The sequence below is a fragment of the Trichoplusia ni genome, chromosome 5 (assembly GCF_003590095.1).
Source record: "Trichoplusia ni isolate ovarian cell line Hi5 chromosome 5, tn1, whole genome shotgun sequence".
Classification (NCBI taxonomy): Eukaryota; Metazoa; Arthropoda; class Insecta; order Lepidoptera; family Noctuidae; genus Trichoplusia; species Trichoplusia ni.
Window position 1 is genome coordinate 1016510 of NC_039482.1, and position 72089 is coordinate 1088598.

General features: G+C 34.5%; 3 protein-coding genes across 9 annotated transcripts; 1 reads left to right on the forward strand and 2 right to left on the reverse strand.

Annotated features, from left to right (window-relative positions):
- Positions 1–5694: 5694 nt before the first annotated feature.
- LOC113493960 (transcription factor 25-like) lies at positions 5695–16094 on the reverse strand. 5 transcript variants are annotated; one of them, XM_026872017.1, is made up of 13 exons: positions 16041–16072; positions 15685–15753; positions 12464–12591; positions 11855–12025; positions 11088–11278; positions 10569–10663; positions 9973–10154; positions 9671–9781; positions 9282–9597; positions 8899–9040; positions 8414–8555; positions 7883–8005; positions 5695–7719 (listed from the first exon to the last, which is right to left on the reverse strand). In XM_026872017.1, the coding sequence occupies exons 3-13, from the start codon at positions 12584–12586 to the stop codon at positions 7531–7533; spliced, it is 1785 nt and encodes a 594-aa protein (XP_026727818.1). In that variant the 5' UTR covers positions 12587–12591; positions 15685–15753; positions 16041–16072; the 3' UTR covers positions 5695–7530. The 5 variants fall into 5 exon arrangements, with proteins under 5 accessions (XP_026727818.1, XP_026727817.1, XP_026727819.1 ...); XM_026872016.1 differs by lacking the exon at positions 16041–16072 and having other exon boundaries at positions 5695–6046; positions 7531–7719; positions 15685–16034; XM_026872018.1 differs by lacking the exon at positions 15685–15753 and having other exon boundaries at positions 16041–16094.
- Positions 16095–16779: 685 nt separating this feature from the next.
- Positions 16780–25491, forward strand: LOC113493962 (sulfhydryl oxidase 1). 2 transcript variants are annotated; one of them, XM_026872023.1, is made up of 3 exons: positions 16780–18668; positions 22955–23005; positions 25170–25491. In XM_026872023.1, exons 1-2 carry the CDS (start codon positions 16975–16977, stop codon positions 22968–22970), a joined length of 1710 nt encoding a protein of 569 aa, XP_026727824.1. In that variant the 5' UTR covers positions 16780–16974; the 3' UTR covers positions 22971–23005; positions 25170–25491. The 2 variants fall into 2 exon arrangements, with proteins under 2 accessions (XP_026727824.1, XP_026727823.1); XM_026872022.1 differs by lacking the exon at positions 22955–23005 and having other exon boundaries at positions 16783–18668.
- A 288-nt stretch (positions 25492–25779) lies between these two features.
- On the reverse strand, positions 25780–45189 carry LOC113493963 (flotillin-1). Of its 2 annotated transcripts, XM_026872024.1 has the most exons (11): positions 44989–45189; positions 41934–42100; positions 41453–41632; positions 41118–41201; positions 36096–36314; positions 34814–34974; positions 34108–34216; positions 33140–33265; positions 32364–32528; positions 29581–29690; positions 25780–28285 (listed from the first exon to the last, which is right to left on the reverse strand). In XM_026872024.1, exons 1-10 carry the CDS (start codon positions 45038–45040, stop codon positions 29622–29624), a joined length of 1332 nt encoding a protein of 443 aa, XP_026727825.1. In that variant the 5' UTR covers positions 45041–45189; the 3' UTR covers positions 25780–28285; positions 29581–29621. The 2 variants fall into 2 exon arrangements, with proteins under 2 accessions (XP_026727825.1, XP_026727826.1); XM_026872025.1 differs by lacking the exon at positions 29581–29690 and having other exon boundaries at positions 44989–45188.
- Between the last annotated feature and the right edge of the window lie 26900 nt (positions 45190–72089).

Genomic DNA, 72089 nt, shown 5'->3' on the forward strand with positions numbered 1-72089 from the left:
ATATGTCTGGTAAAGGGATATATGCGGTCTCGTTATGTTGGTTACGACTATGCGTACTAAATACTTCAAAAGGCTCTATACTAATATACTGACTAAAATATGGATCTGCTAATTCTACATTAATAAAGGATCGTGTACTACCCGTATCAATTAAAAATATCGAGTCTAATTCCGGTATATGTATGTGAGGTAATTTAAGACCACTATAGTTTACCTTTATTACTTCGGTGGGGGTTCCATAGAGGCTTCTTCACAATGAAAATTTTCGTTTAATCCTTCAGTTAAAAGAATATCATCGTGTGTATTATATTCCTCTATGTTACTTTCGTCTATACATTCATAAGCGTCTTGCTCGTAGTCATAATCAGGCTGCTTATAATTATTCACTGCTCGCGGGAATTGCTGTGGCGGACCATTAAAGGGCCGATTCAAGTTAGGTCTAAATGGTTCCTGCAAGTTGGGCTTGAACCCTTGCGGTTGATTATTAAATCTATTTGGAAAGTTATTATCATTTGGTACAAAATTAGATTTAAATGCCGGTTTAAATGTTTGACTATTCGTTTGATTTCCGAATTTATGCTGTAAAGGGGCTGTAAAAGTATGCTCAGGTAATAGATTTTGATAACCTTGATTATTATTGTTAAATTTTATTTTTAGCATTATATCTCGTTCGGAAATTGACTTCTTCCTACTACACTAAGTGCTGTCTCAAGAGTAGTGCATTTGTTTAATCTTACGAATTTAATCATGTCCTCAGGTAAATTGTATAAAAATACGTTGAGGGCTGCGTTGTTATATATAATGTATTTAGCTGCTTTTATGCCTTCATCTGGTAAAATGTTAACCTTAGAAATCAATGAGCTTCTAACGTTTTGAATCCTATGGCAGAACTCTATATAAGACTCTCCTTGTTTTATCTTTAGGTTGTCTAGCTCGTTGCTAATACAAGCTTCAGATCTAGGATCTCCAAAATGCTGAATAAATATTTCTTTAAGTTCCTCCCAAGTATGGATGTTTTCTCGTTCGCTTACTAAGACTGCAGCTTTTCCTGTAAGCCTACTAGTGATACAATGGTAGAGATAGGTTTGTTGAGCTTGATTATCTTCCCCTCTAAAACTTCTAATGACATATTCACACTTAGATATGAAGAAATTTAATAACTTTTCATCTCCATCAAACCTGGGGATGATGCTTTGTATTTCCTTAGGAATTAATTGAATTTGATTCATTTTTATTAATTAAAATAACAATTTGTTAAAAATAGGGTAAATAAATAACGTAATCAACGATTTATGTTTGAACTACGCGGATAAACTATGAAATTTACTGAAATTTGAGTAAAAATACACACTAATTTAACTAATACAGAAATTAGCGATTGTGACTAATTCCAGTATATTCTATGTAAATGGCAGTTTCAGTCCAATGCGACATACATAGATATAAGATACTCAGGATAAAAGGAAATGCGAATAAGGGTCTACTCACAATTTACTCGATCCCATGCCTATTTCTTGTTGCTGCTTGCTGCTGCTGTTGCTGTTGCTGCTACTTTTACGCGTTATTGACAATTTTTTTTATAGGTTCGACGGAATTTAGAGTCTATGCGTCTAGGATGACGTACTGACCGATTTGAGTGCCTAGATACGAAACACTATTCGTGACTTTTACTAAATCCGAACCGACTGCGCCAGTCAAATATGAACGCACTTATGTATTTATTTAATAATACACGCGCTCTACAGGAGCATTATACAGTACAAACAGTCAGAACAACGAGAACAACAAGAACCTTATATATGTTTAACCAAGGGTTTAAATACTAAAATATCGTATGCGTGTGTGTCCGTATACGCACTCACACATGCGTAGTTTTACAGGAATCGTTTGCGATAACATCAACAGATCTCCGCGGAAGATAGGTGATATAGGATAGGTGTCGTTAAGTGATAAAAGATTGTTAATATTCGCGGAAGCTATGGGTGACATCAGGCCATCCTATTGACCATGACGGTTCGTGGTATGGTTTGAGGGCGCGTAACTATCTTAAAAACAACGTCTATCTCGGTTTGGAATATAACGTTAGGAATAGAGAGTGGCTGAAAGGGCAATATTAGCACCGACCAATGAAATCGTGGGACAGATCAAAGTCTGGTGTCTGGACGAATGGTGTCACGTGTGCAACGCGATGGACAGAGAACAGGGTGACATCTTATCCTACAGAGTTCCTAAACTCTTTAGGTAGTCAGGCCGTCTCATAACTCTGAGACTGAAAGTTGGGGTTCCAGTTTTGTTAATGAAAAATCTCAAAGCGTCGAGACTATGCAAACGAGACTCGATTGCAAATTACACAGCTAGGACGCAATATTATTAGAGCAATTATATCAGTTACAGTTTTAATCCCTACGAAGTTACCTTTTCACTTTTAAAGAATCCAGTTTCATCTCAAACCAGTCTTTGAAATGACCATTAACAAAGCGCAAGAGCAAACACTTAAAGTAGCAGGTGTCCATTTAGAGAAAAACTTTTTTTCGCATGGCCAAATGTACCTACGTGGCCAGTTCGCGAGTGTCGAGTCCAAACAGTCTCCACATTTTAACAAATAATAACAACAACAAACGATGTGTACGGACGACACAATTTCTTAAAATAAATAGTTTAACAAATAATTATGACGAAGTTAATAATGCCCTTGTGGAGGTTAAAAATTGGTTTACTGTAAATAACTTAGTATGAAATGATAAAAGGCAAAATGTATTAGATTTGTTTTGCCAAACGTTCAAGGTAAAGACTGTGACATATTATTAAATGGTAAGAAATTAGAATTTGTAAAAGAGACTACTTTCCTGCGAATTACTGTCGACGAGAAACTTCAAATGGAGACCCCATATTACATCTCTAGCGGGTAGATTAAGCTCTGCAGCATACGCGATCTGGAATATCCGTCAGTTAACGGATATAGATACTCATAGCATTATGTCGTATGGCATTCTGTTGTGGGGACAGGCTGCGGACATTGAGGCTATCTTTATTTTGCAAAAGCATGCCGTTAGAGCTATATATTTATAACTTAGGTTGGAATCTCTCAGGGATAGGTTCAAGGAGATCAATAATGACGGTACCATGTCAATTTATATACGAAAACTAGCTGACCCAGCAAACGTTGTTTTGCCTTATAAATTATTTCTAGTTGTATGTACTTTTAATGCCACATTATAAAAAAAAAAATTGTGAGCAACCCTTAAAACTTAGGGGTATGAAAAATAGATGTTAGTCGATTCTCAGACCTATTGAGTACGCATATAAAATTTGATAAAAATCGGTTAAGCCGTTTCGGAGGAGTACGGTTACTAACTACTTACTACTACGGTGAAAATGAAGAGAAAAACTTAAACTCAGTGACGAATCGTTTCTGTAGCTTATCTAGTTTGCATAGCGCGTAGATTTTGCCCCTTTTAAATCCCGACGTAAAAAGAGGGTGAGCTCTTGACCTGTCTGTCTGTCTCGCGCATACAACTTGTATATTTGCAACCAACTCTGGCTTAAGCTCGCCTTTGTAAATGAACTTTCCAAGAACATATTATTATCTAAGTCTGTATTTGTGTAAAGAATAAAGAATAAATAAAATAAATACATTGTGTTTTGCTATCCCAAATTTCACCTCCTACAGCTTTTCAACGGCTAGACCGATATTTATGAATTCGCCTAAAAAACGAACTAAGAGGAATCGTTCAATCCGTTCTACACCTATGACGCCTCTGACTGTTATTTTTGACTGTCTGGATCTGTGGTCTGGTTAAAAGACGATGTACAAAAATATCCGTTAAGGGTAAATTGTTGCTAATGTAATACGCTCGGCCATTGCACGACCCTGCGCTCGTTTGCTTTGCACTCCTTGCACGGACATTTAAAACAGCCTTCAACATGCGTGCAGAATTTCAGTTTCATCGGAAACTGGAAAAAGGATTTTAAAAATGTGATTCATATTTAAAGCTTTATATGAATGAAAAAGCATTAGACACTTAATATAATTAAGAGTGATGTTTTGTAGGTACTTTACAAAATAAATAATAGTACAAAAGATAAGTAAGTAAACAGCATTTACACTTCTTTCATGCAAATATCAAACTTCGCGCCGGGAGTAGCGTCCCTAACGAGTGCGAATGAAATGAAATATATCCTCGACTCTTTCAGGTTTCAAGATCAGTGTACACCTCCTGCTTTCCGGGAAACCGATGCAGAAATCCGGTCGGTACGTAAAATATCGATGCCATATCCTTTAGTGTGGCACAAAGAGTCGCCGGATAACCGGCACGCACCTCCGGAAAATGGACATGTGCTACTAGGATTTTGAGTAGCGACCTCTGGTATCGAGTAGCGTATTCACAGTTTCAAACAATATAACAGGTGGCAGAGTCTGTGCCCCTCTCTCTCTTTCTAACACCTGTTGCATTATTGTCAAGCTTTATGACAGGAACTCGACAATACAAACTCCTTATGGTTATGGTCTCCTAGTAGCGGAGGGCATTATTGGAATTATTCTCAATTTTTGATGGGTTTCCGTTCTATAACAGCGTAACTCCACGATTTTCACGGTTTTTGGTGGGGTTCAGTTCCATAACAGCTTAACCGCCAAAGCGTCCTCAACTCCAAAAGGTCGTAAAGCAAAATTCATTTCTCGCGTGTGGGTACCAGGGCGGCAGATACGCGAGGAGTTTTCTTTACTAGCGCCAAAGTTGTCCGGATGTTTTGTTGTTAGTCCACTATCTTACAAACGGTCTTTAATCATTTCAAAGAGAGGTCACCACTTTTTGGGTTCCACTACTCGACGATAGATGTCTCTTTTGCAAATCTGGGTTAGTACCACGTTTTACTTCGCAATTAATAAAATTTATCTATTATGGAAACTTGTACCTACTTATTCATTTTTCAACAACTGTTGACACAATTAGTAGAGTACAAATCGATCAGGCTATTTGAAGCTAAGGATGTTATTCTTTTTAATTCACCCAATGTACAGAAATTTCTGAAAAGTCAGCGAGATGATCAACACTTATGATAAGATCTCACTTTATCTGCAGCGGAGTTTGGTCAGAACTATTTGTCTACCTTGTTTTGCGTGAAGATGTTTCCACCGGTACCTGGCGTGTATGACAAATCGACGACGGAAGGACCAAGTAAAACCGATGACATTGGGATGTGCCTGAGTAAAAAGCTTCACACTATATTGTCTAAGTTTACCTTGTTTTCAGTGGCAACGCGGCAGCGTTACGAATTCATGAGTAATTACATTTTTTTATTTTAAATGCGAGATCTATATAATTAGACCAGGGTCGATAATTTTTAAACCCAAAAAAAACAATAGTAGGATGAAACCTATTGGAAAAGGAGGGGAATATTATAAAAATGAAAGGAAAATAATTTACAGGCGATCTGAGGTCGGGAAGGGGGTGGGGGTGACGTTTGAAGGGTAAAAAACGATTTTACCTTCAAACCTGTTTTTGATTTTTTTGTAAGTTTTTAAATAATAATATATAATATTCCTAACTTAACTTCAAAACGTAGTCTAGACCAACAGGCAAGACAAAATTTATGTAAAATACTTAATCACTCTATATACAAAAAGTCTACAAACTTTGTATGAATTGAGTTGTTGCAAGAAACTGTGACCGAAAATCACAAATAAAGACACCATACATTTTCATTTATTTATTTTCACACCTTTTGACAAGTCTTTAGATTTTCTACAATTATATAGACATCTAACACCAGATTATTTTTATTGAGTTTGATTAATATGCTAATGGTACTCATACAATGTACCAACATCCAGATTTAAAAAGGAGAATATTTGATTCTACTGATTGAATAATGTTTACATTTATTACTGATTAGTGATTATATATGATGATTAGATTATACGAGTATGATTACTGTAAGTTACTGACATATGACACGTCAATTTATCGAGAGCTTACACATAAAAGACAATGGGTAAGTATGAACTGTGGTGTCTTCCTCTAGAGAATCACCACAGAAGGTTTAACTGTGGACAAACAACAAGGAAGAATTAATAAACAAACCATACCAAATAACACTAATCTTATCTGGATCGACTTAAAGTCAAACGATTGGGAACGGAGAGGTGGAAGATCAGATTTGATAAATCTGATTTCATTGTTTCACAGTTTTAAAAAGCATAAAATCAGTTATACTGGAAGATTCTTGCTACTGATAGCTATGTGAAAACTACACAAAATTGGTTACACATTGAGATATAAACTTTTAAAATTCTTCTTAATTATTTAAATTAGGCAAACATTTATCTAGTGATAGTTTCTCTTGCTTGGCAGTAAGTGCAATAACCGACATAATAATAATTTTTAAAATTAATTCATTTAAGCCAATTTGTACATTTCAATGTATGTCATACAATATCACATACCATTACCATGTCATAAAATAAACCTAATCCCATTAAAATAGTTAAGAAAAAAACTATAAAAAATCCTGAGTTTGGGACAAGTTAAACAATATTAATATAAATTATAATGGTAACAATTATTAAATTAAATTGAACTTATAACAATCACTTATAATGTAAACTTACGAGGCATATTAATGTTTTTTTTTTTAAACTCTTTTTAGACAAATATAATTAGTTTTAGAGACAGGCAGGTAGGTAGGCATATGCCGGACCAAACATTTTAGATTGTTAAATAGGATTTTAAGAAAGGTAACAGGCATTTTAATGCAAACAAAAAAATATAAAAAGAAACAGCTTTACAAAGCAATAATCATGAACAAATAAAAAAATTGTGGCCTCCAACATGGGGAAAGATAAACAAAGGGTTTTTTAGCCGGGGATATGAGCTTCTCTCTTGGCCTGTTTGATGGTTTGGAGTTGTAGGTGTTATGCAAAGTATGATACATTTACAGATTATTCAATGAAATTTGCCAAACTCTAATATTGCAAAATCTTCTTAAAAGAGTTTACAGTGAATCACAGAAAGCACAATTTTGAATTGGCTTGAACTGGAGTTCTCGGAAAAATGTCGGAACAATCATATTGTTTCTGGCGTTTTACGTGAATATTATTTGCTTTAATAAACAAAATTGACACGGGGTTAGTGTTTACAGTTTATTTTAGGACACTTCCCCCGAATTTTATCTTGCCCCATCCAACTTTAATAGGCCTGTGATATTAGAACCATTCAGATATTTGTAGAGTCCAAAAAAAAAATTGTGTAGCCAGTCAGAAATATAATTATTAGCGTCTAAGTAACTAACTTAAATTATAACGTACTACTAATAGTGCAAAAAATACATTGCCTTGACAGTATACTTAACAATAATATGTAGTTATATAAATAAACTCAAAATAATTACAAACAACTTTTACTCGTATAATTTTCAAAAAATCATACCTAAGCATATGAAACAATATTTACAGCAAATATACTTAAATACAAGCTAATTTCTAAAAGAAATAAGGCTTATTATTGTACTCAAAAGATGTTTTAAACATACTCATTCATCGAAGTGGGGTGGGGTATCAAACGTCGGGCTCATGGACTCAAAGAACCTGACGATGGTTTCTCCTAAGCCATTAATGCGATGAGCATGGACGACGAAGTATTGGTACTTGTAACGGTTGATGCCCTTCTCGTACATCGGGTCCCAGCTGCAGGTTGGGCGCAGGTGAACGGTGTCGTAAGTCTGGAAACAAAAACATTTTTGAACACTGCAATACTTTTTTTTTAAACCGGACAATATTGACCTTTTTACAACTTGAGTATGAGAAATGCGATAGAATAAAGTTCTAATAAATAGAAAGGGCAATAGAGCCTGTATGAGAAAAGAAGAAACTATCGGTACTTACAGTTTCCAGGATTAGTTTAGACATGTTGCTGAGAAGCGACAGATGGCGCTGATACTCCCTCGGCAGCGTTTGGAATACCGAGTAGCGGGTTCCATAGCGGTTGCTGGCCCGCTTAGCAGCCGCCTGAAGACAAACATTTACATTGAAACAAACAATATCATAATTTGGCAGTTCATAAATAATTATAGCAGTAATTTTCAGTGTTCTTCATTTTTCATGCTCATCAATGTGACATCTAGATAATAAATACTCCTTTATTTTGCCCCTTTTACCATTTACGTTAATAACTACCCTCTCCTTATAAATATCTCTCATTGTAATTACATTTCATCACATCATGATTGCACACAGATTCAGACACGCTTAACTCAATTATTTTTCGTTAGGGATTAAAGTATTCAGCGCAAATCTATTATAAGAAAACTCATCGAAATGTAAAGGAATTCTAGTCGTACGCTAGGCCATTAACGGACGGCGAAATAACAAGACTATATACGATAAGAAATCAATTACTAAAGAAAGGATATTCACCCGCACTTCCGAATCACGTTCGTACTTATCGCAGAGATCATTAGCGCATCGTAACGCCCAGGCCAAGACAGCTGGCTCGCGCCAACGGGGCCAGGTCATCTTGGCATATATGGTGAACAGGTCATCAAAGCCGGGGGCCCCGCTAAAAACAAAGGAATGTAAAGGAAAAGTCTCCAACAGTACGACCAACACCAAAGACCGGACAATCAGATTTTCAAATAAACTTTATACAATCATTAATGTGTTGCAATTTTGACATTACTAAGTATGGTTAAAGCATTCATGACACAAATTCATAACCTGACAAAAAAGACTAATTTTGCATATGGGATAGCGTAAACTGACTGGTTTTGCACAGTGTGTTTCGGGGTGAAAAAAAAAACACTTATGATGGAGTGAAGGGTCGGCGAATTGGGGATACTATCAAAGTAATATGAGTAAAAAACTTTTGACGCTGTGTTCCATATAAAGAGTAAGATACTCACGAATCAAGAGCATGAGACCCGAATAGCTCATGATTAGACAGCCTAGCGTTGGAAACGCTTGCACATTCCATTATTCTCAGCCAAACTACAGGGTCTTGCAACATAGCTTCCTGTAGCATTGCATCTGCCACACTTAAGTCACCTGTAATCAATGAAAGATTAATTATTTAAAATCACTCAATCGTCAATTTTACATATTACATTAATTCATTGCAATACAACACAGGTACAGCCTCAAAAGTGATGAACACTGACTGTCTTAAGACACAATTCATAATTAAGGCAGAAGATAGCTTTTTAAAGCCTTGACATCAATTTTATCTGGTAATATGTAATTGTGCTCTCACTTCTTTTGCAGTACCGAATACAGGATATTAAATTACCTTTGGTTTTGGTGGCAACATGGAAATTGGCCAAAGAGAGTGAGTACTTTATGTTGTACATTAGATCACCCTCTCGCTCGATTATGAAGTACTCAGTTGCGTATATCATCCACTCGTGTTCACGGGACCTGAGCCCTAAAGTGTCGATCACAGCCAACAAGGCCAGAGGGTCAGAGGGGTCTAAGACCAGCAGCATTTTAACTATCTCCAAGGCAGTTCGGTGACACGCCTTGTTGGAAAGTAAGTACGCATATTTGAGCATCGCCACGAAGAAAGGTCTGTTCTCCATATACTTGTACTCCAGACGAACGTTGGGCTGGTAAGGAAGAAAAACTATTAAAATATGTACCAACTTTAAAAACACGGTACCAATGTCAAGTCACACTTACGTTGGTCAGAAGGAACTCAGGATGAGCTACGTATTGCAGGTAGGTGACTACGTTTTCGATTATTTCATTAGCTGCGCTGTTTTCCTCCATTCGGAACAGGATGTCAGACATCTAAAGAAAAATTAAACAATAATTTTAATGTTTATCCTCATCCCTATTACCTTTAATATTTTTCAAACAGAATCATCGTATATTATGTCTTTAAATTTCCTTATATTTTTCATAACTACATATATGAGATAGAGAATGGTTCCTGGATATTACATTCCCAGTAATTCCCAGTAACATTGAAAACTAGTTACCTCAATCAGAGCCTCAACGTGCATGTTGCGACGTGCGTCATTTAAATGCATCAGCAAGGTTGCCCCATTGGAAGTGTGGTACCTCTTTAAGAATAGACGGTGCATCTTCTGGTAGTTCTCGTCATGATTGTACACAAAGTACATAAGCCCGTTTTCTTCTTTGTATTTACTCATACTTAAACCTAAAATTGATAAACAAAAATATAATTGTTATTTTTTGTTACATAGGTATTTGGTAATTTAATTATCATTAATTAATCATATATTTCTTCACCAAAGCATGAAATATACAAGAGAGCTTAATATGTTGCTCGATCAGTCAATATAAATACGATACAAAATATAAGGTTAACATGAGTTGAGCTTGACGGAGCTTGTACTATTCCAAAGCTACAATTTAAGACAATTTTGAAAACCTTGATTTTTAGTTAATAAATAGTATCGTCAGCAACATAAGTCATTAGGCATTATCAGGTTATTGAAAAAAGTTATCGCTAAAAAATTGAATAAAATGCAGCTGTACAATTAAGCAGCAAAAAAGTCTTGGATCTAAGATCTCGAAAACATTAGACTATGGATTTCAGATGAAAACTTACCAGACTTTTTAAAGTCATAGACAGCTGTGTCTTTATTTGGGTGTACAAATACCCTCTTCAGCATAAGGGTACGATTTGGTTGGACTCGGGGCGGTCTAAAACATAATAATTTAGTTACTCACATTGATGGCATTAAATTTTTATGTGTCAACCATTTTCATTAATGGATCTCAAATTATTTAAATTAGTTATTATGGCAATTCGTTTTTAAGATTATCAAGCACGAGATTGCAGGTTATAATTTAACTTTTTTGAAGTCTGAGCAGATCGCGAGCGAAGTTAATAAATAAATTAAATCTGAAATCAACAACCGTTCGTTTATTATCTATATGAGGTTCCCGTAACGACAATGAACAGAACCTGTAACAGATATACAAATTCCTACATCCCGGAGGAATGCTACCACCAGTCAAAGTAACCCTCTCGCAGAGCTGCAGTAAAGAGACACTATAGGCCGTATAGTGCGTTACTTTCAAAGGTTACGGAACACTCTCTAGAATAAAAATAAAATAAATTTACCGGGCGCGAGGTTGTTCGGATTCCTCAGGTCCAAAAAGCCTCCTAATTTCGGTGGCTACATTTAAGTGTTTGCCATTAATTTTGAAGACAGTAGAACCCCAGCTCTCCTTAACTTCAACAGGGGTTGGAGCCGGCGGCGGAGCTCCCAGCTTTGCATTCACTTCCTCGACGGTCCGGTCAATCTCCTCCAGCTAAATAATTTAAATTTCTTAAGCATATATATCTATTTTGAATAAATATCAAGAACTCAAAAGAATAAGGGTCTGGTTTGTGATTCTTAGACAACGCCTCTCAAAGGCTTTTTATTTTGTATACATTTATGGGCAATTTAATTTACACCATTTCAACTTATGACTTTATTTCATTTTAACAAGCTGTTTAAATAGCCTTAAATAAAAAATAAAAAATTTATACTGCCATAAAATTTCTTTAAACCAAAAGAAAAACGTATATTTTCTGAAAATGAATGAAAAATGGAGAATGGGAATGCAATCCTCATTTTTGGGCCTTAAATCGGTTTATTTCGTGTAACTACGATGAAGATTTATGCATTTATGTCTTTGTGTATATTTATCTATTACGCAATAATAGGCCATTTGCAAGGGCATAGACACAAAAGCAAATATGCAGACAAAAGTAATTATTTTAGGTTCAATTTTCCACCTATTATTTCCTCATAAATAGCCAGAGAAAAACGTTGCAGAACCAGTTCACCGTTAAACAAAAAAATAATAATTAAGATGTGGGATTGTGATGCAATATTCAACTTTTACTCTTGCTTGCTGCTCACGTAGCCTTTGTTTATTCTTCTTTCTGTTATTCTTCTTCTTAGAGCGACTGCTTTGGGCTGGTGCAGCGCAGGCGTTCTCTTCTTCCTCCTCCTCCTCACTATTCTCTGAAGCTTGACCTGCCTCCGAATCTGAATCCGACAGCTGCAACTGCAAGAAAAGTTGAAACGTGTTTTTCGTGTATGTAATAACGTGTTGTGTTTTTCAGTACATACTATTTACTTTTGTGCATATAATAAACAAATTTCGCAAAGCAAATGATTCAATATGGAGCACATACTATTTATTCCACATATATTAATACGATTACACACACCACATTAATAGGATTAAAAATAAAACTCTACAATGTTATAAGTCAAAAAAAAAAAGTCGCAAGAATGACCTTATGACATGCACATTATCAAAAGTAAGTACGAACAAGCATAAAAAATTATCGCACAATTTAATTGTGTCAGTAATCATGTAATCTTTCCTGAACGTCTAAAAATATTACACAAATGAGTAGTGGTGAGGCCTTTGCCCAGCAGTGAGACATCCCAGGCTATTAGTAATAAATGAGCTGAGAAAAAGAAACAGTGCTCTTACTTGAGAAAATTTAGATTTTACACTCTTTTGTGCATACAGTGGTTCATAGTCTTCATCCGATTCCTCTTCAGGAGGCGGCGGGGCTGCCTCCTCCATCACCCTCCTCAAATGTCGTGTAGACATTTTTACTGAAATACAGAGAAACATATAAAACATGCTGGATACAATTAAATAAAAACCTTTGTTAATAGATTGCCTTGTAGTCACCAGCAAAAAAGATGCTTCTTCTCTTCCTGTGCAAATTGATTTACGTATTCATAGAATTTTTTTGATAATTATAATTAGTACACTTTAAAAACGAGTAAGGTTTATAAACTAATTGATTGAATGTTGGTATATCGCTTTAGTTGGGCATTTGCTTGCACATATACTTACAAATTCTTAAATATGATTTTATACAAACTTAAAGTGGTTAATAATCTATTTTAGTCTGCCTTCAAATAGTGCTAATAGAATTTTAGAACACATAGGATACAGTATTATTGGTGGAGGAGTGCAAGCTGCATGAAGCATAAATCTGGGTGGTTATGTTATTATATAGAATAAGTGTTTATAAGGAAAACAATGGTCATACTACCAATTTATAAAGGTTATTATTTAGATTAGCATTAGCATAACAAATCTATACTAATATATAATCTGAAGAGTTTGTTTGTTTGTTTGAACGCGCTAAGCTCAGGAACTACTGGTCCAAATTGAAAAAATATTTTTGTATTGAATAGACCATTAATCGAGGAAGGTTTTAGGTTATAAACCATCACGCTGTGACTAATAGGAGCGAGAATACAATGGAAAATCTATACTAATATATATAAAGCTGAAGAGTTTGTTTGTTTGTTTGTTTGAACGCGCTAATCTCAGGAAATACTGGTCCAAATTGAAAAAAAAATTGTGTTGAATAGACCATTTATCGAGGAAGGCTTTAGGATATAAACCATCACGCTGCGACAAATAGGAGCGAAGATACAATGGAAAATGTGAAAAAAATCAGGGCAGGTATAAATCATAACTTATATCTTCTACCCACGGGGACGAAGTCGCGGGCAACAGCTATGTGTCATAAAATAATACAAGTCTAAGACAAAACTACAGTAAAAGCGTAAGGGTTATGGTGCAAAGCTAAGAGACATCTCAGATCACATAACACTAATACTATTTTGATGAAACTTTGTCATTATTCTCACACACAAATGTAGCAAACACCCTGGATTATCACAAAGCCTACTTTGGATCCCCGGGTAATAATGGAGCTTATGAGGAGTGAGGGGTGGGCTTTTTACACCTATCTTTTGAAAAGGACTAGAGCCAGCCTGAGTCGCGCAGAGCATGCGCAAGAGATCCCGTGACTCTGGCTAAAGCAGTAGAAGGGGCCCGGGGTGTTGTTACTCAGTGGAAGTCCGACATATCCCCACGCCGTGCCCTCGACGAGGGTTAAAGACATTAGCAATTCACCCCAGAAAAAAGGGTAATAATGCCTAAATTACAATAATTTCACAAACAAAGAGAATGGAAGGGTATATTTTATTTCAAATGGTTGTGATTGGTCATTGGGGTACAGGATGTTAATGTCAACGTTTTGGTGGACATTACTGTCTTATCAGTTGTTATTCATTTCACTCATTGTCTTATACATGGTGGAGTGTTTTTAAGTTAAGTTAGCCAAAATGGTAGCATCCCAGTGCTTCCTCATGACTGTTAATACAATGAAAATGTAAGTTAGGTGTACTTTGGGCCCATAGAGGTCATTTACATCTACATAATCTAATATATAAATTTCCCGTGTCACGATGTTAGTTACCGTACTCCTCCGAAACGGTTCGAGAGAATGAAATTTTGTATATTTATTGGGTAGGTCTGAGAATAGAACAACATCTATTTTTCATACCCCTAAGTGTTAAGGGTTGCTCACACCAAAAAAAAATATTTAATTTTTTGAAGAAATTGTTTGGTTTTTATTTTATTATGTGGCACTAAAAATACTTACAACTAGAAAGAATTTATTAGGCAAAACAACGTTTGACGGGTCAGGTAGTAATATATATAAAGAGAGTAGTGATGGAGATATTGAATTGGCAAATAATGTGTAAGCATGAGTGAAGACTTACGTAGAAGATGCAACTAGACTGTATCATATAGACATCTTAAAGATAGAAAGATTGCCGAGTTACTTGTTTATTCTCGCATAAGCATTAACAACTAGAGACAGCCAGGCAATATCCAGAATTCGCTAAAATAACTTAACCACAGGTTCTGTTACAAATATACTAAAGTAAATTATGATCTAGATGTTAATGGTATACCCAATGGAGGTTGGCTCTCTTGCCCTATAACAATTATAATTCCAGTAAGATATTGTATATTCTGTAATAGGCAGATAGGATAGGGTTAGGATTTTCTTTGACAAAATTGTACTTGATTTACCATGTACAATTTTGTCACAGTAAATCCTAGACCATGGGCATGTCGTAATTCTACTAAGACTTACAGCAGTGGACCTATAAAACCATAGGCATGCTGGAATGGTACTCGGAGCACATCGATGGGTTCTACGTATATGGGCCAAAATGCAATGTTGTCCGTCAAACGTATAAATTTCAAATCTGCTGATTGGTCCAAACAACGTATAAGTCAACTACCCACATATAAGTCTCTAACTCCTCTTAGGACCTTGTATGTTTAAATTCATGCTACATAGGCCCTTCTACAGTAAAAAAAAAACATGTTTCTACGCAGAAATATATAGTTTTTAATAACTCACATGATACATTACATCTTTAAGATATGTTTACCATCAAAAAGTGAAAAAGGCCAAATTGTTAGTTTGGCCCATATACGTAGGACCCATCGACGTACACAACATATGGAACACATTAACCATGATGAACAATAGATATTGATTGGTATTTCATGAACAATTTGTAGACCTAAGAGGTTAGAGGGTGCTAGTAAGTTCTGCGGAGACTTTTACCCAAGTACCGAGGAAACCAATCTTATGACATTTTGATTGATTTCTGAAAATTCTAATACTACAATAGATAAATGAACGCAACATAATCCAACTATTAATAGGCAGTACCTACATAGCTCAATTTAAATAAACGTTTTAGAACAATAAGACCAACAGAATTGGTTTATTACTGTAAGTGCCACATGAATTACAAAATAATGCAATATATGGGTATAAAACATATTTCAAAACTTGAAATTAAATAGAAACGTACCAGTCTTCTGATCCTTTCTTGATGAAGATGGGTCAGGGCTCAGTTAATCGGTAAACCTATATTTGCGCACTTAAAGACAACCAGAGAATTAAAAAGATTAGGAATGATAGACCGAGTTAACTATAAACAAAGTGTGTTAAGATTTATAATATTCTCGTCTAGAAATCGACACGATTCCGATACGCCATTTTTTTTATTAATGGCAATCTGCTAATGGTTTTAGCAATTCCTACCAGTGTGTGTAATGGCCACACGACAATACTGATTAAGAATCTTACTAGTTTTAATAAAACAGTCAATTTTCGGCGGAAATCAAATTATGTGAAGCAACAAATCTACAATTTGGTATTCATTACCTTTTTGACAATCCACCTACTGACGTATAGGACCAACCTGGGACCAACTCTTAGTAGTCTGTGGTAATCCATTGTGCTATTATAGAGTACTTTTGCGATCAATTTATTTAACCATAAACAAAGATGTCGAGTACCAAACGACTTCTTTATTAATATAATATCAATGAAACTATTAATTAATTCTTGGAGGTATTCTAAATTATTGTTTTTAAACCAAAGTTATCAAAGAAGTAGGTACAAGAAAAAAATATACATCATAGGCGTGTAAATAAATTACTACTTCATAATTAAAAACAATACTATTTATACTATAAAAATAAATGCCACTTGAAACTTTCAGAATTCTATTTTAAGCATTTTTAGTTTAGGATAAAAATACTGCCAGAAGCATCGAGTCCTGCAGGTGTCTTCTACTTCGCACTTTAGTTCTATTCGCTTTTCCCAACCGCCATCGCAAAAAGCTTGAGTTTGGAGTCTGTAAGCCCAAAAAGTAGTTTGCTTACATCTGCGATGAAAAAATCATTCCGCCCACCTAAAGAAAGAACTTGTTCGGTTTCTGCTACATTTATTGAATACTCACTTAAGCAAATAAAAGATTTGATTACATCTGATTCATGGATCTGATTACATAAACGTTTCAGTGGAACGCACCGCACTTGTTGACAGTAATGACAATATTCAAGAAGGAGATGACAGTGACAGCAGATCATTAGGTATTTTTGATGTGACAAAATATGAAGTCATAGTCAACAATCCGATTGAAGAATAATGAAGAAATGACGTATTCACTTTTTAGCTTTTGAAATGCAATGATAAGTTGGTGATACTCAGCTCTCCATTAGTTCGGGCACCGGTGTTGCCGGCTAATGCCGTGTATTTAATTTCTCCTAATTTTTAACGTGACGTGCTTTTCCGCAACTGATAGTCATTCAATATGAACCTGTGGCAGTCAATATTTCTATTTATTGCTGTTTTCTCGGCATTCGTGAATAGTGCAGTTATTGTGGACGATGGTGATGTTGATCAGCAGGGGCTGTACAGTAAGTCGGACCATGTTGAGATATTGACGAACCGTAATTTTGAACGAAAAATATATGGACAAAACCATGTAATTGTGGCTCAATTTTATAACAGCTATTGCGGTCACTGTCGAGGATTTGCACCTAAATATAAAGCTATGGCTGCCGAAATGATAAACTGGAAAAACTTGATAAAGTTAGCAGTTATAGATTGTTCTGTAGAAGAAAACAATGAAATATGTAGACAATTTGAAGTTATGGCATACCCATCCCTTCGATATTTGCATGAGTATTATGTGAAGGGAAATGGCAATGTCGGAGACAAAATACAAATAACTGATACTCATGAGAAACTTAAAGCTCAAATCATAGCCAAAATGCAAAATGAACAAGCAATGGGTCGTTTTTCCTTTGGACCATCATTAAGCATTGAATCACTTAACAATTATGCTTCAGTAGTTAAAGATGCGCCCCAGGACATCAATTACACTTTCCTAATATTAGAAAATATAAATTCGACTATTGGCTCAGAACTGGCCTTAGATTTAAATGATTATCCTCATGTAAGAGTCAAAAGAGTGCATGAAAATAGTGAAATAGCTGAAACAGCAAATATAAGACAGACCCCAGGACTTGTGGCTGTTAGTTCAACACTTGAGTCTACAACACTTGTCCCTAAGGATAACACTAAACTTGGCTTGCTGAAAACTATCAATTCTTTCTTAAAATCCAAAAACTATGTTTTCCCAACTAGGGATCAAGGCAGTCAGGAAATAATGACTAATGAGCATTCAGATGAAAAACAACAGACACTGAATACTGATTTCGTATTTTACAGTGACCTAGAAAAAACTATTAAAACCAGTTTGCACACAGAAATAACAAGATTCAAAACTTTGACTGGGGAACCTCTACAAGCTTTGTTAGAATATCTTCAAGTCATTATCACCTCATTCCCATTTAGAGGAAATCTAAAAGAATACATGACTGAGTTACATTCCACACTTAGTACAAAGAAAAGTTGGAGTGGCAGCGAAGTCTATGAGTTGGTGAAACAATTGGAAAGTGTTCATGCACCAGTATATACAACCAATTTGGAATATGTGAGGTGTAAAGGCAGTCAACCAAAGTTCCGTGGTTATACTTGTGGTCTTTGGACTCTTTTCCATACCCTAACAGTAAATGCTGCCCAGAAACCTGGTGCTGAGAGTCCTAGAGTACTAAGAGCTATGCATGGCTACATTAAAAATTTCTTTGGCTGCACAGAATGTGCTGGACATTTCCAAGCCATGGCAGCAAGAAATAGAATTTTTGATGTTAAGGAAAATGACAAAGCTGTCCTCTGGCTGTGGATAGCACATAATGAAGTAAATCTTAGACTAGCAGGTGATGTCACAGAAGATCCAGAGCATCCCAAGATTCAGTTTCCGAGTGTTGCTAAGTGTCCTGAGTGTAGACTCGCCAGAGGTGCTTGGAACTTACCAGCAGTCTACATGTACCTGCAAAATGTTTATGGCTCATCAAACATCCAATCAATGCGTCGTGCAAGGTCGTCTGTAGCACCAGCGAGTCCATTCTCCAACTTGGACATCGGAATGCTAAGTCTCCTGTACATATTATCTTTCATTATTCTTATTCTAGTCATAAAATATTTTCTAACTAAACGATACAAAAAAAGATTTTACAAGCATGGAAGGGGTAAAGTATAACATACATGTTATTTAACTTTATCTATAGCTAAAGAGAGTTAAATAACATAAAATTGTCTGACTTTAGAGCTGCAACTATTTTTATAATTATTTTTTTATTTATCAAGTTTATTACTGTGTAACATGACATAAAAGTTGGTTTAAAGTGTGGAATCAATTATAAAATTGCTCTTGATTGACTTGATTGCTTCACTGGGTGATCATCATGACATATTTTATCTATGCATCAACATTTTATAATCTATGCTCTTTAATAAACAGAAAGCAATGCAAAGCTTTATTGCGAATGAACCGATAAATTTACAAAGGTTTTATTACAAGTTGCTGTCTTTGCCTTTTTATATTATTTATTTAGTATATTCTTAGCTCAAAGCAATTCTCCTGTTTTCAAAACTGATATTTTATCCAAACATAAAATTGAAAGAATTACATTGCCATGCAGAAGTGATAAAATCAATCATTCCGAAAAGCATTTAATTTGTTAAAAATATAGATAGTAATTGATTCCATACATTCCATGCCTTGTTTACTGTGGTCTATTTTTCATAAGTGATGAGAATTTATCAATTATTGTGCACATTCATTTAAGTTACCTATGTTATTTAAGAGCCTGATATATTAATCTACTAGTATTTTTATCAGTTCTCAAGAAACCTTACTATATCATTTCAAAAACATTTGTCTGTGTGTATTTTTAATTCTTGGTTCTTAAATAATTTTAATACATCGGTTTTATTTATTTTTTGACTAATATTTATGTTCCCTAATGAATTCGCACTTTATCATCACCAATGGCTTCACACTGCTTAAGATAACAAGTCTTTGGAAATATTCCATATGTGTTGCATAAAGAACATTTGTTTACTTACCTACTTAAAAAAAAATGGTCCGGTTTAGGTTATCATAAACGAAAAATAGGCACCAAAAGATATGTTGCTTCACATTCGAAAAATACCTACAAATTACAATGCTCATTAAATATTTTTTGATTGTGAAAGGGGTTTAATAAAATTAATATAAATAATACGATAATAACATAACTAAATTGGTTAGCTGTAACAATTTATATTGAAACATAACAGTATTTATTTGCAAAAGTGAAGATAATTAATCTGTGATGTCTATTGTCAATCCTATTGGATTTTAATTCGGTACTCACACATGACAAAACTTCAACAGTGTAATTCATTAAGAAATCATTCTGTGATCAATTACTCTCACTAGTGCCAATATGCGATATATATAAACGAGCAAAAACCTAGTCCCTACAAGCGAAATCATAACATTCCTGTTAGAGCCTAAGTCCCAACTGCTACTGCTAGTTAACCATTACCTGCTAAGACACTTCGGATATTTTGTAATACGACGCGGTAGCCAGCTGCAAAAAAAAGATCGTTTCATAGTTCCAGACGTGATAATAATATACTTTTATAAACGTAATTTGTTACCATAGGTTAAAGACAGTTGATAATACCATTTATTCGTACTATGCATAGGTTTTTGTATTGAAGTAAATGTATTCCTTGGCAATATATTTGTTCAAAAGGCCTACTAGCACCCTTGCACTTGTAAAAGAGCGGTTCTACGTCGTGAAGTGCCCTGTCACGTTTCCGCAGTTGCAAGAAAACTACTTTTAGATGTGGCGGTACTGGCGGTAGCCTCTAGATCATTGACAAAGTATGTCGGATTTCCAACTTGCATTGTTCGCTAACGAGCCCAGTTCGAGCCCGAGTCGGTTCCGCATCCTGCCAGTAAGGACACCTTGCGGTCATTCTTATTAAATCAATAAAGCTAGTTATTTCAAGACCTATTTTGCAATACTTAGGTATTGATTGATCTGGGCCGGTTCATGGTTAGTTAGGTTAATACAAAAATATTGATCACGTGTTTTTATGAAAATTTGATTAGCGTTTTACATGTTAGATTTTGGAACGTGCAAAATTGACAAGTCTTAAGCTTATTACTTATAAATTCAAAATTATATTAATTACAAACATTTCCTTTTATATATTAGAAAAGTAAGAAACACGTGATTGGTATTTGCATTAGTTTCTTACGGATAGTTTAAAATAATTTGGCCTTAAAATTAACATAGTTACATAATCCACTGCCCCATATTACTAATTTCATAGGTAATCTTAATGATTTTCATGAATCATTTAACGAAATCGCTATGGTGGAGGACCCCGTACTGATTTATGAAGGGAATATTTAGCCCAATAGTTAATTTATCGGCGTACTTGACAAGCATACGTATATTTTTATTGTATTAAAAAAACAGAGGAAATAAATTATAAAAAAAACTTCCAAATGGTGCTTAGGATTTTTATTACATTTCTTACAGCAAATATAAATTCAGGCGGTTCTGTAAATTATATTTTTATCGTTAGAAAATATATTAAATTTAAAAGAGTATTTTATAACAAGTGTATTCCATTATTTATATTTAACTAAATGTTTAGATAATTTTAAATTAGGATTAATATTTAAATGCCTTTATATTCGTGTTAATTATATGGTGAATTTCCTACTAAGGTAATTTAAGTAGTGAGATACTTACCAATAATTTAGTATCAAATTACCTAGATGCAAGTGTAAACTACTGAAGCTAAATTTAACAAACGCAAATAATTGTATTGAATAGTTCAAGAGGTGCTCACTGTAATTGCTGTATTGTTCGTATCAACTTACGCATGGTAAAAAAAAAACAAATAGTTAACAGACTATTGTTCTGTTTCGCGTCTTTAGTGAGCGTCGTAAACAATCACGTATACACTTGATGATACATTTGTCTCCCCCTCTCCGCGTATAATGACTAGGTTCCGTCACCTGTTCATCCCAACTGATTACGTGTCAGGCTGTCAGTCATACTTCAACGTACTGTTAACTACGCGACTAAGTTAAGAATGCAATATGTAGCAAAAATTTTAGCGGAATTTAAAAAATATTTGAGAATTTTGTCACAAATACGATGGAATTTTTAACCTAAAAAAGAAATAGATAATAAATAATAGCAGCTAAATTAACAAGGAAATATGATAATAATAGATAGGTATACTTATAATCCTATTAAGTGTAGCGAAATTTTATTAAATTTAAACTAAGGAGTATAGTTAATTTTGTTTGAAATCTACATATGTGTGCGGTAACATTTAAAAAAAAAGGGTATCGAAATTTATTTGTAACAGTTGAATCGTTTTTTATGTATCCTTAGCGACAAGTGCCTAAGTATGTATAAGTAGAATATTGATGCAATATTTGTCATGGCAGTAAGTTTCGCTCAACTGGGAATCTAATGATACAAAATTGTTACATATCATAATGTGTGTAGGTGTTAACGAATGTGTTGGGTATTAGTTATAATATCTACTTGTTAATTCTTAATATATAGTATTATTTAAACTAGATATAATTTTGTTATTATATAGCATCCGATGACGATAATTTTTTAGTTGTAATTTGGGTCTATTTACTTGGTTATCTGGAGGTGTGATCACTTGGCAGTTTAACGCGATAGAAAGACGTGTCACTGCAAAAGAATGTATGTTTATAACCTTATACAATCATTTGAAACTATTTGTATACAGTTCATAGAGACAATGAAAGATACCGATACAATTCTTTATCGATATAAAAATACCAGCCCCGTTTGATAGTTTTAATGCAGTGCGCTTGAATTCTTTCAGTTTCAAGCAACAATGGTTACTAAGTAGCTAAGTTTTGCGTGCGTTAGACTGATAAAGAAGGTACTAAAAACTCAATGTAAGTCATTTTCTTGAACATTTGTGTACTTATCTTGCGTCTGCATGAATGCATTATTAGATTATCTGTTATTATCTGAATATCTGCCTATATCTATTGTAGGTAGCGTAACAAAGCCAGAGACGCAAACACAGTTTGGCGATTTTCAATTGTCTCCGATGGATGAATGAACTGCCAATTGTTCAGACTCCCAAGAAATGTAAATAGTTACAAAACAGAAAAAGACGTTAAAGTTACTTCATCTCAGTGCATATTTTAACTCTAAAAGCCTACCTTGAATGTAGTTAGTATAAATTACTATATATTCGACAAATACAAAACAAAGTAAACAGTATCATGCCTGAGTTGTTTTACTTACTTGTTTACCATTTTTGTGAATTTATCTGTAATGTACTGATAAATTATGTTTTTTACATCCATACAGTACGTTTCATCGCTAATTCGCAACTGAGTGGAAAATGGACTCTGGGTTAAGGTCAGTAGGTTGTTAAGTCGTAATTTTTGTGGTGGTGGATGGTTGACCTTAGGATTTAAGTGTTGGACGTATTCTTATGGCTTCGCCTGATATACTTACTTATATTTCGCGGTACGTAAGAGATTATTGTAAAGTAGCAGTTTAACAAACTACACCAATGTTACGTTTTACTTACATATGTACATTATTTTGTAGTATTATATTACATGTAGTTGCTTTATCGATTACCGTACCAGTCAACAAATATATATTATGTTTCACTCGAGTAAAAAGGTTGTAATAAAATTATATTGCAAATAATTGTTTTACCAAGGTATAGCTTTGATTATTGTTGCCAGTAAACGTGTATTTAGGTTTTGCGCTTGTTCACTATTCAGGCAGACCGTTAAATTAAGTATTGAAAGTGTTTCAATAAAATTTTATAGTTATAATATTATAGCCCAGGTAGGTGTAACACCTGCGATAAATCATGAGGCTTTTGTTTAGGAAACATTCGCTTGATATAAACTAGTTTAAAAAACTGATACTTATATAGTATTATAGTTACCTTATTGGCGGCAGGTCCACACTATGTGAAAATTAAGATAAAAGAAAATAGTCGAACGGATCCTGATAGTAATTGTGTCTCGTCATTTTGTGCGGCATTTTCGTATGAAATACGGGTATTCTTCTAGATGAGATTAATAAACTATTTTAATGTGAACTAGACAACGAATGGTATTTGGAACAACATAAATGTTATTTCAAATTAAACTTCTTCGGTATTGTAGCAAAAGAAAAAACCGAAGCTCATATGCTAGAGATGTGAACTTAAATAATATATAATTGAATTTAAAATATTGGCCACGAGAAACAATCTAACCCAGTGCTTGGGTTAACTGCTAAGATCTGCCAATAAAAAGTGGTTGAAAATATAGCCAACTGAACGTGGTGTTTGCGGCGCCTTTCTAATATTTTAACGAATCACTTTCTACATTCAAAAGTTTAAATTAATATTAAACACGCTACAGAATAAAATCGAATGAAATAAAGTTCTGTAGTGAAGAAACGTCCTTCCTTTTCTTGTAACTGCTAATTAGCCGCGTAAAATTATCAGTCGCTTTGTAAGTACCTAAGTTGCATGTAAGGTATACCGTAGACGATTGCCCGTTGACGACGAGGGCAATAATTAATCATCGATTAACGTTAAAAAAGAACTATACATTTCTAGGATAATACTTCGAAGAAAGAGCGTTACTTTCCAAGTAAATCTACTTATTCCAATTTCGTCCAAAAATATGTCGTCGGTTTTGTCAATTTTACGTAGGATTTTATCCAATGTACACTATTGGATAAACTCCCACGTTATTGCTCATTCGAATGTCAGTTATCAGGTGATATTGCGACTTTTTCTCATTTAGGTTTCATCTATATTATACTAGGCCGAAATAAAACTTACTTCTGTAACATGACATTCTATATTTTCCTGTTGGAAACCCCAGGTATAACCTAGGCCACAGCTACTTTCTTAATCAACTTTTCTTTTTATTTTGTCATGCCTTGATTCATATTTGTCTAAGTTTCCTACATCATTTTATCATTCACACGGTACCTACAAAGAAATTGTACATTTTGGGAAATTAGGTTTTTGCTTTTGTGCACGTTGCCTACTACTAGAGGCCTTGATGTAAAATCAATGGTATCTTCATACTTCTTATTTTGTATACTAGCACTCATTTCTCTACCACTGTGCGCTGTACTGTAAATATTAGCTCAGATGTTTCAGTTGTGATGTACAGAATGATATTTTGAACTAAGATGCTATTCTTCCGGTACCTACTGAGGTATAAAGAAGTTAATTTTTACTTAATTTGCCTGTTGCTCTCTTATCGAACATAGTTTTATTCAAAGTATCAAATTGTATTTTTGTTAGCACTTACCCCACTGTGGTTTATAATAGCCTCGGGTTCTTTAATTGTACGGTAAATACGCTATGGCTACGTTACAAATGAAATATCACTTGACTAAGTACCTTTGCTAATGTTTTGTTAAATTCGTCCCCACGATTGTATATTGAAATGTCTCTTTAATTAGTTGACACATTCCTATGTCAATACCTATTCAAGGAACTTCCCATGAGCGAATTAAAACAATTGATGTCTAAAGGTTTTTATTTTGATTTCAGGTACATGTCAGCGTAGTTGATGTTTGGAGAAATTGTCGCTGGCAGTAAATAATTTTTATACTCATGTCCTGTCGTACCTAAACTTAGAGCTAGTTTTTAAGATAGAAATATTGTTAGTTGAATTTTTAGATGACAAATTTTACATTTTATAGAAGTCGTAATACATGTATTGGACATATTTGTTTTCACCGTTAATATGAACGTAGCTATCGAGATAATAATTTTGATTGATCTCACTGCTTTCAATGAATTGACGTCATGTAATAAGGTGATTTTGTCTTGTAATTACTGGACTGTCGCAATACAGAACTATAAATGTTAATTGTCGTTGTTATTTATCCTTGTATGTATCCTGAAAACTGGAAGCGGTAAGTAGGTATTTATTATTAATTTAATATTTATTATGTTCGCAAATCATAGACTTCGTAATTAGGCTCTTAAATAAAATGACAATAAGTTACAACTGTAGGTAGTCAAAATGGGAGAAAATACAAAAAAAAAACATATTTTATTTGCAATTTTTAATGAATATACATTAATAAAAACCACGTCAATACACATACATACATGTTAAAAAATGTGATTCACACAGAAAGTAAATATTATTGTGCCACTCTCAGTGCATCAATTTACGACAGATACAAGTGTTTACGACTTCATGCACGAACCGTTATACATAGCCAGCTTAATCATATTTCCACCACCTTGCATATAAATAGAGGCAACTACATTTATGTAAACTAAAACCAGCGCGACTGTCTCAGAAAATGTTTCGTTATGTAATTTGAGGCCACAATATGCATAAAAGAAAGTCGTGTGACTTGTTTACATAAGTTTAGCCACCGCCTCACAACACAAGACAAGTATATAACACAAACGTAGGTATATTAAGGTAACTAACATTATAAAGCAATATATTATAGTTTACCACTTTTATGTTGCGGTGAAATATATTCAATCTATAATCAATGGTATTTGCTAGTCGTGACAAACACTTATTACATTTAAATAATAATCAGACAAAAATATAAGCATATAAATATATAATAAATGCATTAATTCCAAAAAATGTTCTTTCTTGCGATTAATCTTAAATCTAATTAAACTTTGTGATAAAATATAAAATAAACCTTGTACTATTATAATATGGCACTAGAGCCAAGACTGTTGTAAATAAAATAGATAGGTAATTATTTCGATCCTTAATTAATATCAAGGAGGTACATTATTATTGTAGTTTATTGTTGTAAGTTTTTGGGAATTTATATAGAGGTAGAGAAGTTATAAACATCACATCCTCTCATTGTTCACAACGCAGTAGTGAAGACTGCGTGATTCTATTTCTTTAGTCGAGTCAAAAAGTAAGATACTGCCACTATCGATTAGACTAAAAAGAGAGATTCAACATTGCTCTTAACATTTTAATATTGCAAGTAAGCTTAAAAATACAAACCCACAAGGGAAAGGCAGATACAATTTTGCTATTCATTATTAAATATGGCTATATGGCAACACTCTCAATATTACAAATTTTAACAGAAGCTTTTTGAACCGAACGCAGTATTACGAATGAACTATAATCTTATCATAGCTCTAAATATAGAGACGGTTACAAGGTAGAAAAAAAAGTAATTGATAAATTAAACAGTGGGTATGTACACATACGCAATAATAACAATGTAACATTTGAAAATGTGGAAAAATTGACTAGGTGACCAAAAAGGGCTTTAACTAATTTAGTAACATTAACTTTCATACAAATTAGTGAAATACCACCGACATATTTATTTAATTATAGAAAAAGACATCAATAATGTCTACGAACTTTTAATACAATTACTATTAGAATTTCTAAACTGCACTTCTTGAACACCAAAAATTTTCATATACCCTAACGACAGTTTAGCTAATTAAAAAAATATAGGTATTATTTTTGTATAACAGTCATTTGTAATTTTCTACCTTGAGAAAAACTAGGCGTTTTGGTCATAAATTGTATTTATTATTGTACGCTATACACTTGTACAAAGTTGTTACTTGCCCTACTCAAATAAAAAAATAATTTAATATCTTTGGCTTGACGTGCTAATTATTACTACAGGAATTGTTCGATCTGGTCGGTACCGGGGAAAACTGTCCTCTAATAACAAAAAAGAAAAAAACGATCATGCAATTAAAATATTTGTGCTAATATGTTACAAAAATGACACCATTTTGAGATTTAAAAAAAAATCCCCACAATAGACCTAGTAACTAATTAGCACACCAAACTAACACTCCTAATGGCTAGGCTACACAAGTCACGTTACAAAATATATTAATATTTATTACGTAAGAGGTGATTACAAGTAGCATCGGGAACGACTTAATTTGTTTGACCTGTGCGAACCAATCCAACTATAAATGAAATAACCAACCACTATCAGATAAGCTTACTTGCCAGTCATAGCTGGATAAGACATACAAAGGACTCCAAAGACCATCTATAATGGATATAGATAGGGAGACCTTGTACGTGAAAGTAATACTAAGTATTTACTATGGACAACCATAGAGTCGACTGGTTGTGTATCTTCTTAATCTGATAGCGATATTAAACGAATGCATGTCTGAAAAGAGTAGTTGATCTCTTGCGCTCGGTCCCAATAAACTATCGTCCGTATTTAAACAATTGATCGTAAAAAACTTATTTAATCTATGATAACATAGATAGAGGGTTTATAACCTCCACATAACATAAAATATTACGGTGGGTTTTGCAGTAATACTGATTATTTGTAGTTTTCATAAATTACAATTTTAATTAGAGATCTTGCAGTGATTAATATATTATTGTTTTGTCTCCAGTACTTTTATCAGATTGGATATTGGGATCTAGCGTACGTAGCATCAAAACGAATATATTAAGGATAATAGTATGAAAGTCAAGTATTAAACATTACAATTTATAAATTTTGCTTTTTGGTATCTTTTTTTAGAGAATATTCCAAAAGTGGCACTTAGGTCACATAAATTAATCACTTATCTATCTTAACAATACGTTTACATTTAATAAATAAAATAAACGCAGGTAGGTAGGTATATGTAGTATGCAGCTTTTAAAGTGCGCGAACACCCTGTGGAAACATGAGAATTTATTAGTGAAGTAATTATAGAAGACACATTGACAACACAAGGCGTATGAAGGAGTTTGATGAATTTTAATTGTGGAAACACAATAACGATTTTTTTCATTTCGACATGCTATTGCATACATTACAGCGAACATAAATAAGCATCGTTTGTTCCTACGCTATTATTCGTCCGGATTTTCTTTATTGATTTAGTTGGTTAAATATTTTAATGAATTAATATTGAAATATAGAAGCATTTTCCATTTAATTGGCTTTTTTAAAATTATTTGTAGCCAGGTATGACATTCGTATGAAAAAGTGAGTTTTAAGAATGCTGATTTCAAGTTGCTAAGTGCCTGCCTACTATGGCTTTACGGTTCGCTACATAATTGAGTTAATAACGAAATAATAGGGAAAATCGACTGTGAAATTTACTTCTACTCTTTTTCAATTAATGCTTTGGTATTATCTGAAGGTTAATAGTTTTCTGTACGTTACATGATTAATGCCATCATTGCTACTGAGTTAAATACGATTACGTTGTACATGCACTTTCGATAGCTAATCTTATCTCTGTTGCTTATTTAAATTTGTCTGATAGTAATATAACCTAAAGAAAACATGACGTTAAACAACGACGACACGGTGCAATCTTACATCTATTACATTTCTTATATTGACCCATAGAAGTGTTAGTGTTTTTAGTGAAATAGCACATACAATATATTATATACATTACATTACGTACACAGAAGCTTCTAGAGCAGTCCTCTATGATACAGACTCCTGAATAATAAAATCGAACAACAAAAGGTGAAACGCAACTTAACAAGATGTCTTTAAATTTATATTATTTTTTAGTTAAGTTGCGTTTAACAGACGTATTGAAGAACGACACTATGAAATGTCTCCCTTAGTTAGTGTCATGATGTTTTTGTCATTGTCAAGCTGAATGTAGAGAAAAATAGACATTTAAAGAACTTACTTAGCAGAGCGCCGTTTTTGCATACAACTGTAATAGCCTTGTGCAAAGACGATGCACAGCAAACTAGGCTCCTTAACTATCATACTTTCTTTGTCATAGTAAAATAAAATATAACGAAAGGACATTTTAAAAAGTCACTTGGCTAAGTGTCGTTCTTATATCGTCTGAAACCGTCGTATGCAAGGATGACACATAACAAGATGGACCCTATACAAAGCAATCAAATTTTGGAATATGGAAAACAGACATTTTAGGAAGTGACTTGGCAAAGTGTCGTTCGTCCATACGGCTAGAAATTTTAAACTAGCCTTACCTTTATGAGCATTAAGTAGTCGTCTAATATATAGTACGGAGTTATCGCTGCTTTCTCGCCGAGTCGCCGCGAGCCGTCGGCGTCGGTAGCGTCGGCGGTTCCACCACCGCCTGCCCCACACCACAGCGATAACGACACGTTAGTCAAGCAAAGCGTTATTTCGAGCAAACAGTATTCACACTGACTTTATGATGTGTTTTAATGATACTCGTATGAACCCAATAAAGTAAACATTTTTGAAGATATTTTTACGTTTAGTTTAGCTAGAAAAGCATTGGCTACGTTTCTGTCATGTATTACATTTTGATACGCCCTGAGCCTGCAGAAAGTTACAAAGTAGACGTGAACCGAATCTGTAAAACTAAAAATTATTTTGTTGACTTTTTTTATAGTGACAGTCTTGTTTAGGCAATTAAAACGAAATGTCTATTAATTTTCACTTTCTTCATTTGTACCTCATAGACGCTAACTTTAACTATATGTGTAATATAAAAATATTATACATGTATCCCTAGCCACGGCAGTATGAGCAGACATCTTACTCTAGTCGGAGTTCTTTTAAAAACAACAAAAAATCTCCAAACATACATGGGAGTGATTCGGCTATCTCTAAGGGTCGTCTAACACTAGACACCGGTAGTCACTACTCTTCTGGACACCCTGTACAAGACATCCGATAGCAACAGACTGTAAAAGTTACATCTAGGTTGAAGAGAAAGCAAATATCAATCACGTGATAAGCAGGTATTGTATCGTGCATAATATATCAGTTCGTCACACTAATAAGTACCCGTTTATTATAATTACCTTTTAAACATGTTCGCAATCATGTCGCTTTCGTGAAAACATTATTAATTAATAAAAAAAGTAGTTTCAATAACGTAATTGAACTCAGTCTATATGCAAATTAAATTGTTCTTAACATGATTAAAAAATATTTTGAAGCAATATTGTGTTTGCTTACCTACTCTAATATTTTGAACGCTACAGTTTGTGGGTTTAGTAGTATGGATAATTTCTCTTTCATGAAAAGACTTAGTAGTCTAGAAGTGAATTAATGAAATTTTACACATTTGCCTGGAATAACACATAGGGGAATGTGTTAAACTGTAAACGACAAGCATGCGAGCGGTCCCGCGGGCAATTGTTAATTATCCAATATTAAATAAATCATTATCATACATAAACAATGTAACTAACAAACGATTTACTCACTTGGGTTCAATGCAAGTTTGATTTAATTATCAAAGTACAAATATATAACAATACTCAGACTATAGTTATGTATGTTAGTTTAAAGATATGAATACCATCTGCTCTGATGTGATATAGCAGACAGGAAATTAATAAAGCCGGATATTTAAAACAGTGATATTAGTGCAAACAACACAAAAGTACACGTTAATCTAATTAGAAAATATTATAGACAAACATTGCATATTTGGTTCAGTGCAGTGAAAAATTAAAAACCTATTATCACATGGCATAAACATATTGGTGGAATTGTTTCTATGATACAATATAACTCAAGGCCACAGCATTTTTTTTTGCATTTAACATATAGATGTATTTTTTTTTATTACTATAAAATCTCAATCCGTGACAATCTATCTGTTTCACTTTAATGTAAGTTCGCTTCGGTAAATATTACATTTAATAAATAAGTGAAACGTAAACATCTTACATTCTTTGTTACATTTCGGTATAAATTTGAGAGATTGCGATTTATGATTTTGTTATTCAATAATATTATATATACTTTGTTTGATGTTGGAAATGTCAAAGGTTATTTGATAACGAAGAAGTCTAAACGTGACCTTAGATAAATCTTTTCGTAGTATTTAGACTGAATTATGTATGTAATTGGCACGAAAATTATATTTTATATGTTATGACGTCACGGTTTAGGTTAGTTCAGGGTATTTTGAGAAAATAACATCATCAACAATCATTATTATAAAGGAAGATGTTGTCAGTTCCACTTTTAATTATAATTTTCCACAGTCAACAGGAAAAGGTCAATAATTTTCCTGTTTACATAGGTTGTATACCTACTAATTTTTATTGTCTTTAATATTTGCGTCAACTTATATAGAATCTTGTTATATCCTTGTTACAAACAAATCTACTTATAGCTAAGTTATTTAGCAAACTGAGCAAGTAGACATGTCTTTAAATAAATTGTTTTATATTTCTAAACAATTGTATTTTTTTTTTCGTATTTCAGTGGGAGTATATTGTTTTGAAGTCTGCTGTTGATCTTAGCTTACAACATAAATAGATTACAATAATTGTGAGTCACGTAGTGAAACATTCTATGTGAAACTACAACTAATGTGTTAGACATACACCGTTTACAATAGCCCCTTCACACGTTGCGGCCGCCGACTATCCGGCGATGAATGTATGGGAATGACAAAAGAAGAACGGTCGCAGGGATACTTGAATCTTTGGCTGGACAAATATAGATGCTAAGGCAAATGATTCTGAACGACAATTTAAATATCCACGCCAAACCTAGTATGCGCGACGTGTCGCGGGTTCGATCCCCGCTTTGGACAAGCGATTGTATGATTCAAGAATGCTTGCTTTGAGTTTGGGTGTCTCTGTGTATGCGACTCGAATGTTTGTGGGAGCCCCCGCGACACAAGGATTAAAATCGATTATGCCCTTTTTAAAAATCGACGGCTAATCGGTAGCCGACAACGTGTGAAAAGGAGAGGTTAAGTAATACAATTTTTTTGTGAGTACGTTTGTAAATTATAAGAACAGTTTGGACTGACCTTGGAGATATCGACTCCTGTGACTCCCTTGACGAGTTCGGGGATACATTGCACGATGTTGAGGACCTCGCCGGTGAGCTTGGCGGCCCCGACCTCGCCGCCGCCGCACGACACCATCGTGACCTTGCGGGCTTGGGACAGTGGAGCTGCTACTTCTGCCGCAACCTGCACGAATTAACAAACGTTTAAGAAACTTCTGAAAAACTATGCATAAATGGATAGAAGCTTTATATTCGCATCGTGCGTTACATTATACATAACCGGATAAAATCTAAAACGGGAACAAACACCTCAGGGAGAGTTATCCGTTCCCGTTTCCGATCAATCTTATTATATGAAAACTAGTTGACCCAACAAATGTTATTTGGCCATATAAATTATTTCTTAGACACAGTTAATTATCATCATATACAGGTAAAATTAAATGTCTAATAACAAGCTTATGCCTGATACATATAATAAAAAAAATACCTATGTATCAGGACAATAAAAGATCATGACCGCTACTGATACTGCAAATTCGTAGTAAAATCTGATTTGAGAATATTTAATTGCCATTAACTCAATAACAACAATACATTATCAAAAAGCGATAATTTAAACAAAATAACTACTCAAAACTGAAGACGTCAACTGTTCATTTCATTTTACATCATTCGCTGATAAAAAAATGAAAATCTGCGTAAAGTCATACAGTTATAGAACCGACGCCTTTTACCTATCGTTATCAGAGCAATAAAAGTGTGACGTCACATTATCATGAGCGTCTTTCTTACCTTAGGTAACGTTTCGAGCATCATGTCAACCATAGCCGCCGATCCGTATTCCTTCCACGCCTCAGCTTTCTTGGCCATTTGTTCCGCGTCAGCAACCGCCTTCGCCTTGATAGCGTACGCCTCCGCCTACCATACCATAATTACAAATATAATACAGCATAACACGCTGTAATCGTACACATGGCGAGAGCAGTTTAAATCAGTTAGGTATACTTAACAGTATTATTTAATCAGGAGTAGCTTTTACGCTAGCTCAGAGCGACGGAATCGGAAAAGAAATCGTTTCACGTGATTTTCTGTATTCGCAGTGAGCCGTTAAGAAATATATATAAATACTAGCTGACCCAGCAAACGTTGTTTTGCCGATGTTTTTTTCTAGTTGTATTTATTTTTTAATGCTACATTATAAAAAAATGAAAACAGACAATATTGTCCAAAAAATAAAAAAATAAATTTTAGTGTGGGCAACCCTTGTCACTTAGGGGTTTGAAAAATAGATGTTGTTCTATTCTCAGACCTACTGAATATGTGTAGAAAATTTCATAAAAATCGGTCGAACCGTTTCGGAGGAGTACGGTAACTAACATCGTGACACGGGAATTTTATATATATAAATATTACATGCGAAATTTGAATTTATTAAATTTGAAAAAAATAAATATTCTGCATACGTATAGATTTAATCTAACATAGCAGATTGCGTATAAGTTGTACATATGACGGTTTTAACTTTACAATAACGCAGTCAGATACCTTGTGTTAACATAAAAAGTTTTAACGACCGTTTATTAGTACTGTGGAACATTGTACTCACTAGCAAAACGATTTATACCCGATAAAACATTAAGTAGATATTATGCAATATTTTCGAGAAGGTAATGGGATATTTGACTTTGGAAATGGACTTGAAATATTTAATTGGATATTTTAGACTTTGTCGTAAATAAGTGAATGGGGTCAGTGCTCACCTCTCCGCGAACTTTGACGGCCTCTGCCTCTGCTTCGGCTTCCAGCACGGTTTTTAGTTTATGAGCTTCAGCCAATTTCTCCAGTCTGTACTTTTCAGCTTCTGCGGGCCTGTATACCAAAAGAAAATGAGAATAATAATAATTGAAACGTATATTATTATCTATGCTACATAAACATATGCGAACAGACTCCGTTTTTATTTTAAGAACCGATTTCTGCATAGAAATTTAAGAAAAAATTGTCCTAAATACCATTTTGTCACACTTGTTTTGGAAATAAACTATTTCTTTATAGACATTTTCATGTTCAGAGGCGGTATTCATAACAGACGATGGTCTATTCAGGATAAATAATCTGAGACCGGATGAAAGGCCAAGTGATAACAGATCAGGGAAAAATATAAAAAAAAAACCATATCACTCAGTTCAGCGATAAGAGACATTTAAAAAGTTGAAATTCGACATCCCTCGTCGCATTTTTAAGTCCTGTGATCACCAATGTTACAATTTCGCTGTGAGTATTTTAATTCCGGGATTTTTTTTTTTTCAGAAAATAGAAACAGATTTTTTTTCCCTGATCTGTTATCACTTGGCCTTTCATCCGGTCTCAGATTATCATTGAGTTTTGGGACACCCTGTATAGAGACATATCACATGCACATATACATATATAGATTTGAAAATCAATTGAAACACAAGGCTTTACCTGCGCACTGTAGCCTCCAGTTCCTTTTCTCTTCTTTGAACTTCCCACTTTTGAACAGCGATTTCCTGAGTGCGCTCGACAACAGTGATCTGCATTTGTTCTTCCTTGATGCGTTGTTTAGTCTTCGCTGCTTGGAGTTCGTATGCCATTTCAGCTTCAGCCTAAAAATTACACAAAACAATCGTTAATTTATTCTTTTCTCGCAGCGGTATAAAAAGCATGAACGCTTCCGCCGTTTTCTAAAAGATTGATCATGACAAAAATTCATTAATTTTTTTAATGAGTCTCGGCACCAATCACGGACATTGATTGATGTACCTTTGATTAACAATAACCAAAGGGGAATGCCCATTTGTGGCCATGAAACGCCCAACAATAAGCTTTTGTCTAAAAAAATGTCTTGTTTAATGTTAATTAGTCACGGTGTTAATTTATCGAAAATAGATGCCAAAAAATATCTGTAATAAAAAGTACCGAAAATACAAAAATGAAATTGTTGACATCCGCAATTCATTATTTTGAAGATTCATTTGAAAAAGTTGCCAATTAATAATTTTATTAAAAGATAATCGATTCTATTTCGACTGTTTTTCTAAAACGTTTATTTCTATAATTATTACGAGGTTATGGTTATTTGAAAAGTGAAATGCTATGCTGATTTACAATTAATTATTTAGATCATAACAAAACGCTCTGCACAGCACAATTTGACTATAATTCTAGTCTTGAAAAAATTATAGGAATATAGATTATAGGAACTAAAAGACTGTTTGAAAGACGTGCAGAAAGCTCTGCACCTCTTTTAAACAGCCTCAACTATGAATATTTTTGTGACGTTACAATTAAAACAAAATCGGCATCGATCTCGGATTTTTTTTCAAGTTCACTTTTTATTGTTTTTCTGTTAAGTGACAACATCGATCATCATCAATCTATTATGACAATTACGTCAAAAACAACTAAAGTCACAAGTCGACTTCGTTTGCATTTATATTGTATTGTATTTCTTGTGTGATAATGAATATATCTGTAAAATGATTGTTAAAATACTGTATTTGTGAAAATAAAACTTAATTTATATCTTAAAAACCCGGACTTTTAGTAAAACCAATTCCTTAACCTTTTGATTATTTAAGATGCATAATATTATTTCTGTATGCTATTATATGTGTGCATCCAGGGCCGAAATGACTATGGTAGGTGGGCATTCCCCTTTGTGTGATGACAATAGACCAGTATTCTGTGAACCAGAAGATCGAAAACTAAAATGTTAGTACATTACCTTCTTCGTTTGCACTTCCACATCATAGGCGGCTTTCTTGAGTTCGAAATCTCTCTGAGCTTTTGCTATTTCGGTGTCGTTGAGGAACCTGGCAGCCATTCGTTGTTCTTCTGCCATCGCTTCCTTGATCTTAGCCTCGGCTTGGGCCTCCGCTTCGCCGATACGAGCGTCACGCTTCACCTCAGCTGTACGCGCCATACCCAACGCTTTCAAGTAGCCCTGGATTGGAAAAGTCAATCAACTATTGCCGATTTACATTAAATAATATACTACTTCGAGTGTAGATAGTTTTTTGTTTTGAAACGGTCGAACGGCTCGTAATTTCAAGCGATAATTCTTCATAATCGGGCTCGTACTCGAAGCAGTTATAGTTTACTATTGTAATAAATTCAACACCGTTAAATTGCGGGTATTGTTTAGTCTACGCATAATTAATGAGCGCTATTACGTTCTTATTGGGTTTATAGGACATTAATTTCCAAGTGTGCTTTGTTAATGTTTTAAGACAGTAGAAAATATAGTCCGTCAAATAAGTATTGTTTTTCTAACTCTACCCATACTGTATGCAAGGCATACAATGTGAAACAGAATAAACGTGAACATATTGCAGTGTCAGACACAGCAAAATGTATGTATAACGTGTATTTAATCGATTTCGATGACTTTGATTGATTGAGTTTAAATTAAAACGTTGCTGTCTTGATGACCGATAAGATAAACTAGTTAATATGGTTACGGTTAGTTTAAATTAATTAAAGCCGACCGAGTTGATAAGCGCTTAATTAAGTAGTTAAAACCTTTTTTACTTGTATTAGTCATTTAAATACGTAATACTTTGTAATTCTAAAGCGCCTTTGGGCTATATCAGGTCCAGTGAAGTAGCACAATATTGTACAAAACTAAACTACAGTTCTAAATAATACACCAAGCATATCAGCTCTAAAAATACGCATGATTGACGTATGTAAAAGAAGGTGGAACTAACATGTGTAAATAATTCGGGCCGCTACTAGTTTTACTTTTAGCTGAATAGGTACCGTATCTTACGGAGCGTCTATCTATTTACTTACACAATCAATTTTATTTGCTTAATCAGAATCTCGTAGTAAAATAATGACAAAGTCATATACATAACAATCGTAGATTTTAAAAATGTACACATTCTTTGAAGTTTAATTGTAATGTTCAAGCACCGTAAAATATTTAAATGTCTGATGTGTTGGCAGACATCAATCGCTTGTTTTTGGATGTCTGGGGATAATATGGTCGTTGCTACCTCAGAATCCCGAAGCAAGATAACTTTGAAGAATGTACTGTGATTTGATATTCGCCGTGTACATAAAAATGTACCTATTGTGCATATTTTTTGAGACTGAATTACGATTTGCAATCCAATATGATCTTTAAAAATAACTTATTTAATGAAAATAAATACATGAAAGATTCATAATAAACTGATCGATCCAATTATTTGAATGTATGTTTATATTGTAATAATCTCATTATGATGTAAGTATTTCATAGATATCTCTTATCATTAGGTAAAACCAGACGATTGTCGGACATAATAAATATTTGTTTTTATTTTCAAGCACTTTGACAGCATTTTGATTGACATATCTCAGGATATATAAAAATGAATAACTACACAATATACAATTAAGCTATAAGTGTAAAAAGTGAAATAATTATAGGGTTTATTAGATTTTTAGACGGTTTGACCTATACTTTCTACCGAAATCAACTTACAAACAAGAACTTCGCAATCTAATACTTATTAAATTTCTGCCAGACTGCCAGAACTTACAACGTTATATAAACTACATGAACTTCCTTAAGAACAAGTCCTTATACGAATTTCCTCACTACTTACTGTTTCAAGAATTCCATGTGACATCTTAAATTAAAAATCCTAGCGATATGATCAGGTACAGGGGTTGTATTATGGTTTTACAGTAATTAAATATCTTAACTTATTTATCCCTGATTGTATAAGGTACAACTAGTCCGTTGTTATTTATTAGATTAGCAAGCAATATTGTAATTATCTACAGATCGGGGATAAACTCGGGTTTCAAGTTTTATGGCTGAGGGACTGCCAAATATTCTTAAGGTAAAATAATTTCAGTGGCGGAAGAGTAATGGCGATTTACGCGTTAAGAGCTCACATTCTTACACATATTCTTAAATAGCTACAAAAAAACACATTTTACGACGGATGATAATATTACAGGTGCTAGCTAGAATGCTAGGTAAGTTGGTGCAGTATTTTTGTCTACATTAGTTTTATCTGATCATGAAACTTACATTTATAAAGACATAAATTTAGCTACTTAGGGTATTACTAGTATACAATAGAGTATTACTAGTTCTAGCTGCTTACAAATATTACCAATAGATATTTAGTGCTCTCAGGCGCCAGGAGCAGGAAACCATTTTGCACACGGCGGAAAGTAATAACCAGTAATAAAAGCGCAATGACGACTTACAAATCAATATCGAGACAGTACATATAAATTACGAGTCATAAAATTCTCAGGTTACTAGTAATATTAAATACCGTAAAGATGTCTTCTCCCACCGCTGTCGGTTTTGAACGAGCACTTTTAATAAAGACCTTATTAAAAAAATACAAGCTTTCCTGCTTGCTTGCGACAATAAAAATAAATGAAATTAAACGGGGTAGTGTCCTTTTATTTTTTAGGTCCTGGACATTTTTCAACTTCAGCATTATATCAGCTCGATGTCATAATACTATTGAATCGTCACGCAAATGGTTTAAAAAGGCAACGACACTTTATATACGGACAGGTGAAATAACACAGAAACTTGCAAAAAAAGTCGTCCATGAATGCGACACTGTTCCCGTTTGTTATCAATTTGCAGGCATTATACAATCATTACTTTTATTAAAGAAGTAACGGATGCCATATACAAGCCCTGGTATTCCTTAGATACATATTTCATCAAGAAGATTGAGAATTTAAAAGGCACTGAAGCATACATTTTTGGAGTGTTTGTTTTTATTGTTTTTAATAAATATATCATGTGATGATTCAGAAAAAAAAACACTGTGCATTGTGCTATGAAATCTTGATTATCTACAAAACGTGATTCTCAATAAATTCTGTGAATATACTGCACGTCATTCGCAAAAATTGTGGTAGACATTCCTCTTTGGTTGTTAAAAAAGTCTTGAAACTTTGTATTATACTTGTAAAAATAGGAATTGAACTCATTTTTTGTATGTATATATGATTATTTTAGAAGTTTGGTGAGTGCTTCGATTAATGTGCACATCATCCCATTGCTTAGGTGATATGATTTGATGTATAAAAAATATTTACAACAACTTAAATTCCACCTATAGGAATGATGATTTTAATAAAAAACACTTGGCATTAAAAATTCAAACGTTCAACATTCAAATTTTTGATCAATTCTGCCTACAGAATCTATACTGAATTATTAGCATTATGGGTCTTACGGTTCCTCTTTATTTACTACGTCACAATATGGGAACGGGAACGAGACCTTCGAGAGATAGATACATGTATCCACGAAAGCTTTTGAAAAGTGATATTCTTTGTTCTATTTTAATTTTCCTCACTATTGTAAGGAAAATATCTCAGTGTAAGGGTAGAATTTAGTAACGATTACCATTAATGTCAAAACCCAACTCGGTACAAAAGTATTTTTATTCTAACCAGTATATAACAGGACATTCTACTAGTTATTAGCATAGAAGTGTTTCACCCCATATTATCGAAATAGTGAAATATAATAGAAGTATTTTGCAAACGGTACACTGTGGCTAAATGTGTATGTACCTGCATGTAATACTTTCTGGCACTAGCGATTATTACAATTTAACATTACATTTAAGTTTACCACGCCTGCTCGTTATGCCACTCAATCAAAGGCATTTCGTAAACGGCCAGTCACACTAAAACGTGTAAAAAAGTTTAAATGTCAATGTGAACTGAGTATCCGTGTAAGAAGGTTACAAGTGAAGATTGACAGTTTACAAAGAAGTCAATGCTAAAAAGGTTTTATTTTTTCTACTAGAAGTTAATATACCTTTGCTTTGAACGCACTTCAGGGATACTTGAATTCCTTTGGTCTAACGAAAAACATATTTAAATTGATGAATGGGGCGGCTAATATTTTATGAACGAGTATGTTTTGACTTTTAGCCCTAAAGCAATAAAGCAAAGGCAATGTGATGAATGAACACATCAATATGTAATGATTTCGCGGATCCTAGTATACAAGACGTTGAATTTATGTCAATTTGTTTAATAAATTCAATCAAAATATATCTAGATATATAAACAATGTGTTGTGTCTGTTTTTTTATTAATCAATACTTAAAACTTGTTTCTTTTTCTCGATAGTTCAATTTAACGTTCAGCAATGCGGTGAAATGTATTCGTATATAAAAATGGTATCCAAAAACGATATTATGATTTGGCATTATGCCTAAAGCCAGTTGTATTCTGCTGACACTGCGTCAAGCCGAAATTTGTGCAAACACTCTGCTTCAAAGAAAACAGGGCATGCTTATGTGATCAGCATATTTGCTTAGAAAAAAATACAAGAATATTAGATATTAGCCACTAATCCCGTTGTTACAACTTACCCAAACGTATACAACAAACAAAAAATACATCAGTTTCAAGTATTTCGTGTGATTGAGTATTATGTGCGGCATTATCGTAATATTTTGCATTTCAATCAAACATTGAACATTCAACACCATTTTCAAATCCTACATACCTTAGCCTCCTGTAGCCATGTCGAAATGTTAAAAAATATTATAGAAATTGTTCTAGATATCCTAAAACCTTAACTTATTTGTGTTATCTGTGTAATGTTAGTGAGTAGTGTATTAAGTAAAGTGATGTAATTAGAAAGTAATATTCCGAGATTAAATTCTCATTTGTAAATTGGGTGAAACATTAACTTAGAATTTGATAATCATTGGCTAGCCTGATATAAAGTTATGTGAAATAAATGTACCTCTTCATCTCGTATGTCCTTTAGCGTGTACGACACGACTGTGATGCCCATGTTGATCAGGTCGCTTGAAGCTACCTCGAACACCTGTAACGGTATACAGTTCTTTATTAATATAACTTTTATTGATTGGTAATAAGATACATTTTAGTGCAGCATACAAATTATCTAGTTCTCTTTAACAAAAGTATTGTCTTCCGACTTGTAAAGACCAAATAAAGGATAATAGGATAGATCAAAGAAAAAACTGCAAATGTGACCATAAATAAAAATATTAATCAGGTTTTCAAGGATAAGGACAAACAAAACAAGGAAAAACTATGTCAAAAAATACGTGCCTTTTTCGAGAATATTTTTCGATCTTTATATATCTCTTCGACAGTCATGGATCCCATTATAGCGCGCTGGTGGCCTTCTAGAGTAACCAAGGCTATATGTTGAATCTCTTGTTCGCTTTTGCCCAGAAACTGCTCGCATGCAGAGAGCAGCATCTCAGCATTTTGACCTTGAATCTTCACCTGAAATTTGAATTAAGAATAATGTTAATAAAATAAATGAGTGTTTTACTTCATGTAACTATACCCATTTCAAAGTTATTAGAAACTAGTTTAAAAACAAATGAAAGGTATTTATAACTGTAATGTAACTTCACCACGATATTTATTTCGTATCGTATTTTAATTTTGTGGTACACATCACGCAGTGATACTTTTCATCTAATAGTTCTAACTCTAAGATTATCCCTTAAGATTTTAATAAATGAAGATGTATCTTTTCTACCTTTTTATAATGATCTTATTACTTTATTTATTTTTGTACCTGTGCTATACCAGTGACGGATATAGGTACGCCCTGGCTGGTGTATACGGTTGGAGACTCGACTTGCAGGGTCATCGTGTTCAAAGAAATGCGCTGAACGTGCTGGATGGCCGGCCACACGAATGCGCGCCCTCCAGGCACCAACAGAGGTTTGGAGTAACAGCATCCTAAGCAGAAATAAGTGTGAATGTGGATCCACTATAAAGATTTTTAGGAGATCAAAGTATTATCCTAAAAATTCAACAACAAGATTGGTAACATTTAAACATCGAGAGATCAAAATTTAAAACGGTCCGCAATAAAATAGTATATAAATAGTTTTATGTGAATGAGTGGCATTCGCATAGAGATACAGGAAAACAACGCAGTCTTATTTAACAAAATGTATTTATTCATTTCAGACAAAGATTTAGAATTTATCTTAAGTTGCATCAGTTGCTAAGCGGCAAGAGCGAGCTGCAAGCTTTTCATCAGGACATTTGGAACAAAGCCATATTGTTTATTATCGAGACATTCGCACAGAGAGCACATGTAAAACTATGGTATGGGGCAGTAAAATATCGATTAAAAGTGTGACGTGTCTATTTTCAGTTACATTATGGTGTCAGGTAGTTAACTGACGATATGATAGCTATTAAAGTTAATTACTCTAATCGCTTGAACATAACAAAACGACGATATTGTTGTTGTTCGTATTTCGATACTTCCTTTATTTACGTTTTATTTGTATTTGGCATGAGTCTTAGTCCTAATTTTTATATATTTTATTTCATACAACTTATTTAAGTTCAGCAAGCAAGATAGAGAGAATACTAAATACATGAATGGATTATCTTTCAGCTCAATTAAATACTTTAATGATTCATTAGCATTAATCATTCTGCGAGATAATAATATACTGGCAGATATGTTTGTTGCGCAATTTGTTACAACAATTATGCTGTTTATACTGTTTTATATAATTAAACAATATAGCTAACACGCTAAGCAATTTACATACTCTAAGACAATTCTTTAATTTTCGTAAATCAGCAGATGAATACGACGCAAATTGAAATTGCGTGACCAATAGATATAAAAACAGGTGATGAAATTCGCATTAGTCAAATCGATAGATAATAGGTGCGTTCGCAATACTGATAACTAGCGATGTCCTTAGGTTACGGGACAATATAGGTATATACTCTACAGGAGGCCTAGGAATCACACTATATACAATACTAATAGGGGCTAACTTCAATGTTTAAAGGTAATGTTTTTGCAGTTGAGGAAGTTTGGCAACACACTACACTATGTACAGAGGCGTCTTATATCCTCAACTGCTGTGACGTCACTGTAAGCAGTTCTGCAAGATTCATAGTAAAATCCGCTGGCCAAGCAACACTTTTAAAGCATAAATTTCAGTTGGCAACAGTTTGAAACAGGATGGCGAAGTATACAGTGTTCTTTACAATTACAACTGCCTTAGTGTTAGTTTTAAGCCTCATAGGTTTTTGTTCAGGCGACATAAGTTTGCAATACTTGATTCTTAGACTGTTATCTTTATATCTCATAGTATTGTACACAAGCATTTGTTATTTGATCTGTTACATTTACATGCACAAAGAACTGATGCAGAATCAGCTATATTTCAGTTCTTTCTACTACATATCAGAACCAGTTAAACTGTTAGGCAAAGGCCTCTTTGAGTATGGAAAAGGATTGAGTATTGATGTCAGATCAAAAGTTATATGAAACGAATGAACGAATTGCACAGCATCTTAACATTTTTAATATATTCATGTGTAAGTAAACAAGTATGATATCAAATACTTTGTGCTCAGTTATCAGTGTGAAAACAGTTTTTATTATCAGTAGCATGAGCATTTGATATAACACTTCTCATTGTCATTATGCTGATATAGATAGATATTTTCATCTATGCTTGTATTTTAGAAACAGAAAAGGCACAGCAATAACTTAACAAACAAAAGTTTTAAAACATAAACATATTTATTAGGATCTTGAACAAAATATCTGCTGTAATGATATACTTATTTAATTTCAACATAATTATCTTAGTATTGTAGCTATTTATACATAGTAAAACACAGTCAGCTATGTATCTCTGAGTTGCTCAAAATCTATTCAAATACTAACTGGACAAATACCATAATCTAATATACAATAAATTATGCATGTGACTGATAATATTGAAGGTCACAATAGTTTATGATTCACGGACACATACAATTTCTTCTCGATAATTTAGTACAATGAAACATACTTTCATTGTACTAAATTATCGAGAAGAAATTTTGTCAGCCATGCATTCCTAAATATTTGTTGTGGTATTTAAAGACAGAATGTAATGAACTTTAGTAAGATGGCCTAAGAATGCCTATGACTATTTTATCTTGTAAAACATGTGAATAAAACATCTTCATGCAAATAATAATATGACATTGAGATAAACAATGAGCACATTGTATGGTGCCAGTAGACATACCAAATCACTTATAAACAGAATGGTAAATAAATAGAATGTATATAAAAAAGAATACAAAAGGATTCTATTAAAATTTCAGTTATAAAGGTTAATGTTTACATAACAGAACTTTTGATACTTTCTTATAAGAATACACATTGTTTAAACCATCGTATTTGTAGTAAAATAACACTATGTAACGAAAACACAATGTTGATAGCCATCACTAACTCATTAAGAAACTATTTAATTATTTATAGTAAAAAATAACAGAAATAAACTTGAATAGCTCACATATCACGATCATTTCCTCAATGAGGATAAAACATACAAAAATATAGCTCCTATTATGATAATTTCGGGAAGTCCCAGAACGCAGGTAGTTAAGTACTTCTTTAAGTGCCTGTTATTACAATCGCACAGCTAGCTTCACGTTAATTATAGAACACTCCCTATGATGTCATCGCTTCAAATGGACCATGCATGGAACCGAAAGGATTTTATAACAAGACTGTATAACACTTCCTGTGCCTTGCACATCGTTTATGATTGAAAAACAACAAAAATGAGATCGGTGTAAATACTCACCGGAGACGACTAACGCCTCGTTAGGCCCGCACGTTACAAAACCCCAAGTCATCTTGAAAGGCTCTTAAGAAAATAACTCCGAACAAAATAAACTTTGTAAATCAATTAACTAAACCTATAAAGTATTAAATATTATGTCAAAACACAATTCGGCTTCAAAAATGGATGGGCGACACTGCAGACTGCTAAGCTTCGATGTTGCCACTTTACAAGAATTGAAAAAAGGGAGACAAAAAATAGTACTACAAAAAAAAAACCTACTTCGTAATAATAATTTGTAACTTGAAATATTACTGAAGTTATGCATTATAAGCTAGCATTTGTAATATAAAAAAATAATGATTTGATATTGTACATTAATTTGTTCGCATGCATAAGCCACACAACATTTATATACTTGACAGCTACCGATAGATGGCGCTGTAGTACCCAAGCACGCCAAACTAACAAGACGCTAACCGGTACTTTTCGACGCACATCACTCAACCTCCTCCATTCCCTAAAACTTACCATTCAATACTTTGATGACTGACTAATCAACATCAATACTATAAATATGGTCATTGTAAAACAAGCCAATGAACAAAAAAAATTGGACTCAGGACACTATTTTAAATAGGGTTTCGACGAAATTAACTGAAGTTTTGACCGTTTCACAATTTTTTCCACTTAGGTACAATTTACGTATTAGCAATCAAATTAACAAATAATACTTCTTATCCAATAAATGTGCATAATAGTACTTACTTACCTACCTATGTAAGTAAGTGTCTACCGTACCTGCTAGGTCGTGTTCGTTAAGAAAGTCATGAAGTTTTTCCTGGAAAAAAAGGAAATACTTAGCAAGTCAATTACGTGATGCCGCCAGGCTGTGGAGGTAGACATCCTTTGAAAAGTTTTTGGAACTTGCGAGACGGTGTAGTCGAATCCTCGCCTGCCTCATCCTATTTAAGTAAAATGGTGCTCTTTTTTTGTAAATAGGCGCTTGATTAAGCAAACAGATATGTCATTAAGAAATTCAGCACGACGACTGTTTTGAATAATAATTATAACAAATAGTGGACAAAAAGCCTATCAATGTATAATTTGATTTCAGAATCCTCTGAAGTAATTGTTTCGTTGCTCATTCCAGGATTTACATTCTTTGCTCACAAATATCTTAATCTAATTCAACGAAACTCGTTGTCTACATACAGGGTAGGGCAGTAAAAGTAAAGAAAAGCAGTAAAATCATCCGTTTAAAATCTATGGTTCCTACAAAATCATTAAACACAAATAGTAGGTAACTACATATTCAAGCTTTTAACGCCCTAAAAAATACGTGGATTTAAATAAAAAGAAAGAAAATTAATAAAAAGTCTAGATATGTTTATTGAACAAGTGGTTGTAACAGCATAACAAATGCATAGGTAGACATGTGAAATGTACGGGCTCCCCTTTAGTCATAACGGCCTATTATCAGGGCGTGGAACCAAGTAATACGTGGGTTTGTCTGTCTGTGCATATTTGATCACCTTCACTATTACGCCGATCAAAATGATTGCCAGTTAGCGACATTGCTCTGATTACACCTTACTATTCTCGGAATTGTCATCAACCCACCTCAAAATTGCAAGTTCGTGCGCTTATATTATTTTCTGTAAATTGTAGTGCATTTTATTACAGACAGGCATGAAATTTGGAGAATTTGAAACTCTGTAGGCATACCAGTGCAGCCTGTTAAAAATAAATAACTAAAAATGAATCTTCGTGAAAGCTGCAGGTAGTTTCTCATTTCGCAAGAGTGCAATTTACATTCCGATCGGAAATGCTTAGTAGTACTCTAGTAGAGTAAGTAATTCAGGACGAAACGACAATTTGCATATAGCAATTTGATTCAAGTGTTTGACTGAGTAGGAAATTCAAAACATTGAAAATAGTATTTGCAGAGCACGAAATTGCCGGCCGCTACTAGAAAGGAAATTGACTTCAATCGACTACAAGACAAGACATAGACGTGAAAACATTTTCTCCCAATTTCCACTCACAGATTTTTCAGAACGAGTCTGCACTTGTATATTGTATCATTTTATTAAAGAGGTATGGCAAAAAAAAGAAGATACTCATAGTACCAAAACTAGAACGAAAATTGAGGATATCACCAGTAGCCTTAAAAGTCATTTAATAGATTTTTGGAACTATCCATACCACTTCCTTTCAAACGTCTTAGAAATAATACTGAAGAAAAAGAAGCTCTACATTTTGTAATTTTGGTGTCATCGTCGTTTGAGTTCAAGAAAAATGTCGTCCAAAATTGAATACCAATGGCTATGAGCGCCCGATGCATGGCTTAAGCTGAACTTTTCTATCACCTGTGCGCTGTCTAACTCTGTGGAAAATGGCATAACTCCTAGTCAAATTGCGATACGAGGACGAAATGTGTTTTCGTATGTTGTTCGGAAATTGTAGTTTGATTGAAAATTTTCCTTCGCATATATTTCACACATTTGCATCACTTGAATTTATAAAACAAACTTTATTTAAGATTAATAAATACCTAAACTTAAAAGTGTTTTGAAATTGGATGAGGAAAGTGTAAATTTATGTACATAGCTTATTTCATTTACATCTTTGCAAAAAATGTTAAACAAAGATTTTGATTAAAAACAAACTAAAGAAATCAAACCAAAGACTTATTCTGAGGTGTCTTTATGTGTAGGTAATTTATAAAGTTCTAATAATAAAGTACTTAAATTAAGTCTTCCTTTTACTTATGTTTTTCTACTTCTAAGTTCAGAGATGAAAAAAGTAGGGAAATTTTTAAATTAACTTATTCTACGACCTATTTATAAGACTCAGATCAGTTTTAGGTCGACGTTAAGCCTCATCCCTGGCTCACTAGCGATATAGCTATATACAAACAAATATCTACTTTAATTAATATCGGTTCTGTCTGTGGAAAACACATTTCCAGATAACCAAAAAATGTGTTAATACGTTGTAGTTCCAAAAAAAAAAAAAAGGAGATCAAAATTACCATCCGTAATAAGTGTTAAATTTTGTTTGAGTATTCGATATCTATTAAGATATCTTTCTATCATTGCTTGCATTAGATTGAGTATAGTACCGATTGTACCCTTGTAGGTACTAGTTAGTCATGTCCGTTTGTTTACACAGGTACCTTAGCACCTGTGCCGCCGTGCTACTATTCCCTGTAATTACAAGTGGGCTAAACTTCCCCCCTGTATTTGTAAATCCTACAGTCTATCATTTTGTATCAATTTAGGACTCGGAAGCAAAACGTTATGTTGACTGAGTCATTACTGGGAAATGGGAAATACGTTTTGTTTTTGTTTTTTTTTCGGATCTGAAAATAGTTGGTGTCATAATATATTTGTGTTGTATGTTCAGTTTTACTGATGTGGAGTGTTTGAAAATCTTTCATTTTTAACTGCAACTAGATCTGGTTTGGTCAAATTGAACATTCGAAGATACGCTAATTCGCATATAGTACTAAAAATTGTTATACATGTTTGGAAAGACAACTTCCATAATACAATAAATTAACTAGCGGTATCCTGCGGTTCTGACCGCAAACCAAACGCTACTTCTAATCCCTTCAAGAACACGAGTGCAAAGGCTAATTACGAACGGTTAAGCTAAGTTCGCGTGAAAGTGTCACAGACGAACTTGCATTTACATTTATAATATTAGTAAGGATATAATAAAGGCTAATGAAGGCGTGACACTAGTGACTTGGGAACGTTGAAGTATAATCTTAGGATCTACTTAACCTATTTTTAAAATCATTTTGCCAATAGTCCTACCGCTTTTTTTTTGCTTATGCGGGGTAATCCTCATTGACATCCACTACCTCGGGGGAGGAAACGGTAGTGTCAGACTTTTACTGACTAAACCTGAACCGCCGTGCTACTTTATCCGCGTTTTTGTGTCGGCATATGGCAATGCTTTGCAATCCTTGATACAAGCCAATAGTCATACCTGCTAAACTGTTCTAACTGCGGTGTATGACTTGTGTGTTTTCAGACTTGTTGTCGCTATGGTCTCTTTGCACTCTTTTTGTTAACAAGATTTTTTTAACTTTCCTCACTTTATAGGCTAATCTGACTAGACTACAATTATATTAGGATTATGGGTTTACTTGAAGAACCCTGTTAATTTTCTGGTACATCATCAAATGGAGTTAATTCCTGTTCTATTCTCAGAGAAAATAAAACGAATCTTTAAGCTAGAACCAAATGAGAATGAAAAATGTTTCCATGCCGTGTTACTGCTTCACAAACAACTGAAACTCTAATAACTAAGGCTGTTATAAAATATCTACATAAATCAAGAGCAAAACAACTCTGTTCATAGCAATTCATGAAATGTCCTTGTAATAATTTTCCAGCAAAACTTAAAGCAAGGCATTTGTTTCTAATCGCACAAAACAAAACACAACCACATTAAGACCTTATACTTACTAAGATATTTACTTATTTTCATACAGCCGCTAGATGTTGAAGCGGCTCGGGATGAAAACTACCAGATGTGTTAACCCAAGTTATCCCTGTTCAAGATTACGTCTAAATCCGTTCAATGGTTTTAGTTTTAATTACAAAATATAGTATTTTATCTTTGGGGGAGAGAACGGATAGTGTCAGACAGACTCTTCCTGACTGTATCTGAACCGCCGTGCTGCGTCATCCGTGTTTTTGTGTCGTTGTATCGCAAAGCGTTGCAATCTTTCATAAACACTGGGATTTATGCTGTCAGTCGGCGAAGAGTCTTTGCTCCTTTTTCTGTTACTGCAAAGGCACTACTTGAAGAGGTGGTACACTCCTGAAGTTCCGTTGATCTTTTCGAACATTTTATTCCACGTTGCTGTTCTTTATTGATGTTCATGTTTGGGATCTTGGTTCTCTTAAATTCCACATATTTACTTACGAGACTTTAAGTCCATATGTTTAATTAAGAACTGATTCTTACTTGGACAGATTGAGTCTTTTCCGTATCTATTCAAAATTCAGATGTTACTTGACGTGTGCTAAATGTATGCACATAAGTAGGTACATACAACACAATACGATTAAACATAATATATTAGTATTTATTTTGTATGTATAATGGTTCTGATAGTTTCCTAGTAACCCCCAAAACAAGTTCAACAAACGCATAAACGGTTATTGCGGCAAAAGCAGGGACCGGCCGGATACTCATTGAAAGGGTTTTTGAAGGGGTTTTTTTAAGCGCTTCAAGAAAAAACCCTATGACATATGTTACACCTTCGAACGGATTACTGTAACCCTGTTCCGAACAGCCTTTCGTGTCTATACTTGTAGACCAGGGTCGATAATTTTTAAAACCAAAAAATAATAATAGTAGGATGAAACCCATTAGAAAAGTAGGGGAATATTATAAAAAGCTGTTGCCCGCGACTTCGTCCGCGTGGTTAGAAGATATAAGTTACTAATTTTTGAACCAAAGCCCTCGAAGATGAATATTTTTCCCCGTTTTTGCCACATTTTCCATTATATCTTCGCTCCTATTAGTTGCAGCGTGATGTTATGTAGCCTAAAACCTTCCTCAATGAATGGTCTATTGAACACAAAAAGATTCAACTGAACCAGAAGTTCCTGAGATTTGCTAAACAAACACTCTTTAGCTTTATAATACTAAAAATATTCTTTATTTGTACAACTACTTTTAATTCTCGCGTAACTTTGTGGGTAAAACTTTTATGTGGCAAAAATATGAAAAAAAAACGTAAAAAATAACAAAACCTTGTACAACCCAAGCATGGGAGCGCCGGGTTTTGATCCCGGTACCTCTCGCTTGCTGAGCGAACGCTCTAACCATTAAGCTACGCCCCCCGTGAAACATAGAACAGAATACGTGTTCTGTTGAAGTACGTGACCTACTTTTATTGTAGTCATAGAATCTGACTGGTAAACCTTAGGGGAAAGTGTTTGTTGTGTCTTGGTGTTATTATCCATAGTATGTTTTAAAACATAAAAATTATAACAAATCTTTCCTCTTTATAATATTAGTGTAGATATGCAGGACTTATAGAGAAACTAGCTGTTGCCCGCGACTTCACCCCCGTGGTTAGAAGATATAAGTTATGACTTTTTCTTCGCTCCTATTGGTCGCAGCGTGATGATATATAGCCTAAAACCTTCCTCGATGAATGGTCTATTCAACACAAAAATATTTTTTTAATTTGAACGTTCAAACAAACAAACAAACAAACAAACAAACAAACTCTTCAGCTTTATATATTAGTATATAGATGCCAACGATATCTCCGCTACGTTTCATCGATTTTTAATTTCTCGCGCGGAGATTTTAATATTACGATAACTCATTACCTATTAACTTTTTTGGTGTAGTGTAAAAGGCAATTTTGTTCTATATTACATGCATAATATTTCTAACTTATTTATTTGGATAAGGATTAATACTGTATTGTTTAAAATAGGTTCGTAAATAACCCATAATTTTACTGTATTAAGAAAACACATAAAAATGGTTATTGTGGGTTATCCTTGGAAGATAGACATATACCACCGCGGACTTTTTTGTAGATTTATTAAAGAGGTACAAACCCGCCATACATAGTTTTGTTGTAACTCAAAAGGTTTTGGCAGCGTTCTCGAGGAAAGCTCTCGAATGGCTTAATTTTTTCCGACATGTTTAACTAATATCGTTGTAATATTGTCAGTTTACACAAAACCTAAACTTATTATACACTAAAACCTTCCTCAAGAATTGCTCTATCTATTGTTGAAAACCGCATAAAAATCCGTTCAGTACTTTTCTAGTTTATCGCGAACAGACAGACAGACAGACAGACGCGGCGGGGAACTTTGTTTTAAAATATGTAATAATATGTAATAAGGATGAAAGGAAAACTAATTTACGGGCGATCTGAGGTCGGGAAGGGGGTGGGAGTAACGTTTGAAGAGTAAAAAACGGTTTTTCCCGATTTCCGGCAAAAGTAAAATTCGTATCGAAAAAAGTCAAATGGCAAAATTCAAATCTTCTCAGAAAATGCAAAAAATGAAAAAAAAACTTGTTTTCGATTTTTTTTAAATTATTATAAATAATTTCATCTAAAAAATTTGATCTCATTTTGTGTTCAATAGACCAATAATCGAGGAAGGTTTTAGGCTAGGTATATAAAATTACGCAACTAATAGGAGCGAAGATTTAATGGAAAATGTGGCAAATACGGGGAAAAATATTAATCTTTGAGGGCTTTCGTTCAAAAATTTCTAACTTATATCTTCTAACCACGCGGACGAAGTCGCGGGCAACAGCTAGTTACCTATATGGCTGGTTTTCTGATCATGCTGACATGACGCGACGTTTCGCGCGTAGGTAGTTTGTCCGAGAGGCGCTAGTCGCGGCGCGACGCGTCGTCGATAGAAGAAAATCAGCTTTAGTCTTAGTAAAGCAATGAGGGGCCGCTAGGGTGCAAGTATGCAGCTCAAGTTTAGTGGGTAATTCAGGGTAACACGAATAAAAGCCTTTCGTGAAGGTAACCACTTCAAAGGGTTAAGTTATTGAAGGGGTTAACCCCTTCACGTGGTTACCATAATGAAGGTGTTAACCATTTCGCTGGGTTTCGAGGATGTAACTCGAACAAAAAGTAACACTGCGATATGAGTTACCCCGTGTACGGGTTACCCTGTCAAACGGCTTAACTCTAAAGTGGGGTTGTCCGGTCCCTGGGCAAAAGACATTGCACCGTATGTTTCAGAGTTAATTGCTATCTAAAAATATCAAGCTAATTGGGCCTAGTATCCCAGGAGGCATCAACGAGGACTAATGTTTGCTGGCACTAGTCTGACCCTTATTTGCTCAGTATAGAAGTTTGTTGATAAGTTAAATATAATGCCGATTTTTTTTCATTCGTGGGATTTGCAACGTATTGTATACTACGAACGCCGAATGGTGATCCCTATGACAGTTCGTAAGCGCTTAACATTGTACTGTCGTTCTTTCACAACAAATCCTTTAAAGGTCCATAAAAAAATATCATAATTGTGTACATTTGTAAATGATAAAAATGAATATTAAGAAATTTTTACGTAATGTTCGAAAATAATGGAAAAAAAAACTCAATTCAAATGTACATGGTACATTCTGCAAAAGTTATGTCTTCAAGCTGTTATCGACTTAGAAGGGACACATATTTATATATCGATAATTTGTTGGAAAAAATTAACAAATGCTTTGAATTTGTATTTTATCTATATCAAGCTGAATCTGATACAGCGTCAAGCGGATCTTCAAAATCTGAGTCTGAACTGCAGGTATCCATGACGTTTATTATAATTAACGGTTGGTCAATGATATTGTCGTATTGTACATCTCGACCCCAGTCTTGTAAGCAAATTTTCTTCGTCCTTTCTACCACTTTTTGCCAATCGTCAGCTGTCACTAGAGCGCAAGCTTTTTCCAATAAAACCATCATTTTATTTGCCGTGAATGGCGGAGTTGCGTTGGTTTTTTATCTAGTGTTTTATGTCTTTTTTACAAAATAAATAGATATTGCTTATTATGACGAATGACCTGGCTACATGACATGACATTTGCCTAAAAAAACAGTATTTTATCAAAATTGTTTCGCATCACTAATACCACTGTCAGTTGAAACTTCATAGGGATCATCATTCGGCGTGCGAACTATAGTAAAAAAGCGATTTGAAATTTGTTTCAACTCTCAAGTTGCCATAGTAGATCTTCATGTTGATTGAAGTGTCAGTTGTCAGAAATTCTGAGATTTTACCATTCAGAAGTGGAAGAGAAATGGACGACAGCTTGAAATGATATACCGTCGATGCAAACGCAACGCATAAAATGAACCCTTAGGTATTTACTTAATTTTAGTTACAAACACCTAAATTTTAAAATTTAGGTATTATAGAGTTTTATCACTCAAGCCTTTCTTGACATTTTGCCATGAGCAGACTCGACTAAATTAGATAAAAAAAGAGAGAGAAAAACAAAATCAAAATCAAGAAATAAGTGTTTCTTCTCAGAATAAAACAAGTAAAATAAAGTGTTTACAATGTTTACATAAATAAGTGTTTTTACTAATTATAATGTCTAAGCTCAAATACAATTTGAATGTCGACCTTATTTTCTACTAAACCTCTTTTACTGCAAACAATAAATCCGTCTCTACAAAAGTCAAAACACAAATTGTTTTTGAAGAAAGTTCCAACTGTTTGTTCTAATTACTGGCGTCTTTGTATCCGGAAATATTTGTAACTGAATGGCGTGTAGAAATGTGAGTAGCATCGAGTAGCATGCATTGATAAATATGAAATCATTTTCTTCGTTCCGCCGAGTAAGCATGCTGACAATATTATAGCATCAGTTTACAACGGTAATAGACGGTGTATTTGGTGCATTAGAGATTACGTAAGCTTTGCATATCTAGACACCGTCTGGCATAATGTAATCTACTTTGTAATCGAATGTAGGTCAGGAATAGCTTCCTACTCATAACACGGAAGTGTTCATGTTTCAAAGCGTTTCGCTGTCGGGGAGAAGAAGCTATTTCTTTTTTAGTCCCTTTTTGTCATCTGAACATGGCCCTTAAACATTCTTACGAGTATTAAGGTTTTATTCATACTTGACTATTATTAAACGATCTCAAAGCCTGATAAGCTTTAAACGTAAGGAGTTCTTAAATAAGTTTATATGGTGCACGAACAGCTTTTTTCTCATTCCTCATACCTGAATCTTTCTCCTTTTTCTTTTTATCATGTGTAGAACCCACTCATCGCTTAATACTTACTACTCTTTGATTTGTTGTTCAGCGATATCACCTCAGATCTGTTTATAATTGGTTAAACCCGTTATTTCTATGGTTAGACTAATGAGACTGGTTAAAAGGCTTAAAGTCTTTATAACATTACGAAGAGACAAATGACGTTATAGTGTTATGGAAAACACTACAAAATTTAATATTATATAGTTCCAATTTAGGCTAGAGCATAATTTAGCAAAGCAAGAGTCGAGACACACAGACAAGTCAACGGATATAGCAAATTGTAAGCCTGCATACGGATTTGCCTTGGTAGCGACTTACAGACCTTTACTGAGTATGTCAAAGAGATTAGATGCAAAAGATTTGCTTTCAACTTAAAATCCTTTTCAATCATCCAAACGAAATGCATAGGTAAGCCTATTTTAACAAACCTCCTTCCAACTTTACTTTTTAATGAACAGAAAGGGCTATATTTTTTAAAGTGAATAATATTATTTGTCTGCAATAAAAACTATTCATATCCAATCGTTCGTGTCGGTTTTGTAAAGTTGTCAGAAGCAAAATTGTTGGTACATTCAATGATTAAGTGGCCACAGTCTCGGTTAGAACAATGAATGAATGGAACTCTCGCCCGAGGGGAATTATGTCACCTTGTTCGTTTTTCCATTGAAATTCAACTGAAAAATAGCGAGTGATTTTCAGATGAAGAATTTTATGAATGTATTCAGGCGGGATAAAAAAGGTAGACCGAGCGTCCGCAAACAAGAACGGTCGGGCGGTCAGCTTTGGAATACGTATTTAAAAAAGTACAACAAATTGTACTCGAATTTCTCGTCTCGCGTAATAAATATAGGCAACGATCGTATTCCTGAATGTTTTATTAATTGATGACACATATCGCCCAAATGCGGGAGATATTGCAAGTTTAGGGTTAGTCAGTAAGAGTCTGAAAGTTTTCGTTTGAGCCCGCTTCCTCGTTCAAAGAGGTTTGTCACCAGAATGGTTGTTTCACCTTACCAACAAAAAAAAAACGCATTGAGTCATTCTCAAACATTCTGAAACCAAAAGGGATACTAAATAGACAAAAGCAAACCTACGAGGAATTTATGCTCGTAGTCAAATTTCTAAAGTACGTATTAATTTTCCACGATATGGCTCTGATTAATACCCCCTTTGTCGTGTCGATCGTTATGGTTAGTCCCGTCACCTGAGATCACCGTTGTTCGAAGCGTACAATCATTTTGATTACGGCAATTTTCGCCCCTGCACACAACAGGTGGCGTTACCGGTATCCAGTGGAGCTTAACTCCGCACAGCGCAACTTAGACTGGTGTTACACTTAGAATTCACGTGCAAACAAAAATTGTTGAAAGTGGGCGAATGTCATGTGAGTTTACCACCTTTTTATTACAAGTTATGACGTAATTATATTTGAGATTTATTTTGACGAACGTGTAACTTTGTATTTTTTAAATTTATGAAAGGCAAATAAAATTAAATCCGCGAAAAATATTCATAATATTTTCCGCAATTCCTTACTGGCTTCCGACATTGTAGCGTAGCAATCAATGTGTGAACGGCAAATAGTAGGCGAAATAAAAATCCTGCAAAGTGATTTGCTGTTGTGTATTGAAATATCATAGTTTGCTGTGCAAATACAAAGTTTCATTACGTTCCGATATGATACGTATTCTGACAATGTAGTGAGTGACGGACGCGCGGGTGCTACGTGATTTCAAAAGGGGAGGGCGGATTAGGCTTCCGTCGCTCCGAACTGACCTAGTTTTGACGAAATCTAAAGCAAGTAGATTATGATTCGGTTTTCTTACAAGTCTCATTCAAAATTATACTTTCTTTGACAAAAAATAGCTGGAAAATAGCTCTTTCATTTCTGAAGTTTTCCCACAGATATTTTGCAGTTTCTCTTGTATAAAGTAATTAGTTTGACGGTAAAAGAACGCTCAGTTAAAGTAGGATATTTTTCTGCCTTTGAGAACTACCTTTCTCTGCAAACCTTTAATTTGTTATAAAGCGCATGAACTAATTAATTAGCTGCAAACATTTTAATACCTCCTCTACTTTTTAATACCGTTCGGATAAGGTTGCGTGCACATTGGGTTTTGCAATTAAATTGCAATTCTATGAAGGTGTTTGATATTTCTCAATTATATACACGTAACATGGTGTGATTTATTGTATAAACTGTCCAAAACACGTTGCTTGATAAAAATGAAGAAAAAAACGAAAAAAACCGTTTCCTACTGATTAGAGGTCCGCTTTCTTACAAGCGTAACATGATAAATTTTCGCAGCAAGCTCTTAATAATTATCAAGCGTGCGAATCGATGTGAATCGTCGCGGAGGGGCTCCAAGACGCACGGGGGGAGGGGGCGAGCGGTGCGGGGAGCCGAGGACGCCGCGGCAGCGCGCAAGTCGCCGCTCGTATCGACCGCCCCGGATGTGCATTGCAATGCCGCCGGAGAGATCAGCCGACCCACCTACTCGCGGAACACCACGGCACCGTTCCGATTGAACGTTTGGAGTCAATAGTGCTGCACCGTGGTGAGCTGCCGCCAGCCGAAGTTACGTCACCGCGCTGGCCGGGACGGGTGCGGCCGCGGACCTCCCTTTGCACGTACTTTGCCGTTACTAGGTCCCATTTGGCGGGAACTTTACATCAAACATTTTACGAAAATGAGTCAGCTATCAAATGATACGACTTCAAAGCGAAACAGGTACTTTTTTGAAAGTAACAAAGTTAATTCTTCTAAATTTGTTTGAATAACAAGATAATGTAGAGTGAGCCGTCATTACGGTACATGCCACATTTAATATCTTCTAACTTAAGAGACTAAACTGACTAAACACCCAACTTAAAAGAGCTTTGATTTATCTTACATGGAAGGATGTCATGTGCAAAATCAGCATAAAATATGAAAAATAATACAACGGTAAAATTTCTAACTGCACATGTACACTTAAAAGACCGGTAGAATGAATTATGTGCGAAACAGATAGGGGAAGCATAATTGAGGCGTATACGAACCCCTATGCGGTATGCTTTACATCTCAACTGATTGCATTTGACTTGCGGGTAATATGCATTTGTGCCGCAGGTACAGCTCACCGAGAACTGGCTTCCTGCGACACCGATACCAGAGATCACAGAAACTTAGAACCGCAGTAACAGTTAACAAACACCGTAACGACTGTTGCTAGGTTACTTGATGAGTATTATGATGCCACTTATGTTTATTCATCGAGGACCCCGCCGGAACTCTAGAAGGGAGTATCTATTTCCGATGGTGGCCGGTCAATGACACCGATCCGGAACCATAGTTGAGCGATTCGGTAGGGTGCAGCCTTTAACAATTGGCACTCATCTTTAACTAATCGAACCGCGGCGCGATCAAACTGCGGAATAAAACACACATGGATAGGACGAAATACACACTCTCGGTACACACAATTACATTTAAAACGACACTTTAATTTTGTTGAATGGCAGATTCATTTTACCATTCACAGTTTCACTTTTGATCGACAATAAATACATTTCGAATGGCTGTAATTGAATCGGCGCACTAGAGATGAAAATGAATGGCCCTTATCGTATCGACATGCACCGATTCAGGGAAATTAATTAACAAATATTGCAATAAAAGCATTGCGAAATATTTCCAGTCTGTGTATTATGCACTCGACTCGTTCCTGGAATTTTATCTCCGTTTGAATTTATATTCAGTCTAAAATACGAGTCTATTCAAATAGCTTTGATGTTGCAATTATAATTACTTATTTCTGGGGGAAGGAAGTCAAAGACCGGCAATTATCGTTAGTATCTAATAGTTTGTAATAATTCGTGTTTTGTTAGGATAAGGCAAGAAACCTAAATTACAGCTGACTTTGAGCTGAGAAAAAGCTGTTAATATTTTTTTATTTCAAAATATCGTCCCATGCTAAGTAGAACCCGCTTATGCGTATACAGATTCAACTGCGCGAGTACATGATAATAAAATTTCAAATACCGGTTTTATATTCTCTAAAAAAAACATATAGGGTGATAAAGGTGCAAGGGATGATACTGCATTATTATAAGCAAAGATAAGCGTGGTAAAGAATGGAGACAATATCTGACGCAATTCGTACACTAAGTTGCAAGGGCTGAGGCAAAAAGATTGACGCTCCCTGTGGAAGAACATGAATAATTAATACAATATAATATGGCCTTTAGAACTAGACACTGTTTACCTTAAAGTGAATAATAATTTCCGATACGACCAAACGACAATTTATACATAAATTTCGTTATCCTTATCAGTCAAGCTACCACATCAACCTTGATAGTTTCTGCTTCATGTTAAAAATAGTAACAGTCAATTCTGTACCTACCTGAGAAACTATTAAAAAAAACGAACTGTGGTTGCGATTCACAGTTGATGTAAAAATAGAGGGTCGAAAAATAATAATACTTGAATATTTGAAACATTCAAAGGTATTCCAAGGGTTCAACGCCACCATAGCGGGATGTAACCATTCCAGATTGTTGAGGAGTCGGCTGTCGCAGGGCACAGGCTCTCGGAATGCGCGGTAGCATCCGCACCTCATTGTAATAAGAATTTGGCGCGTAAAAAGCTGGCCACTCTTCCAAGAATCGGCCGCAAGAAAGGTCTTCTCAGAAGGCTGGAACGGCGCATGTTGTTGAATTAGTGCGTGAAAGTTTACTCTATTTTTATTTTGAATCATTTATGTTTACATGTCGGTACACGAAAGGATTTAGACTTCAGTTTTGAGTAACAATTAATTAATCACATTCGTGCTGGATGTCTTTAATGCAATTAAAAAATATATTTTGTTTTAAATGATCGCTGACATTTTGACTGATTTGTTTGGAGACTGCGGGTCCTTATGAATCGTTGAACGATGGAAAATTGTGTCACTGTACGAATACGGTTAAATGCTATTCGGTATTCCTACGAGCTTCCTAGTAAGTTTCTACTTTTGAATTAGGCATATCAGCGTATGAAAAGCTTAAAGTTTTACAGCTAAAGCTAATTTGTCACTATAGTTCGTAACGAGACATATTTAACGAATTACACCCGTGATACAACATAACAATAGGCGAGATCTAAAGCGTCAAGGCCCGATCCATGTCGGTCAGACACAACATAGCAAAACTGAAATAAGATCTCCTTAAACAAGCTTAACAGTTTGAAAATAGCGTATGTAGTGATATAGAAACGCGTAATAATAGAAATGCGGCTAGCGTCGATATTGGAAGTGGCCAAGTGGCTCATAGTTGTCCATATGCCGTTGTTTAGTAGTCGAGGAGCGCGCGGCAGGCGGCGCGGGCGCGTTTCTTTTTTCTCCCCCGCGGATTCCATTGCCTCATCCAACCTGTAAGTCAGGCAGTTTGCCGAGCGTTGACCGCGGCTCGCTACGCGCGAAGCTGTCCAACAACCTATAGTGGACGCTTTCGATGGCTCCCGTAAACTTATAAACGTTAAAATGTATTGAATAGCCCTTCTCTTGAATATTCTTGAATAAAGGTAACTGTTTTGTATTCTTGAATTGCTGTACCATATCTTTTGTTTTGTGCAGCTTTTAGCTTGACTTATAGGAGTTGTTTAGATACTTACGTAAAGTTTAAAAAACTAAGTTTTTTTTGGACAATCGTCGACCCTATAAAGTTAATATCTAATATTTGATTTAAACTTACAATCAGTTATATTGATTTAGATAAACATCATTAATAAAAAAATATACTAGAATTTAACAAAAAGAAAATTTATTCTTGGCGGCCTAGAATTAATTATAATTAATTTTACACTATTGCAATATAAATGTCTGAAACTGAACACAATAACTTACTGAACAATTATTTTTATAGTCATTCGCCGTCAGATTCCAGAGTTTACTAGTTTTCGACTGACACGCTGTGGTTTGTTTTGGTAGATTTACTTAACGGTTACTGACGTATTTATCGTAACCAAGATTCTGCTTCGGAATTCCAACACATAGTTTTCTACACTAGACGTTACAGTTTTATGGCAACGACCGAGTGCTAACTTTTTAGAATACTATGTTCTAGTTGTTTCGAATTTCATCCTACAAAAGAGGAAATGAAAAAAAGGGTTGTTTGTTTCCTCAAAAAAGGTTGCATTAGCTTAGTTTGTAATGTCATTTGGGCATTATATTTTTTTTCTTTTGTCTTATAGGGCTTGTCGTATGGTCTTAAGTAGGATATAATAGCTAAATAAATGGTTTTGTTGATCTAGCAGCCGCTGTATTAGAAACACGATATTCAACATACCTTGGGAAAGGGCTTAGTAGTAGTTAGCACAATTACTTAACAAGACATTATTGTATTGTAATGGAATATTCTTAATTGTTCACCATAAGAGTTTTAATTGAAATCTTTTTAAATATATGAGTAAAAATTATTGCTGTTTGATTTTAGCATAAATAAAAATTAAGCCACATACTTACTTGTACCTAGTAAAACTGCAAGCAATTCGTTGAAATTGAAAGTATTAAAATCCGAATTAAATAATTTCTTTCACATAATGGGATGTGATTTTCAAGGAAGTGCTTATAGGATAGGCACATTTGAATGTTTATTGATTGTTAATATTTTTACGCACACAACAACGGTTATCATGTGGAGCAGATAAGATTATAAGTTGAGGAGCAAGCAGGGGACAAAGCAGACGTCGGCGGGAATGAGACGGGGCGAGTGGACGCGGCAGTTGCGCGCGAGCCGTTCATTGATGCGCAGGCGCTGCGGCGGCGCGGGGGGCGGGGGCGAGGAATGCGGTCGCGGCGAGCAATGACCGCGCCAGGGTCGCTTCCTTTACGAGAAGCGCGGGCCGTCGTACTACAGCCGATCCCCCCACCTGCCGCATACGGGCCGTACTACATGCCCCTCACGGCTGCGACGCGCACTTTTCGACCCGTAGTCCGTTACAAAAATTAAGTGCGCCGCATTCCGCGACCGTTTTGTTGTCTCTCTTACTCTAAGGTTAGGCCGCATCTTTTGTTCTGTTCTTTTCTTGGATGGTAGCCTCGTCCTCGATGCGTTGTTTGGTGTACAAAGTAAGGCTCAGGGCGCGAAACTTACGCCTCACCAAGCTTTCTCTGCAGCGCCGCTAGTTAACATTTTATTTGAGTTTATGAAAATATTTACATTTCAATTAAAATATAGATGAATATTGTCAACTAAAAGAATTCTGGAACTTTTAACATTACATGTACAAGTAAACAAAACTTAACGGATTATTTTTTGAAGTATTAAAAGAGACTCAGATTAAATTACCAAAATACATGTGAACTTTAAAAATACTTAAAAAAGGCGGTTACGTATAATAACAAACGATCATAGTTAATAGTTTCTTAGATTCTTGCACCAACATTTGAATTAAAGCCGTTGTAGTGGGCATCGGCGGCAAGGCGCGCGCCCGCTCCGCCGCATAACAAGAATTACGTTTAAAAGTTAAGCTACGCAACGGTAACGACGGTTCACAAACAACATGTAAATATTCGAGTAAAAATGTTCAACAATCTGTTTTTACGAAAGGGAAATCGTAGAAATACTCTGTTATTGAATTTGTTTCGTTCATGAAAATAAAACGTTTGTTATTGGTGTCAATAACTTTTGTGTTGAACTTGAATGTATTTTTATTTAGACTGGAACTTGAATTGGAATGCGAAACTTTTTATTTTTGTGGTTATTATTTTAGGTCCCAATTTCGTTATTTGTAGAGCAAATATTTGTATTTTTTTACTCTTTTCTGTCATAAGGAAAATGCAACATGATTTGCCTTATCCTAAAACTCTATGAAACGCAGAATTAAACTGAAGAATCACAGAAAAAAATACAAAATCTTACTCTTATAATTTGATTTTAAGTGCACTACATAACGAACTTAAGACAACTTACTTACTTACTTACTTTTAATCCAAAAGAAAACTTTTTCTCAACATTTGATAGATTTGATACAGTAAAATTGCAATAAAAATTGGTAACTATTAGTAAAAACCAGCACTGCATCATCGACAACTGATTGATAGCAAATCGCTTATCCAAATTCCCTCGCATAAGATTAATCTCCTATACTGACACTATTGTCCTGTATAGCAATTCCTATTAGGCCTGACGTCTAGTACTTAGTTCATACGGTATGTAAAGTGACCATATTACTCTGGACTCAAAACGGGACAGTGTTTTGTTTATGTCAACAATAAATGCCAATTGTCTTGTTCGACTACGGTAGAACATAGTCCATAGAAAGTTCGTCGGCTAATTATAAAGCTAGAACTTAGTCAATGTAAAATCCGCAGGATAAATATAAATCAGGATTAATTATGAAGACTTTGGAGATAAAGAGGCGAATGGCAATTTTTATTATTATTTGATGTGATAAAAAATAAAATTATGCGTCAATAAAAAATATGGTATATTTTTGAAAGTTGACTGTTTCAACTAGTAGCTTCAATTTTAATTTTCGGCCTTACATAAAAAGACTTGAGAATATGGGATAACAATGCAAGTAATTATAAAGGGACAGAGTCCCATACAAAAGGGGACGTCTGGTCACTAAGTTCATACCGCAAATAGACATATTTATGAGCACATCAGTCTCGCCTCGAATAGAAGCCCAAACAGGATACGTCTCGGTAAAGACCGGACGTTGCGAGCTAAGTGGCCTTATACGAGTGCAGTCGCATTAGATGTTAGATCATTATATAAATACGCGAACTTTTAAATTACCTTTGATTCGGTCCGTATACAAGCGGAAGCGCTGATCGCGACCCCTAAATGTTTAAGAAAATTTAAGCTTCCGTTCGAATAGGCTTATGATACGGTACCCATCCTCAAATTTATTTGCCAACTCGTTTTTGATCGTAAGTAGCTTAACCTCGGTTAAAATTTTTAGTAATTTTTTGTTGTTGTTAAGATACTTTAAAGACTACTGCGACAGTTGCAATTGTATGCCTATCACAGTTCATGCGAAATAACCTAGTGATAGTCAGACGGAGAGGGGAAGCTCAGTAATATTATCCCGTATTTGCCCTTTCGGCACGGAAGCCTAACTACATTCCTTTTTGGCAAGTGACGTGACTTTGACTTGCCATTATTGATTATATTGTAAGCGGAAAGACAGGAAAGGCTGGGGAATTTGTTACTCGGTTTTTCTCCCGAAAGTAGAGCACTTAAGAAGTGAAGTGAAGATGGGTGTTGTCTAATTTGACGTTTAAAAGTGCTACTTAGAAACCTAATTTGAATAAATGATTTTTCAAAGCGACTTCAATAAGTAGGTAATTCACAATTTAATTCGTCGGTTTTTTCCCACGTTTTATAAGCTCACTTTCTTGTATGTTTGTCTGTCGTTCTGGTTGGATTTTTCCAAACCCATTTTGAGGCCTTTCCCGATAAGCTAGCAGGCTGAAATTTTCAGGGTAGCTTCAAACCCGATGACAACTATAAAAATTGACGAAATTCGATAAAATTTGATATTTTAATCGTAGGTATTTAGATTTTTCAAATCTCTTATTTTTTTTGAGGATACGGTATTTGACTCAGAACTTCGAATGGTATGAACCGATTTTTGATTATTTTTTATTTAACCCAAAATGTCATCACGCTCGGCTCAGTAGTTTTAATTCAGTCGGTTGTCTGTTTTTGTTGTTATTACAATATTATTATATAATTTCTCTTTCTATCAATTTGAAACATTCGCAGTTCTATTCAGCACTTGTTGAATGGCACCTGTACCGTAAACTTTTTAGAGATGATTGGGATGCAAGGCGTCATGTTACTGACAGGTGAGTGTTGGTAAGACGACACCGCTGCCAATTAGATAATTACTCTACTAACAATTGTTCACTAATGGCGACCTCCGTGGTCGAGCGGCGTATGCACCGGTTTCAAGGTGTCGCTAGCTCTGAGGTCCAGGGTTCGATCCCCGGTCGGGTCAATGTAAAAAAATCACATTTCTACATTGTCTCTGGTCTGGGTGTTTGTGGTACCTTCGTTGTATCTGAATTCCATAACACAAGTGCTTTAGCAACTTACTTTGTTCAAAACAATGTATGTGATGTTGTCCGCATTTATTATTTATTTATTATATTAATTAAACAATTGATAGCTTTAGAGAATTGATGAAACGATTCTAGCCCCTTGAACCTATTAACTAGCCTGTTGGTAACGTAGTTATCTTCAAGACATTAAGTACTATCCTTATTTAACGAAAAACTTCAGCAAAGCAATAATGAACTCAGAAAATTGAATGAATCCTTTTAAAGGACCCAATTGCTAAGACTGTCGTTTGCTTGTCTGTCACTAGCCTCTTTCTCATGAACCTGAGCTCGTTATTTATTTATCTTCTTTTTTCTTTCTTTTTCTTTCTATTTAAATGCAAAAATTGATTGCTATTCGTTAGTCTCGCTAAAGCCCGAAAACGGCTGAACCTATTTAGCTATTTTTAGTCTTAAAATATTATTTGAAGTTCAGAGAAGGTTTAAACGGTGATGAAATGTGGAAGTTGCAAAAAAATGAATAATTGTCTGCATTCTTATTATCGATTGTAGTTAGTTTATTTTGCTGAGACAGCTAGTGATAAAATAAATATCTAATGTTGCTACATTAAAATAGACATGTTTTTTTGTTTATAGGTGAAGTAGGTTGCGAGTCCTTCAGACTGTTTATTTCTTATCTCTTTAAAGACTTGATATCTAAAATTAAACACAACATAGTTTTATATGTTGGTATGTATGTAACATAAAGAAATCAACATCTTTCCGTAACTTACATAGCAACGACGTCACCAATGTTTGTCGTAAAGTTCATACCGAGCTTTGTACAGTCAGCAACAACAGTGTTTTCACACTAAGATTGTATACTATAGGTACCTAAAAATAAAAAGTGTGGTACAAAGAAACTGAAATCGAGCTTTTTGATATTAGAGAATTATTTAATTTTATCTGTCTGTAATAAGTCTTGGTTAAGGAATATCAGGGAGTGGACCGGGATAGCTAACATAGAAGACCTGTTCCGAGGAAAAACTGATAAGGAAGTCTACAATAATGATAGCTAACCTACAGCACCTACAGCAACAGCTACACTGGTTGGAGAGGCAGAGCTAGGAAAAGAAGAAACCTGTGTATGTTTATCGATTGTCCTTGCCGATCGTACAATAACCATCAAAATTTTATCCGTTTCACAAAGTTTGGTATGTTTCGACGAAACTAGATGTCAAGTCATATGTTACCACTAGCAGCATTGTCATGTAAAATCAGACTGCATGTACTTCTGTTGCTGTCTTTACCTAGCTATGCCTACTTATTATTACTTACATTATCACGTACGCGCATGTATTTTTCTCAACAAGTGATACGGAGAGATTTATTAACATTGGCCTTTACAATTTATAGGAATGTTATGTTGTTATTTTATTCAGATGAACTCTTACTTGTTATTACGACGTATATTAACCTTATTGTTTGCTGGACTATCTCAATTGTTTGCACTTTACTTTGTTCATGTATCTAAGTACTTACAAAACATATTGTACTTTTGTAAAACACTGATTTTATAACGCGCATTCCTCATATGAATTTAATTCTGGAAACTTGCAATTAGAATCATTAATGCGATGTAGAACGGATAATTGAAACAAGAACATTCGATTTTGAGCTTAAAGTTATTTTATTTATTTTTGGTTTTGTGAACTATTTAAACTTACATTATTCTTGTACCTAAGTATTTAAAAACATATTGAAATATTGCAAAAAAAACTATATTTTTATCGAAGTCTCAGAGTTTTCTTGTCTTCTTGTCCTAAAACTATGACTGAAATATTTACAAACTAATTGAAGACAAAAGTTACACTACAATAATTCTGTGATTTGCCCTAAGATCTTATAAGGAAAGAAGGGTTTCTTTCCGTATAAGATCTTTTTCTTCCCTTCAGAAATGTCTCGTCTTTTATAAAATAGCGATACCATAAATGTTCTTTGAGCCGTTCTAGGACCTAGCGATGTAATAAAATTAATTAGTCTCAAATACTATCGGGCCGTATTGTCCTTGGTTAAAATCTTCTTACTAGCTTCGTTGATTTTCTCGAGTCTCCTGTAGTTTCTTATTATTCTTTGTAAGCTGCTTACAAAGAATTTGCCATTCTTTTTCTAGTCTGAAATGAAGAATATTAAAAATTGATTCCTTATACCGAAGTTTATTTAGTATGCTGGCAGCATCAGCTTTAATGGAATTTTGAAGTACATGATTTTTGTGTGGACAATTCATGTTATCCACGAGTCAAAAATTTAACATTTTCTGTAAGAAATAATTTTATAACGTAATTGCCCTGATGACTGCTCACTGAAAAAAACAAAGTGATTAATAATATTTAATCACCGTTACAATTACCTTTTGAATGGACTATTTAGTTCATCGATAAAACATACTTTGTATAATAGTTACATCTTGTTGTCAAGTAATCAAAAGCTGAGATCCGTTTTGTTTCGACGACTTTTTGAAAACGTTTGACGGCGCGATCTGAAAAATGTTTAAATTTTTAAAACACCTTAACGGTATACAAATAAGGTTGAGTTTGTATCCTTGTTTGTAGTCATTTAGTACGAGCTAAGCTCACGCTAGGCCGCCTAGCCGTAGCGGAACCCACAGATATCACGAGTCGGTTACTATTCTTAGGTCCCATTTAGACGAAGCGAGAAATATCGTACAAATTGTGATACATTGCTGGCGATCATATACCACGTTAGATACCCGATCTGCGCGGCTGCACAATGTATTGCAAGTTGCATGGTATTTCTCGAATCGTCTAAATGGGCCCTTAGTGTGACCAGTCCGCGCATTGGGTAGGTCGGGTACACTAACTGAATGTTAGTAACTTTGCTATCTACTATCTATTGTAGATATATCGAAGGAATCGTAGAGAGCCACGAACATATTTACCGTTATTCAAATAGTCTTGTGGTAGGAACGTAATTGGTATAACTAGAAATATTACATATCTAAAAAATATTGCTTACCGATATGTCTTTGAAATAATAAGGTTGTTCCTTGAATACATTAATGATCTGAATGCTACATAAAACATAATAATTTGAATCTAAACATGCCTAATTATATTTTAGAGATATACGTATTATATACCTACTCGTAGTTGTTTGTATTGCCTAATTACTTAGTTGTATTTTGACTCATTATGATATTCTCCATACTCAATGTTTCTACTTTGTACTACTAGAAAACACAGTTATGTAGTACAAAAATCGAGTGTCACAGTCACAGTTAAGTTTCAATGTGAGTCTCAAGACTGACAATGGGCGAGCTAGTTCAGTGCCATCCATGGATCGGAACGCGACGCGCCTAACCGGACACGGCAAGGCGGCGCGCGGCGTCCTGCATACTCGGACCACTATGTAAGTATGTAGATAGTGCATTAGCATTGTAGGTATGGCTATGTAGGTTGTTTGTGTCCCAGCGCACGGTGCAACGCGCGGCCCTGACGCGCCCGCGACCGATGCGCGCCGATGTAAACACTTAGCAAGGTCAACTGCCTTGCAATTGATGTGCTTTTTTGCTTTTTGTCAAAAATATTGCACACATGTTCAGCATAACGCTTTGTAAACCATGTAGCCGTTGACATTTTACTGGGCTTCGTTTTTTTGTTCTATTTTTAAAGTCACTTGAGTTTTTTTGAACTCGAAAGCAAACAAGGGCTTTGGTAATAAAGGTCATTCGCTAATTAAACTTTATTAAGGAACTTTAACTACTGATTGTCGTGTTTCCAATAAATATTTTTATATAATATTAGACATACTGTATTTATATTTTTGGTCTTATTTTTCCATTTTGAATAAGGAAGTTAGTTTGCCAGACGCCCTTATCAAATTGTAACTTTCCATGCAGTTGAAATATGCATCCGACAAATATTTTTCGTCGCTTCCGTAATATGGAAATAATTTTAATTGAAAGTTTGTCAGCTACAAAAACTTTGTTGAACTAATTTGTAAAGGCTTTGAAAGTTACATTTCAATGAGACTATTTTACATTTCAATGGGGTGAAAATTCTAGAGTTCAGAATTAACGGATTGTAGTGAAGTAGCGCGTGTCTGGTTCCAAGTAAACTAAAATATTTTGAGGCTTATGCTATTTCAAAATTATTGTATAGTTAGAGTAATTGTTCTAAATAACGTGACATGAGAAAATCGTACGAGAAATAACTAACTGGATTTTCTTACCAAATCTAATTTTTGTAAATAATTAAAAATAATTATAGCTAGCCATCAATTTGATCCGAAGCCTATTTTAAATATGTTTTGTGCGTTTCCTTAACTTGCACCTCGTACCACGAAAAACTTCTCATTACAAAACACCCATCAACTTACAATCTTCTGATCATCTACCGACACATTCGTTTGTTTTTTTGGAGTTCATAATACGGATTAGCGTTGGTTACACGATGGGCAAGTAACCTGTCTTCGGCCTAAGCGATGTTGTTATCGTTGCCTCAGGAATTCCAGCAGAAGCACCGAGCCAGTGCTCTATACGTGCGACCGCCTTCTTAAGGTAAAACAAGCTTGCAGTCACAGATATAAACGGAGGTATAAAGTATTCGCGTACCGACAACAACAACACTGAATTAACATGATCGGGTAGGAATTAATTGTCGAAAAGTTTTTAATAGAAGGTGCTTGTACTTAGCAAATACAACTTTATGTCAATAGATTAAAGTTTTAAATTACGATCGCAACAAAAGCAAATTTTTTTTTTTTAAGAATTAAAGTGTTTTTCATTTGTATTTGTGTGTTGAAACTTTTGTTGCTGGCTGTATCTGACTGATCAAGTTTTTACATAGCTATTTATTTTCATTTCTAATTGTATTTATCGCATTCGTCTTGTGCGCACGTTCAAGTGCTCACGTTTTTTTTATTAGATTTTACTGTAGAGATTTAATTTATAATCCTCGAATGTTGACTACAGCTTAACAATTCAAGATGTTTTTGAATATCTGTCTTTCGCGACTTTTGGCTTAAACTGACGGAGACAGTGTGAGGCTAATTTAAAAAAAAAAACAGCTGGTGTTTCAATATTAGGCTAATAGTTTGTTAGGCACAAAATAATTTTAATCACTTATATTTTTGAGTTTGTGTCTAAAAGACGAAAAAAAAAAACTATTTTAATAGTAAGAAGACAACCAAAGCATACGGCTTACTCTATGTTATGAATACGTCTGATGTGTTTTGAGTTTCAGTATAATAAGTATTTCTCCTTCAATAAAACGGTATTCTAAATCGATCCTAATAAAACCTCAAACGCAATAAAGCTTTCAAAAACATAACAAAAATATGGGTTAAGTTATAACAGTGACATTTATCTTGCTTTCATTGTTCGTAAGTGAATAAAACAATGTGTCATTCATCACGATGCCTTTAAGGAAATTTTATAACAATAGTGGCGTCACTGAATGTCCTTTCAAGTCATTGTGTTGTTGCGTCAATGCTTGCAGATTGCTTTAGAAGTTGACGATGTTCTGTTGCTACAGAAGAGGAGGTAGGACAAACTACAAGGGCGTGTTTAATTTTACGTCAGAGGTATGTGGATTAAAAGTTTTGACACTGCACCTCATTTGTTTAGGTGCAGTCTTTAATAATAATATGTAGTATTTTTAATAATTGGTATATGGAATTATAAAAATTTTTAGGTACATAAAAAAGGTTCTCTATCTTGGTGTGTCTTTTGTTGTAAAACCGCAGTTTAAAAATTATGGGTGTAAAGAAAATAATAACCAGTAAAGATTATTAATCAGCAGTGAAACATATAATATTTAATATTTTCGTATTAGAAGACACACCAAAATTGTTGGAATTCTTAAGTGCATCGAAATGGAGTTTTGGTTAAACGTCAACCATCCAAAAAGCAGAATAAGGCAAAACCTGATGCTAGAAGTATTTACCATAGCAATAAAAGCTTTTAAGAGTTCATTAAATATTAACAAAAAAAACCTTTGGTCTAGACTGGACAGACCACTAAGTGGTCAACCCCTTATTGTGAGGGTTGAGTGGAGGTAAAAAGCAAGTGTTTTTTTGTAAAAAGATTGACTCCCTCATTAAGAAATTCAATCCTTGTGTTGCAGGATTTTTACTTAAATAAACAAGATGCTCAGACTCAGGACAAGCAGACGTGGATCACACAAATGATTTTATTATGGAGGGATCGGACCCACGATACGTCCGAAAAGGGGTAATCTGTGCAGGTATGAAGTGAAAATTAGTTTAAAACGACTAAAGAAAGTCTGTGCATTAAAAACACAAAACCAGTTGATTTATTTTTCGACAGTTTTTCTGAAAATTCATATTATTCATTGCACTTTTCAGTAACGTTGCAGTTTGTCAAGTATCTTCTTATACGCGCTCCTAGTCTCGCTTTGGTTTGCAACAACCACTCAAGTTTTAAGGGTTCTTAAATAAAATATACAAAAGTGCAATTCACATACAGCTTGAAAAATAACTTTGAGTATTGCTGCTCCAAACTTTTAACTAATGTCATGCGAATGTAAGTTTACTGGTTACGTTTTGAATGTAAAAACTCCTTGCCAATTTCAAACGACGGAGTTTTTGCGTCAACAATCAAAGTCCATGCGAGCGATGCCTAAGGCATAGTCTAGTTAAGTGAAAAAGCTGTAACTAGAAGCTGTGAGTTCAATGCAGATTTTTTATAGTTTTCTCGCTGTTTTATAGTTATTAAATATCAGTTACCAGTTTTGGTGTACCGAATAAAAATATTTTGTTCAAAAATAAAATCTGCCATAACAGTATGAACTTTAGAATCAAAATTTTGATTGTCCAAAAAGAAATGTTACTCCATTTCACAAAAAGACACAGAAGGGAGACCCGTATGCGGTCCAGAAAAGACAAAAAGTCTACAGTAAGCATTAATTAAAAATCATAAGCGATTAAAAAATATATATTGTTGAAGATACGCAGTGGTGAGTTGGCTCGGTGCCATAATCCGCAAATAGTGGAGTTGAAAACTAGCGCATGTGGAAACAATGTATAAAAGATTCAGGTGCGCAATAAACTGCGTAGATACATGAGTTTGATCCAGTTTACAAAACTGTATTACTTTAAAACCTGGATGAAGTAGGAAGCACGACGCACGTTCTAATTGAAACACCAATCTCCTACACCATTCCTGACTGCTCTCTTAAAAAAAATGCCTTTTTCGAAATAAGTTTATAAAAAGGAAACTTCATCGTTGAGTTCCTTAGTAAACTGAACGAAGCCAGTTTCAATATGCACTCCTTGAA

What these genes read in the sequence shown, in the direction of transcription:
- LOC113493960 (XM_026872018.1), bottom strand. Translation starts at nt 12,586, where the DNA reads ATGTCTACACGACATTTGAGGAGGGTGATGGAGGAGGCAGCCCCGCCG. An exon ending in TAAAATCTAAATTTTCTCAA is followed by an intron (nt 12,026 to 12,463) that starts GTAAGAGCACTG and finishes CTTTTCTTGCAG; the next exon opens with TTGCAGCTGTCGGATTCAGA. An exon ending in CTGAGTTCCTTCTGACCAAC is followed by an intron (nt 9,598 to 9,670) that starts GTAAGTGTGACT and finishes CTTCCTTACCAG; the next exon opens with CCCAACGTTCGTCTGGAGTA.
- LOC113493962 (XM_026872023.1), top strand. Translation starts at nt 16,975, where the DNA reads ATGAACCTGTGGCAGTCAATATTTCTATTTATTGCTGTTTTCTCGGCA.
- LOC113493963 (XM_026872024.1), bottom strand. Translation starts at nt 45,040, where the DNA reads ATGACTTGGGGTTTTGTAACGTGCGGGCCTAACGAGGCGTTAGTCGTC. An exon ending in CCGTCAAAGTTCGCGGAGAG is followed by an intron (nt 33,266 to 34,107) that starts GTGAGCACTGAC and finishes ATGGTATGGTAG; the next exon opens with GCGGAGGCGTACGCTATCAA. An exon ending in CAGGAGTCGATATCTCCAAG is followed by an intron (nt 29,691 to 32,363) that starts GTCAGTCCAAAC and finishes GGTGTGGGGCAG; the next exon opens with GCGGTGGTGGAACCGCCGAC.